Source organism: Lathyrus oleraceus, chromosome 7 (genome assembly GCF_024323335.1).
Source record: "Lathyrus oleraceus cultivar Zhongwan6 chromosome 7, CAAS_Psat_ZW6_1.0, whole genome shotgun sequence".
In the NCBI taxonomy this organism is placed as follows: domain Eukaryota; kingdom Viridiplantae; phylum Streptophyta; class Magnoliopsida; order Fabales; family Fabaceae; genus Lathyrus; species Lathyrus oleraceus.
In genome coordinates, this window is record NC_066585.1 from 244198908 (window position 1) to 244270996 (window position 72089).

At 35.7% G+C, this 72089-nt stretch overlaps 5 protein-coding genes and 2 long non-coding RNA genes across 7 annotated transcripts; 4 read left to right on the forward strand and 3 right to left on the reverse strand.

The window, feature by feature from the left end:
- Positions 1-16879: 16879 nt before the first annotated feature.
- LOC127100940 (uncharacterized) lies at positions 16880-17307 on the reverse strand. The gene is made up of 2 exons (XR_007794536.1): positions 17191-17307; positions 16880-17092 (listed from the first exon to the last, which is right to left on the reverse strand). It is a non-coding gene; the product is annotated as an uncharacterized LOC127100940 (long non-coding RNA).
- Positions 17308-18132: 825 nt separating this feature from the next.
- Positions 18133-20709, reverse strand: LOC127103216 (uncharacterized). Its single transcript, XM_051040485.1, has 3 exons — positions 20220-20709; positions 20034-20132; positions 18133-18366 (listed from the first exon to the last, which is right to left on the reverse strand). Exons 1-3 carry the CDS (start codon positions 20661-20663, stop codon positions 18133-18135), a joined length of 777 nt encoding a protein of 258 aa, XP_050896442.1. The 5' UTR covers positions 20664-20709.
- Positions 20710-21906: 1197 nt separating this feature from the next.
- LOC127103596 (senescence-specific cysteine protease SAG39) lies at positions 21907-23099 on the reverse strand. Its single transcript, XM_051040851.1, has 2 exons — positions 22592-23099; positions 21907-22508 (listed from the first exon to the last, which is right to left on the reverse strand). The coding sequence occupies exons 1-2, from the start codon at positions 23037-23039 to the stop codon at positions 21922-21924; spliced, it is 1035 nt and encodes a 344-aa protein (XP_050896808.1). The 5' UTR covers positions 23040-23099; the 3' UTR covers positions 21907-21921.
- A 12384-nt stretch (positions 23100-35483) lies between these two features.
- On the forward strand, positions 35484-36676 carry LOC127103687 (senescence-specific cysteine protease SAG39). The gene is made up of 2 exons (XM_051040925.1): positions 35484-35991; positions 36075-36676. Exons 1-2 carry the CDS (start codon positions 35544-35546, stop codon positions 36659-36661), a joined length of 1035 nt encoding a protein of 344 aa, XP_050896882.1. The 5' UTR covers positions 35484-35543; the 3' UTR covers positions 36662-36676.
- Positions 36677-37954: 1278 nt separating this feature from the next.
- Positions 37955-40531, forward strand: LOC127103217 (uncharacterized). Its single transcript, XM_051040486.1, has 3 exons — positions 37955-38444; positions 38532-38630; positions 40298-40531. Exons 1-3 carry the CDS (start codon positions 38001-38003, stop codon positions 40529-40531), a joined length of 777 nt encoding a protein of 258 aa, XP_050896443.1. The 5' UTR covers positions 37955-38000.
- An 825-nt stretch (positions 40532-41356) lies between these two features.
- Positions 41357-41784, forward strand: LOC127100679 (uncharacterized). The gene is made up of 2 exons (XR_007794468.1): positions 41357-41473; positions 41572-41784. It is a non-coding gene; the product is annotated as an uncharacterized LOC127100679 (long non-coding RNA).
- A 10704-nt stretch (positions 41785-52488) lies between these two features.
- Positions 52489-53666, forward strand: LOC127103910 (senescence-specific cysteine protease SAG39). Its single transcript, XM_051041145.1, has 2 exons — positions 52489-52996; positions 53080-53666. The coding sequence occupies exons 1-2, from the start codon at positions 52549-52551 to the stop codon at positions 53664-53666; spliced, it is 1035 nt and encodes a 344-aa protein (XP_050897102.1). The 5' UTR covers positions 52489-52548.
- Positions 53667-72089: the final 18423 nt, after the last annotated feature.

Below are 72089 nucleotides of genomic sequence, written 5' to 3' on the forward strand. Positions count from 1 at the left end.
ATCATCAAGAAGAATTTATTGCAAGCTGGTTTATTTCTAGGTTGTGCTGAAAATTGCGATCTCTGTATACTCCGACCCAATGATTGCTTGAAGTTGAGGAATGGTATTCAACGGCTGATGGATGATCGTACAATTCTCTTTGAAAAGATTCCTAAGGTGGAAAACCCTATTGAAGAAATATCTATGATTGCTAGGGCCAAAGTTCCAGTGAAGATTACGCTACTAGAGTGCCTGTGAAGATTACTGTTGAGCCCATGGTAGCTCCCCTAATTATTACTGCACCTGGCCCAGTACCGTATTCCTCAAGCAAAGCCATTCTATGGAATTATGGAGGTGATGTTTACATCCACGGCATAAAGCAAGATGATAATTCTGCTAATCCTAATGACGTTGACATTGTTGGGACTAGTAAAATTACTCGAAGTGGAAGGATCTTCTCTCCAGAAATCTCACCTCCCGCCCCTGAAACTCGAAGAAAGGGACCAGTAATCAATCCTTCTCAGTCAAAGACACCAGTCGAAGTTACTACCGAAGATGTTGCCAAGCAGGAAATGGAAGAAATGCTGAAAATCATCCGTAAGAGTGATTTTGATGTGGTAGAACAGCTGGGGCATACTCCGTCTAAAATTTCGATGTTATCCTTGTTGTTATCTTCTGAATCTCATGCCAATGCGTTGATAAAATTCTTGAAGACCGCTCATGTACCTCGGGAGACATCTGTCGATCAGTTAGAAAATTATGTTGCTAACTTGGCTGTTGATAATGGCATAGGCTTTTCTGATGCTGACCTGACACCAGCAGGAAAGAATCACAATAAAGCTCTGCATATCTCCATTGAGTGTAAGGGGATCACCTTATCTCATGTGTTGATCGACAATGGCTCTTCTTTGAATGTGCTACCGAAAGCTGTGCTCGATAAGCTTGACTGTAAAAGCATTGAACTGAAACCTAATGACGTTGTGGTGCGTGCTTACGATGGTGCGAAGAGTGTTGTCCATGGTGAAGTGGTTCTCCCTATCAAGATAGGACCTCAAGTCTTCAACACTACCTGTTACGTAATGAACATTCGTCCTGCCTAATCCTGCTTGCTGGGACGCCCTTGGATCCATGGGGCAAGTGTTGTAGCTTCGTCTCTCCATCAAAAGCTGAGGTATCCAATAGAGGGCAAGATTGTCACTGTGTGTGGAGAAGAAGAGTATATTGTCAGTAGTGTGCATACCTTCAGATACGTCGAGATGGATGGTGAATTCTTTGAGACTCCTTCTCAGTCATTTGAAGTAGTTCCTCCGACCAGTCCTGCCCTTAAGCCAACTTCCCGTATGCCCAAGGTTATTCGTGCTCCTCCTGCTATGATTTCTCTGAAAGATGCTCAAGCCGTGGTTGAAGATGGTGGTCGTACTGGCTGGGGTCAACTGATCGAGGTACCGTACAAGTCTGATAAATTTGGCCTGGGGTTTAGCTCTGAAAAGATAGTCAAAGATCAGATTAATGCTGTAGAAGATGCTGATAGCGATTGCGACTTGGATAGCTGGATTTTCCCAACAATTGGTGATGGACTCAATAATTGGAAGGCTGAAGACACTATCCCGATTTCCTTTAGTCAGGAGTAATTGTTATTGCTTATTTTAGTGTTTCAAATTTTGTAATTTTTATTATGAACAATTGAACTTCTTAAAGCATTGTGTCTATGCCCGGGGCACAATAGCTAATTTGTTAAGGGTTTTGTCATTTTCATAAGCATATTCACATTCAATAAATCAATGGACTTTTTGCATTTAAATATTGCGCTCTTTATCTTTCCTGTCATCTTTCAAATAAGCTATGTTTTCTTACACACACTCACGTAACAAATTGCAGATCCATATCCACTCTGGATCCTGTTGATAATAATTCTGCTACTGTTAATTATGGCTTTAAAAATCCGATTTACCAAGCTGAGGATGGAAGTGAGGAAGATTGCGAAGTGTCTGGAGAGCTTTCCAGACTGTAACTGCAAGAATAAAAGACTATACAACCGCATGAGGAATCAATTGAAATTGTAAATCTGGGTACTGAAGTAGACAAGAAAGAAGTCAAAATAGGAGCAGGCTTGGAAAACAGTGTCAAAGAAAGATTGATTCAGATGTTACATGACTATGTAGAGATTTTGCTTGGTCTTATGAAGACATGCCAGGACTGGATACTGATATAGTAGTACATCGTTTGCCGATGAAGGAAGATTGTCATCGTGTTAAGCAAAAAGTTCGTCGCATGCGTCCTGAAATGTCTGAGAAAATCAAAGCCGAGGTTATGAAACAATTTAATGCAGGTTTTCTAGCTGTTAATTCTTATCCTCAATGGGTTGCTAATGTGGTACCAGTGCCAAAGAAGGATGGTAAGGTGCGAATGTGTGTAGATTACAGAGATTTGAATAAAGCAAGTCCCAAATATGACTTTCCACTTCCGCGCATTGATGTTCTGGTAGATAAAACCTCTCAACACAAGGTATTCTCATTCATGGATGGATTCTCAGGTTATAACCAGACTAAGATGGCACCTGAAGACATGGAGAAAACTACGTTTGTGACGCAATGGGGCACTTTCTGTTACAAAGTAATGCCATTCAGTTTAAAGAATGCAGGGGCAACATACCAACGTGCTATGGTGGTTTTGTTCCATGATATGATCCATCATGAAATAGAGGTATATGTGGATGACATGATAGCCAGATCTCATACTGAAGAAGAACATCTCGATCATTTATACAAACTGTTTGAGAGGTTGAAGAAATACAAGTTGAGATTGAACCCGAACAAATGCACCTTTGGAGTAAGATCCGGTAAACTCTTGGGCTTTATTGTCAGTGGTAAAGGAATTGAGGTTGACCCGGCTAAGGTGAGAGCTATTCAAGAAATGCCAGTTCCCCGTACAAATAAAGAAGTCAGAGGTTTCTTGGGACGCTTGAATTACATTGCCCGATTTATCTCCCATTTGACTGCTACTTGCAAACCCATCTTCAAATTACTGAGGAAAAATCAAGAGATAATATGGAATGATGAATGTCAAGAAGCTTTTGACAAAATCAAGAAGTATCTCCAAGAACCTCCGATTATGATGCCACCAGTTGAAGGAAGACCTCTAATCATGTATTTGACCGTGTTAGAAAATTCAATGGGGTGTGTGCTGGGGCAACATGACGAGTCTGGTCAAAAAGAGCATGCAATATACTACCTTAGCAAAAAGTTTACCGACTGTGAAACAAGATACTCACTGCTTGAGAAAATTTGCTGTGCTTTGGCTTGAGCTGCTCGCCGACTAAGACAGTATATGTTGAATCATACCACTTTATTGATTTCTAAGATGGATCCTATCAAATATATATTTGAGAAACCTGCTCTCTCCGGAAGAATAGCAAGATGGCAGATGATTTTAACAGAGTATGATATCCAGTATATTACCCAAAAAGCAATCAAAGGAAGCGTGTTAGCTGATCATTTGGCTCATCAAGCAGTTGATGATTACCAATCTATGAATTTTGAGTTCCCTGATGAGGATGTTATGCTTGTTACTGATTATGAAGAACCTGGACCAGATGAAGGACCCGAACTGGGATCCCGATGGACTATGGTTTTTGATGGATCTTCTAATGCATTAGGCAATGGTGTTGGTGTTGTAATTATTTCTCCCAAGGGTTGCCATACGCCTTTCACTGCTAGACTATGTTTTGATTGTACCAATAATATGGCTGAGTATGAAGCATGTATTTTGGGACTCAGAGCTGCTATAGACCTGAGAATCAAGTTTTTGAGTGTGTACGGAGACTCAGCCTTAGTAATCAGTCAGATCAAAGGAGAATGGGACACTAAACATCGAATCTCATCCCTTAACGAGAGCGGGTGTTGACATTAATCCCATACCTTGAAGAGATTACATTCAAACATATTCCACGAGAAGAGAATCAGTTGGCAGACGCATTGGCTGCCATGTCATCTATGTTCAGAGTCAGATGGGACAATGAAGCTCCCATGATCACCATTGAACGATTAGATGAACCAGCATATTGTTATGAACTTAATGCTGATGAAGTAGAAGAGAAACCTTGGTTCCACGAAGTAAAAAGATATTTAGAAACTCAGGAATACCCTGAAGGGGAATCCACCAATGACATAAATTTTTTGAGGAAGTTCTCCGCTAAATTCTTTTTGAGTAATGGAGTATTATACAAACGTAATCATGATTCGACTTTGCTTCACTGTGTGGATAAAAAGGAAGCAGAAAAGATTATGGAAGACATGCATGATGGTATTTTTGGGACTCATTCTAGTGCACATACGATGGCCAAGAAGATTCTGAGATCAGGGTATTATTGGTCTACCATGGAAGCTAATTGCCACAATCACTCCAGAACTTGTCACAAGTGCCAGATCTATGCGGACAAAGTACATGTACCTCCTGCTCCATTGATCGTGTTGACAACCCCTTGGCCCTTTGCAATGTGGGGAATTGATATGATTGGAGAGATTAAACCTACTGCTTCTAATGGACATCATTTCATTCTTGTTGCTATTGATTACTTTACGAAGTGGGTAGAGGCAACCTCATTTGCTTCTGTCACCAAGAATGTGGTGGCACGGTTCATCAAGAATAGTCTTATTTGTCAGTATGGCATCCCTGAAAGAGTTATCACTGATAATGGTACTAATTTGAACAACAAGATGATTACTGAACTCTGCACACGCAGTTCAAAATAAAACACCATAACTCTTCTCCGTATCGGCCAAAGATGAATGGCGCCGTAGAGGCTGCTAATAAGAATATTAAGAAGATTACACAAAAGATGAGAGTAACATACAAAGACTGGCATGAGATGTTACCATTTGCTCTTCATGGTTATCACACTTCAGTACGCACTTCGATAGGGGCAACTCCTTTCTCTTTAGTCTACCGAATGGAAGCCGTTTTACCAGTGGAAGTTCAGATTCCCTCTCTATGAATTATGAAAGATGCAGGCTTAGATGAAGATGAATGGATTCAGACTCGACTCGATCAGATAAATTTGATTGATGAAAAGAGACTTGCGGCTGTTTGTCATGGGCAGATATATCAGAAGCGCATGACCCAGGCATTTAATAAAAAAGTCATGAGACAGGTGTATCAAATTGGTGACTTGGTGATAAAGCGTATCATTCTACCATAAGGTGATCCTAGAGGCAAATGGACTCCCACATACGAAGGGCCATTTGTAGTTAAGAAGGTATTCTCTGGTGGAGCCATGATGCTTGCTACGATGGATGGCGAAGATTTCCCGCATCCCGTGAATGCGGACATAGTTAAAAAATACTACGCATAAAAGAGACCCGCTAGGTTGACATATCTAGGCAAAAGTAAGGGCATCCCGGCGAACCAAAAGGGTTCGGGCAAAAATTAGGGATAAACATATAAAAATGTACACCCGGAAAGTCGAAAACCTGAAAAGGCGGCTTGGGCAAAAAAGGGTATCCTGGTGGACTGAAAACCTGAAAAGGCGGTCCAGGCAAAAATTAGGGATTAAAGCGTATGACTATGTCCCGTTCTCGGTCAGCTTCACCAAAGTCGAAGAGACTGAACAAGCCAATCACTTCTATCCGACAGCAAGAGATGAGATGCTTGAAGACATAATAGCAGTAGTAGAATTAAAATCAATAGGACTTTTTTTTCATAGCTGTTTTTTCTTTGCTTTCTTGACCATTTCCTCTTACTAGGATTTCTGTCTCCTTGTATTAAAATTGCTTGTTTATAGGCCCTCTTTCAAAATCAATACAATTTTATTTTCCAAAAAGATACTTTTGTTTTACTTTCTCCGTTTTGTTTGCATAAACGTCCATTGATTTAATTCGAATTAATATATGCATTTGAATATGATTGATGTTTACCGAAAATACATGCGTAAAATAGAAATAGCAATTACTAAAAGACTTTAGGATCAAGGATAAGGTTTAACCATGCGTTCTAACAAATCCGGTTGCAAATCCTATTCCCCAGCAAAACCAATTATTCCCAGAAGAAATTGGCACTACTAGACAGACTGGTCATCTCTTTTATCCCCAGTCAGGTTCTGTTGAATATTTCTACCATCAGACAAAAATCAAATATCCCCAGCTAAGAAAGGGTCATCAATACAAATATCTCCAACCAGAATATCGGGATTTATTTTCCCATGGCAAAAATTTTCAGACGCATAATTCATTCATGCATCATTTCACAACATATACATGCATGCAATGTTCGCATTTATTTTCAAGAGCATAAAACATCTCATGCATCATGACATGGCATGAGGCTAACTCTTTTTTTTTCCAAGTTAATTATCCTCCTGATACAGTCAAAATAAAGATTCATTCAGACGGATATCTTTATCGATTATGTTCAAGATTCAGATACATCTTTCAGATATAATCCATATGAATATTCATTCTGACAAGCATTCGGATATCCTCCTAATGATGGCATCTTTAAGCCCATCCCAGACATTTATTGCAAATACAACATATACAAATATTATCAGATATAGCCTAACGTACGGCTCATTCTGATTCAGCCTAATGTATGGTTCCTTCAACTGTTCCAATACGGTCTAGCGTACGACCCATTTGGATATTCATCCCCTCAGATACTACCTAGCGTACGGTACATTCTGAAATGTAGTCTAGCGTATGACTACCCCTTTTATCATCAGATACAGCCTAAAGGACGGCTCATTCTGCTACTCAGATACGATCTAGCGTATGATCCATTATGATCTTTTATCCTCAGATACAGCCTAATGGACAGCTCATTCTGCAACTCAGATACGGTCTAGCGTACGACCCAGTCTGGCACTTCTCATCAGATACTACCTAGCGTACGGTACATTCTGAAATGTAGTCTAGCGTACAACTACTTTTTATCGGCAGATACATCGTAACGGGCGGCTCATTCTACTACTCAGATACGATCTAGCGTACGATCCATTCTGATCTTTATTTCTCCAGATATAGCCTAACGGACGGGTCACTCTGCTACTCAGATACGGTCTAGCGTATGACCCATTCTGATCCTTATCTCATCAGGTTCAGCTCACCCTAATATCACCTAATGGATGACTCATTATACGGTCTAGCGTACGACCCAGTGTGACACCCATGTCTTCAGATATGGTCTAATGCACGACGCACTCTGAAGCTCTCATCATCAAACTTTCTGGCTGGCATCTTTAAGCCCATCTCCACCAAGACTATCTTTTAATTAACAAGTGCAAATTTTTGGGGCATTCTAAGTGTTCAATAATCTTCCACCTCCAGATCACGAATGGCGTACATACCATTCTAATTCTCTCGGTTTAAGAATATTGAACAGGGACAGCTGTCATACCCCAAAATTTGCCTGTTAATTTTTATGATAAATTGATTCATGCATGGCATTCATTTCACATTTGCATTCATTCATTAGCATACATTCTCATATAAATTATAAACTTTAATTTATTTATTATGTGATACAGATATAAAAAATAATAATGATTTTGGTTATCTGTATGATATAAATAAATTTTATATATATAAATAAAATAGTTTTAATTTAATGATAAATAAAAATAGATTTGAATTTTAATTGTATAATTAAAATTTTAAATTAATTTTATTTGTTAAAGCTCATTAAATTATAATAACTATTTTTTATAATTTAGTGACTCATGTTCCATTTATTCATTATTTATAATAATAGTTGTATTTAATAAATATTTATTTATAATAATAGATAGCAAGGTTAAACCCTAGTCCACACCATTATAGCTAACTCTCCTAAATTATAGGAAGGGATCCAAATATTTAGCAGGGTTAAACCCTAATCCACACCATTATAAATACTTCATATGGCTGCAGCTAGAGGGGGAAGACGGAAAAAGAGGAGAGATACAGCAGAAGAAGATACACAAGGCAAGGCAGAAGCGAGAAGATTCACGGGCAGGGAAAAGAGAAGCAACCATAAAGCACTCAAATCCCTAGTAAGTGTTCATTATGGAATTTGCATCCAACATGATTACCTTGCAATACTCCTTAATTCATGCATGAATAATATTGGTTTAATATATATATTGAGATGATGTATTCATAGTTTGGTGGATGTTGATATTGCTTTATTCAAGTATGCATCTGTTATTGATATGTCATGTTGGAGAAATTTTGTTGGCATGATTAAAGAATTATATCTGCCATTTAATTATTATTATTATTATATGAGTGTTGTTTCTAGCATGATTATGTTTATTTCACATGTTGTTATTACATAATAATGATGATGATATAATGGTGATAATATAAATCCTTGGTTGTCTTTAACATGTATGTGTAAGGTTTGTTTTATCATTATCACTTGCAGTAAAGAGAACTAATACATGAGTAAAATAATATAAGCTTCTTGATTTGTGCATGGCTATTTTTATTATTGCCTGATGATTACATATGATCTTATTTTATGTGTGTGGTTTGATATAAGATGAAGTTACAGGTTTGTTGTATTCACATGAAAGAAACAACATGCATGGTGGCGTGTAGAATTAATATATGTTTTAATGAAGGCGAATAAATAACGAATGAACCAACATGGCTTGTTGGTAGCTCCCCACTCACTGCAACGTAGAGGTCCTATTTTTTAGCTTTTCAGGTTTTTTAGTATGTTTAATCCCTTTCCACTATGATTAATTCACCATTATTTTTCTATTATTAAAATAAAATCCATTAATTAATTTTCTAATTAATATATTATATTGGTTATTTAAACTAGGATATAATTTAATCTAGTTTATTAATTAAATTTTCATATATCACTTAATTAATTAAAATGGGCTATTTTGAATAATAAAAAACTAATTATATTTTTTTTCTTTTCTTTTAAAATTTCTATCAATTTAGTCTAAGTTTTTCCATAAATTCATAAAAAAAAGTTTCTATTATTATAGACTAAAAATATTCTTAATTCATTCTTAAATTTAGTTTATTTATTTCATTTGTCATGAACTTTCTATGCCCTTTTAATTTTGTACTCGTTAATTAAGATTTAGATATTTTATATCCCCTTTTAAATTATGTACCCCCATCCCGAAGCCATGTAATAGCGTAGTCTTATTTTTCGCACTTTAATTTTTCCATACTGTGAATATAACTGTCTAGATGTATGCTAATAGGATTGCATGGAAAGATAAATAATCGAACTTAGATAAATTAATTCAAGATAATATATCCGAATCCAATCATTTCCACACTTGCACCTCTAGGGTAACCCTCTCTTTGTTGCCTTACGATATTACGGTCATGTCCCGCGAATGTGGGGATACCCTTAGCAAAGACCCTTTCGATTAAATCATCATCATCCCTAAACAGATAAGTCATAGTCCCTTCGATCAAAAGGTCAATGTCCCTACATGATAAATCATAGTCCCTCGAACGTTACCTTCGAATATATGACCTTGTCCCTCGAACGTTGCCTTCGAATATATGACCTTGTCCCTCGAACGTTGCCTTCGAATATATGACTTTGTCCCTCGATGACCCTTCTTTGTAGCCTACGATTAAATGATGATCGTCTCTTTGAATGCTAAGGTATCCTTACAAATGTTGCCTTCTATGACCAATCGACGACCCCACGATGTCCCTTTACATCCAAAGGATAAGACTACTTACTTCTCAATAGTAAGGACAGTTTTACCCTCCTAAGGATAGGAAATACCTATAAAGACCTTGGTTAGGTATAACTCTTAAATGCTTGCTCACAGCTTAAAATACTTTTCACACCTCACACTTTTCAAAACATCTTTTAGAAAATCACCACTTGGTATACATTCGCACCAGAATCATCGCCGAGTTATATTTTTCTAAACATCTTTCAAAATCAAACGAGATAAACACTTTGTATACATTCGTACAAGAATCATTACAAAGTTAAACTCTCATTTCAAAATATTTTCTAAACACACCACATTTCTCAAACACTTTCTCAAACAAGGAAAACGTAAGTGAGTTAAGCAATTAAGAGCCCATGGATAACCATGGATACAAAGGGTGCTAACACCTTCCCTTTGTATAATGTACCTCCCGAACTCAAAATCTAATCAAGGTCTTTCCTGTTCTTTTCCGCCTTTCCTTATTGGATAAAAGAAAAGTCGGTGGCGACTCTTGCTATCCGCAACATTGCTTTTCAAAGCAAAAACACAAAGTCAGTTCACCGTATCACAAAGGGTTATCGTTGATAACAACTTAAGTTGTCGAGAAATCCTTTATATATAAGTTTTGGGGTTTAGGGTGTTACAAGGTGCACATTTTATATTAATAAGGTGCGATGGGATAAACATAATATCCAATTACTAAAACTTGGGTTAAACTTAACTAAACTAATTATAATAAGATTATATGCCTTTAGAAGCAAGAGTTGGGAACAATCCATATGATGGATTAGAATAAAGAACTATTTATCCAACTAATAATATTCAAGAATTGTATTATATACAATTAGAAGGAGTTCCAACCTAAATAACTAAGTTTTGGGGTAATCATCCCACTACTCACTTGAAACAAAGTAAAATGTGGATCTCGATCCACTAAAAGATCTTCCAATGGGATTTTCTGAATCAAATGTCGATGGTAATTTGGTTTGACTAAAATGGTTGAAGCATATTTAATTAAATGCCTAATTGAATATGTTGTTTTTAATGATATATATATCTTCACATTTTTATATGTAGATTACCATGTCAACAAACACAACAAACAACATTTTGTAATCAATCATTGACAAGGAAAATTTGTCTGGGACAAATTTTAAGGATTGACAGTGAAACTTGAGGATTATCCTCAAGCATGTGAAAAAGCCGAACGTCTTAGAGACACCTCTTCCTGAAGAGGAACCTATTGCTTATGCTCCTAAGGGTGAAAGAGATGCTTATAAGAAGCATGTTGATGATGCCAATGAAATTGTCTGCCTCGTGTTGTCTACCATGAACTTTGAGGTGAAAAAGTAACATGAGAACATGACAATGTGCAATATGATCGAACACCTAAATATGCTCTATTAAAAGCAGGCTAGGTATGAGAGATTTGAAGTTTCCAAAGCCCTTTTTTCAAGGAAATCTATTTGAGGGAACCCCTCTAGGTCTCCATGTGCTCAAGATGATTAGGTATGTGGAGAACCTTGAGAGATTGGGTTTTTCCCTCGGAAATGAGTTTGCTTGTCCTAAACTTAAATATGAATGATTTGGACAAAACTCTACTAGAGCTGCAAGGTATGTTAAGAACTGCTGAGCAGAATATGAATTCAAAAGGGAAGGCCCTTTTGATGGTTAATAATGGAAACTTTAAGAAGCCAAACAAAAGGCCCAATAAACATTGTAGTAAAGGGAATGTAAAAGAAGTTGTTAGGACCAAACCTACTAGTCGCACTTTGAAGCCTGATAGAGGTATAACAAAGGAGGGAACTTGCTTCTACCGCGGTAAGATTGGACACTGGAAGAGAGACTACCCAAAGTACCTGTAAGATAAGAAGAATATAGTAGAGACTTCAACTTCAGGTATTATTGTTATAGAAATAAATTTATTTACTTTCACATCATGGGTATTGGATACTAGATGTAGTTATCACATTTGTACTAATGCGCAGGGCCTAAAAAGAAGTAGAGAACTGACAAAAGGTGAAGTTGATCTATGAGTTGGTAATGGAGCAAAAGTTGTTGCTTTAGTCATAAGAACTTATGTATTGACTTTACCTGCTGGTTTAATATTTCAGTTAGAGAACTTCTATTATATATACCTGCAATTTGCAGGAATGTTATTTATGTTTCTTGTTTGGACAAGTTTGATTTTTCATTTACAATAAAAAATAATTGTTGCTTTATCTATTTGAATGATGTATTCTATGCTACTGCACAAATGAACAATGGACTATATGTCACTGATCTTGAAATGTCTATTATAAAATTAATACTAAAAGGATAAAAGCTAATGAGTTAAATCCAACTTACCTTTGGTATTGTCTCTTAGGCCACATAAATGAGAAATGCATTTCCAATCTCCATAAAAATGGGATATTAACTCTTTTGGTTATGAATCATATGAGACGTGCATATCTTGTTTACTTGGAAAGATAACAAAGTCCCCATTCACAGAAAAAGGTGAATGATAAGTGATCTTTTATCCCTCATACATACCAGAGGAGGTTTTTCAGTACTTCATCACATTTACTAATGATTACAATAGATATGATTATGTGTATTTAATGAAACACAAATCTGAGTCACTTGAAAAGTTTAAAGAGTTAAAAAATGAAATACAAAATCAAATAAGCAAGAATATTAAAACCATTCGATCTGATCGAGGTGGTGAATATTTAAGCTTATAGTTTGATGACCATCTGAAAGAGTGTGGGATTCTATCCAACTAACTTCTCTTAGAACAAAAAAATGTAATGATGTATATAAGAGAAGAAATATAGTCATGTTAGACATGGTTCAATCAATGATGAGTCACAGTAATCTTCCAAAATCCTTTTGGGGACATGCTTTTGTTGACATCAGCTTAAACACTTGACCATGTTCCATCCAACACAATTGAGAAGACACCATATGAGACATGAAGTGGCAAGAGACCACACATGTCTTTCATGAAGATTTGGGGTAACTAAGCTTGAGCCTAAATCTGATAAATGCTTCTTTGCGGGGGTAACATAAGTAAACTAAAGGATATTACTTCTACAATGCTTCTGAGGGAAAAATGTTTGTTGCTCAGACTGGTGTATTCCTAGAAAAGGGTTTTATTTCCATAGGAATAAGTGGGAAGAAACTAGATATTGAAGATATTCAAGAATTACAAAGTATTGATACATCTATGGAGGAATTAGAGCAGAAAACACATGCAATTATGAAAGAGCAACCTGCTCAAGTAGAATAAGACCAACAAGATATGCTTATTTGAGAGATATGGTTATCTCGTAAGTGATCAAGGTGATGTATTACTCATGGATCAAGATGATCCTGTAACCTACCACAAGGCCATCATTGGTCATGAGTATGAGAAGTGCCTAGAAGCCACGAAATATGAAATGGATTTCATGTACATAAACTAGGTTTGGATCTTGGTTAAGCCTCATGTAGGAGTTAGTCTTATAGGATGCAAGTGGGTCTTCAAAAAGAAGACTCTCACGGATGGTAAGGTACATACCTGTAAGGCTAGACTGGTTTCTAAGGGCTATAAGAAAATCATGGTGTAGACTATGATGATACATTTTCACCACTTGCGATGCTCAAATCTGTTTGGATTTTACTTGCTCTAGTTGCATATCATGATTATAAAAAATATGGCAGATGGATGTCAAGACTGAATTTATTAATGGGAATCTTCTTGAGGATGTGTACATGACACAACCTGAAGGATTTGAAGTACTACAAGAGGCCCAACAAATATGCAATTTATAGTGATAAATCTATTGATTCAAAGCAAGCTTCTAGAAGTTAGAATCTTCATTTTGATGAAATAGTAAAACAATATGGATTCATTAAAAAAGAAGACAAGCCTTGTGTCAACAAGATGTTTAGTGGGATCATGATCGTTTTCTTGATATTATATGTAGATGACATATTACTCATAATAAACGTTATCACTACCTTGAAAAAAGTGAAAACTTGGCGAGGGAAATGTTTTTTTATGATGGACCTGGGTGAAACAACCTATATATTAAAAATCAAGATCTATAGAGATAGATCATAAAACCTACTTGGCATGAGTCGGAGTACATGCATAGATAAAATATTGAGACACTTTAATATGCATGATTCCAAGAAAGGATTCATACCAATGCAACACGACATGCGTCTATAAAAAACACAATCCACTACAACTAAGGAAAAAAGGTATCACATGAATAAGATTCCATATGCATCTAAAATACGGTCTATTATGTATGTCATGTTATGTACTCGACCAAATGTCTCATATGCTTTAAGTGCAACGAGTAGGTACCAATATGATCATAATGATGCTCATTAGGTTGCTGTCAAGAATATCCTCAAGTACTTGAGAAGAACTAAGGGATCATTCTTTATTTATGGAGGTCAGGAAGAGCTCATTGTAATTGGATACACCGATGCTAGCTTCCAAACAGATAAGGATGACTTTAGATTTCAATTTGGTTATGTGTTTTGATTAAATGGCAGCGTTGTAAGCTGGAAAAGTTCAAAGCAGGATATAATTGTTGATTCTACAACTAAAGCCAAGTATATTGTTTCCTTAAATGAAACAAAGGAAGTTGTTTGGATTAAGAAGTTCATTAGTGAACTTGACATAGTCCCTATCATTATCGATCCCATTGATCTCTATTATGATAACAATGGTACTATCACACAAGTTAATGATCCTAATTCTCATCCTACTTAAGGGAAATTATTTGTATTTAGTTGCGTTTAACATCACAATTTCCCTTCAGATTACACACGTTGGATCCTCACAAAGGAATCCTTGCCTCCCTTCAAGGCGATCATACATATTGGATCCTCACGTAGGAATCCTTGTCACCTCAAGGGAAATATTAGCATCCTCAAGCAGAACCTATTGCTCTCTAGGATAACAACAAAAGCCTTCTTTTAAAGTAATCCACTTAAATAAAATGAAAGTATACAAACACATCATTCAATATAGTCCCATAGGGGAAAAAGAGTATAAAACCTCTAAGGAAAAATAATTACATAACCCCTTTTTGGTGGCACCATTACAAAAAGGTCGCTAAAGGCATGAATAAGTAAATCCCTAAACTCATTGGTCCTTCAAAGTATTCCCAGGGTGAACATAATCTTTTGGTGCCTGGAGATAAGTTAGGGGAACCTCACCAGTAAGCGGGACCTCCTCCTCATCTACTAACTGACCACCGACGACCATCTTGAACAAGTCCATTTGACTCAAGTCTAACACTTGATAGAGGAAGGTTATCCGCTCCTTCGCCCATTCGAAGTACTGGTCATATGTTTCCAATAGGTCATCATTGAGTGCATAAATTCCCCCTAAACTTTCTATAGAGAGTTAAGGGCTACCTCAAGAGATCCCCTTAGGCTCTTTTCTACGGCAGTGTGAGCTCATGCCTATAATACCACCATTTTGAAAAAGATCTTTAAATCTTCTTTCTTTTTCATCAAGGTCCTTGTTGTCTTCTAACGTTGGATGATTTTCCCTTGAGCCATTACAAGTATATATTTCAATTCAACAATGACTTGAGTATAGTTCTCCCGCTGGACCCATTCTACCAAAAGGCCCCTTAGCAGGTGATTTTCGGCTATCCTTGACAGCTCAAAGGGCGATTTATCATGAATGCATTATAATAAATGATTAAATCCTTAGGAAAAAGGAGGAAACTCCCGATAAACCTGATAGTATTGAACATAGGGTCACTCTAGAAAGAAGGTTGAGGGGGATAACACTTTACTGGAAAAAACTTCTCCTTAGCCATGCATTCTCCAACAACTATAATATAACCGTCCTTCAGAATCTAGGAAGAACCCTCTCATTGTTTTTCAATTTTAATGGGGTGGGTAGCACCCAGGGTTTGGTAGCTGCTGCGCCTTTTTCCTTCCAATGTCATTCGGCCACCTAGGTGAATCAGAGGGTTGTTCGTCGATTGATGTTCATCTTTCTTCTTAGCCAGGTACTCATTCCTCTCCACTAGTGGAATTGTAGACATTTTTTCTGCAATAAAGTCATAAAAAAATATAAGATAGTGTAATACACAAACGACCTTAAAGTAAGTGTTTTTCCCGATCACATACTCACCCAAGTATTAATCTATCACATTATCATCTCCTTGATCTATAATGATTAGGGTATGAGAGCTCATAAACTTAAAATTGTTCAATACTTGAACTATCCATGGCTCATTTGAGGTAAGATCATCAAAGTCAAAGCCAATGATAACCATTAGATCACTTGTCTAAGACAATGGAAAGCGAGGGGCACCGGTCGCCCTAGTCATGACCATGGAGGCATAATCCCATCCTCAGACCCTAAGGAACTTATCTTTCCGGTATACGTAAGGTTTTGAGTGGGGCTTTAACAATCTTCTCCCTGGAAGACCGCATAAGGCCACCAAGCCACTTTTTGCCCTGATTTTGATGTTATAAAAAGAGAAGAATACCAGAACGGTAGAAAAACTCTCAACCGCTGACATATAACTTTGGACGCCCTAATACCCCAACTGGTTGGCCTAAGCTGAGAAGTAACGCCATTTTCAATCTTCTCCCTGTCAAGAACTTGTGAAAGGAATGCACACTACAACAGACAAGACCTTAGACAGCGCTTTTTTTAGCCTTAGACAGCGCTTTAAAGCGCTGTCTAAACCTCCGTTGCTAAAGGTTTAGACAGCGCTTTTTTAAATCTTAAAAGCGCTGTCTAAGCCCCCCCCTTAGACAGCGCTTTGGCCAAAAGCGCTTTATAAGACCCTCTTATTTTAAATTTTTTAGGTATACCTTAGACAGCGCTTTTGAAAAGCGCTGTCTAAGCCCCACCCCCTTAGACAGCGCTTTGGCCAAAAGCGCTTTCTAAGACCCTCCTATTTTAATTTTTTTAGGTATACCTTAGACAGCGCTTTTCAAAAAGCGCTGTCTAAGCCCCCCCCTTAGACAGCGCTTTTGCCTAAAGCGCTTTCTAATCCCCCCCTTAGACAACGCTTTTTACAAAAGCGCTGTCTAAGGTATACGAAATTTTTTGAAGCTTTTGTTTTAAACCACATTTTTTCCAGGTTTATAAACCAGAATTTCTACCTGTTTTCAACCAGATTTTGACAGACAATTATCACATTTTATATATGCCATTTTGGCCTTTTTTCTACCAATTTTTGGCTAACAAATATATATATATATACCAATTCAAACCAATTTTGCCTTAAATGTATCAAAATATATACAAATTTATGTACACATTTACAAGTCATAACATATACTACAAATGTACACATTAATTACACAAATTTATGAACAAACATTGAGCTCTATCATGAATTGACACCACTCCTCTTTGATTTCGTCCACTTGATCCTTTGTATAAAATGCACACTTGAATTCATCAAAGTACTACATAATAATATAACATATTTTGAATTAATTCCAACTATTTAATTATATGAGATATGTGTAAATATAAAAATAACTCATAAGTTAGAAATACATACATCGGTGGGAATCTTTAATCGGCCCAAAGCAAGAGTATCTCGCATAAAGTAAACCGGATTAACACCTCTTTTGAAACATAAAGTAAACCGGATTAACATAAAGTAAACATCATTAACATAAGTTGTTTAATTAATAAAACAAAGTAGACCGGATTTACCTAATATATGTATTGACAACGGTGACGCCGATTTCTTCATGACTAAAAACTTGCATGAAACCGTGGACTCGGTATGCCGTGGAATCGCATTATCTTTTGATTTGGATTTTGTGGGAGTCTATTTAACATAACCAAGGAAAATATGTAAGTAAAATTTTAAGCATAAATTTTAAACTTTGAATATACACATTAAAGTTAACATAAGTTTTAAGCATACCTCATATCCTACGCATATGAGGTTTGTCGGCCATGCTACAAACGAACCTACTGCTTCGTGCACCGTTGTTGCATCCGAATCATCGCTAGGATATGGTAATGCTGCATTCGGCTCAACTGCAATATCAACTGATACCTTCAAACATCCAGCAGGGAGCTCTCTAGTGTGGAGTAATACTCCGCTAACGTTATGCACTTTTCCCTTGCCAACCATCCGATAGTATGGTGACGACAAATACAGCTGACAATGGGAAATGCCCTAAAACCAATAATAACAAGAAATCGTTAATGTGTATATATGTCAAATACATAATTTAAGCAAATAGTTCAATTTAAGACAATTATATGTAATTACCTCTGGTCTAAGGGGGGGTAATTTGTAGAGTCGTAGGTTTGAAGCTATATCTCACAAATTCTATCAAAAAGACACGAGCATTTGAGCTTGACAACATGGACCCAGATACTAAACCTTTGTCAATACAAGGAGCAAACCAGAGAAAAATAATCCTGTTCACTCATCACTGCAGTTGATCGGAATACTTTTCTACACAGCCTAGGACAAAATAAACTACCACGTACAAGGATTACTCAGATGAAAACTGTCCAATATTAAGAAGACATTACCTTTGTCTCTAACAATTCTTCGTGAAATTTCATTTAGAATCTCAGCAACTTGTGAGTCCTTTAATGCAGAAGCTCTCCTTAATTGAATTAAATCAGCTATAACATCAGGGTTGAATGGTTTCTCGTTCAGAGCATATCGGATGTATTTGTGCAAAATTTCTTCCAAGACAAAACCTGTCTGGATATGAATTTTTTGTTACTTAAAATCAATGACACATGCAGAGGAAGTCAAAAGTATGGTAAGCCAGCAAACAGAAAAATGAATTTCCATGAGATTTTTCCAGCCAGCAAAATGAAAGCTAAGAACTACTTTCATGATCTAGACAGATGGCATGATCCTTTATTAAAGAAACATTTGCACAGAAAAAACATATCATGATTAGGAATCGAAGCATATACACATCAACAACAAAAGTTTCACCTAAGGTTAGACAGGCAAAATTCAATATTTCAGACAAACCGTTAATATATATACTACAAAGAATATTACAATGACTTGATGATGGTAATTTTATACAATACCAGTTTAGAACTTATGGTCTTTTAGTGGAATCATTGTTCTTATTTTGTAAAACCAAGATACATTATCAATAATAACGAAACCGATATAAATAGGAGCAAATAGCCAAATACTCAGCCTTATAGATTAGTATGTAAAAGAAAACAGTGTTTCTAATGCAAATGATAAGCAATCAAGTATGTCAAGTTACCCCTATCTGATAGGCACTCGTGCAGAAGAACATAAAAAAAGAAAAATAAGTTATCATTATTTAAAAATTAAAACTAGAAATCAGTTCATGATTTAACCTTGTGCGGAATACCAGAAAAGGAGAAGTAACAAATGATTCAATTCAGTGTTCTGAATATGAGATTCACTATATGTAGTTGCAGATAGTGTTATGACTATCGTGATAGTGAAATATTTTACCTTGTTGTGGATTTTTAATCTGTTACCCTAGCATTGTATGACACTGATTCTCAACAGATAAGAAGAATCTACTCTGCTGTCAGTTATACTATTGCTACAAACTTCTCCACATACTTCCTATCAAGGTAGCACTTGTTACATTACAACCCAAAAGAAAAGGAGGGCTGAAGATCAACTGGCCTAGCAGTTGTCTCATGGGCCCAAGGAATGGGAAGTGTAAGGAGAAACAAAGGACAGTTGAGAAAGAATCTTGTGATGGAAGAAGGGGAGCTAGTTGAGATGGGAGAGTTAGTTAATGATGGTGGGGAAGTTATCAAATAGTAGGAGAAACATATGTTAGTTGTGAATAAAGAGTTTCCCTATGTAATCAAATTATTATCATCAATAAATCTTGTATTTACATCTATCTTGCGGGTTTCTTTAATTTCAAATAGTTGAGAATATTGGTTTGTATCAGAAATCAACAAACATGGGGAAGAACAAAGCTTCTCTACCCATTATTGACGCAGATTCAAAAAGTGATTCCATAACCCCTAGACAAAATGTGAGGCCATATATTATTCAACAGCAAATGTCAAATAGTGACCACATGTCATATTCAAGGTTTTAGAAAAAGGTCTGCAACTGCAACACAGACCTGCAATATCAAGAGTTTTTCTATATCTCTATGACTATAAAGTGTCAGCAGTTGCAGTCACATTTGTATACAATTTTTCACAATAACAAAGATTGCGACAAAAATTAATTACAAACTCAGGTCTACAGCGAAAATATAAAGGTTTAGATGTCTCTACAACTGAAATCGCGGTTGCATTTGCTCGCATTCTGCGACAATATCATGGTTTGCAGCATAACTACAATCACAATTTAGAATCATACCCAACTACAATTTAAAGTAAATATTTTCTATAACTCACCTTATTTTCGATTCCTTTGAGATCATCAACCTTAACTTCATCTCGTCCTCTTTGTAACAAATCATCAACAGACTTACACAACAACGCATTTTTACCAACCTGAAACAAACAAACAAACAAACAAACATTATAATTTCCTATAAGCGCAATGAACAAAAAAAAATCCAAAGAAACAAAAAAACCAACCAATTTCCTGCGTTGTGCTTTGGGAGAACTGAATTTCCTAACGGTTTTAACAAACGCGATAACGAAAGTGAGACCAGCATAACCAAGAGGAACGGCGAGAATCCACGGCAACGAAGTGGGACCCACTCTCGGACCGGGAATCGCTTGGGTAACAGAACCGGTGAACTCAACGAGGTCGAGAGCTTTTTCTTGAATCCACGGAAGTTCCTCTTCTACTTCAACCTCAACAACTTCATCTTGTCTAGATTGTTTAGGGTTATTGTTACTGGAAGGGTTTTTCGATGATGACGCTGAAGCAACGGTTGAGATTGAAGTAGGTGATGATAAGAGTGGTTTTGGGTGGAGTGTAGGGGAAAAGAAGGGTTGAGATTGAAAAGGGGTTAGGGATGGGTTTTTGTTTGGGAGAGAGAGAAAATGGGAAGTGAGAGAAGAAGTGAAAGCCATTGGAATGGGTTTTTTTTAATTGAAAGACTTTAAACAGCGCTTTCTCAAAAGCGCTGACTAAGGTCTATATTTAAAAGCGCTTTCATTATTTTTTTAGAACATTTTCCGTGTTTTATTTTTATTTTAACCTTAGACAGCGCTTTCTTTTAAAAGCGCTGTCTAAGATGCGCTGTTAAAAAACCTTTTTGGCGTAGTGGCACTACGCACCTAGAAGGATTGAATATGGAAAATATTAAATAAGGAAGGATGTGATCTTTTTATAGGGAGGGGAAGTCTAGCCGTAGAGGAAACCTACCACCGCCCACTGTGCACCTCAACAATTACAAGAAAAGGGAAACATTCCCTATGTAAGAGACACAGGTAAGGCCCAATTTGGCTTTCTAAGGAAAATCATCATTGATCACATTCAATGCAACACATGCTTTCCTCAACTGATGTTTGATTTCCCTCAACTGACGGACGCTTGATTTCCTCATCCGAGTGACATTTGATTTCCTTCAGCTGATTGACGGGTGACTCACCTTCCCGCATGAGCTACCTCTAAACTTATAAGATACCTTAAAAGTATTTGACATCCCTTAATGAATAGGAGTTGCCACGCATTGTACTTTTAGCAAGTACAAGTTTTATTCTTCGATCTCTAAGTTTTTTTAACTCTTCAACAAAAATATCAAACATTCCTTCCATTCTAGATGAGAACACTATTTTCTAATTTTTTAAAACTTTTTTTCAGATTAGATATGATCAGATACAAGTTGATAGAACACAATTGATATAGAAGAAATAAATATAAAAATTCTCTTTAATTACATAATAATGTAGTAGAACTTCTAGAATTTACACCTCCCTCAATCTCAAAATGGTATTTTTCAATCAAATTTCAAGATAGCATCACTAGAGCACCCCTTTATTTTATATTTATAGGAAACACTTTTATTTTTTTAATTAATTAATTCTAACTGCAGTTATATAAGACAATTATTTTTAATAACTGTTTACTAATACTATCCGAATAATTAAGTATTATATCTTACATAATCCAAATTTTAAAGAGATTTTCTCAAGAGAATACAACTTAAATCTGTCCATATGTTAGTAGAAATAAACATATACGATGTGTGGATGTACTTTAAAGTTTAAATAACACAGTTTAATGTTGTTAAAATATAAGGTTACATGTATATGTATCCATACAAGATCAAGTAAAAAATACAAGCATATGGATGAGATTGAATGTGTACATAATTGGAGAAATTAATTAGGCAGTTGGATATGAAGAATCCATGGCAATGCCGCACAAGCCTTCCTTAGCAGCTATACCTCTTTGCATCCTTATATATCCTTTCTCACCCCACACTGTTCCCCATGAATTCTTAACCAACCAATAGTCAGTACCATTTGCACTTCCATAACCAACAGCAGTAACGCCATGATCTAACTCAGTTCCGCATTCTCCTGTATAAATTCCATGCGAATAAAACATGAAACTTGAATCACTAGCATCAATAGAAACTGATATTGGTTGGTTAGCCACAGCTTTGAGAAGTGCATCCTCACTGTTAACCGGAACTTTCTCGTATCCTTTAATCTTAGCAACAGGAACGGTTGTTGCAGTGTTACAACTTCCATCAGTTGCTTTATAAGGGTAATTCGTCTCACTTGTGATTCCACCATTTTTAATGATAAATTCAAATCCATCTTCCATTAAACCTCCTTCACAACCTTGGTCTTCACCTTTTGTGTCACAATCAACTAGCTCTTGTTCTGAGAGAGATACTAGTTTACCTGTTGTTATTTGGTTGATACCTTCAGTTGCAGCAACAGTTGAAAATGCCCAGCAACTCCCTTGATTCATTTTCAAAACAAACATTAATTATTCGAAACAAATAATATCTAGTAAAATATTGTTCATTGTTTATGTTACTTACCACATTGACCTTGGTCCTTGATTGGAGTAACAGCTCCTTTTACCCTCCAATCTACAGATGCTGGAATAGAAGTAACATCTTCATACATAAATGATGTTGAAGTTAACTCAGTAGTAGAAGACCTCTTTTTGTAACCATTACGAGAAGCTTTAAATTCGTCAAGAGTCAAATCAGCAAGGTGATTAACACTTAGTTTGTAAGGTTTGTTGTTGGCATCATTGAATGATTCAATGAATTCAACATTGTCCTTGAATATCATGAAACGTTTGTCTTTCTCAGCATCATCATTATACACTTTGCTATATTCTGTCATCCATTGCTCGTGTCTTTCTTCTAAGGATGGTGATGATGTTGATTGTTGCAGCTTTCGGGACATTACATTGGTGATATTGAGAGCAAGGATGAGGAACAGAACACACATGTATTGTTTTTGGTTGTTAGAAACCATTTTGTTGTTATCAAAGAAAGCCTTGTTGAGTTGAGGTGTGTATGTTTATGTGTTGGAGAAAGAAATGTAAATTGATATGAATTGAAATAAAATGGAAGTGGTGGTTTATATAGATATAAAAAAAACTTTAAATTAATCTGAATTTGCTGCCACGGCATATTTCATTGTTTCTTTAGTTTATTTAGTTATTTTATATTATTATTTAAAGAACATGGTAGCTTTTGTTCTGTCTAAGGGGATTTTCAATTTGGTTAAAACTCATTAAACTACATGTGAAAACAGAATAGCGAACAACCTACCCAAAATAAAATATAATATATATGGGCAAACAATATTTGGAATTATGATTTGCTGAAGTCTAATGTTGCATGGTGATTGAATTCCCTTGCACGAAAGTTTTTTGAATCGCATGATAATGCTTCATGACATTAATTTCTGTTTTCTCTGATTTGAAGATAATCTCTTAATGCATGCGTAGTACTTTATTTCATTTGATGGTTACTTGTAATATTTGACCGAGTGAATAGAAAAACCGATTTTTTTTATAAGCAAAATATATTAAAATAAAGTATGTCAATAATAAATTAAAACTTGTCAATAAAATATATTAATAAAAGATTAAATTATTCAATTTACAATAAAATATTACAATAAAAATTTAAATAAAAAAGATTATGTTAAGTTACCATAACAAATAAATGAAAATAAATAAATATATTATATTACTATATGCAAAAATCATAAACTTCATTTGAAACAAAATAATAAATAAATTTAGGTGATAATTTTCTATCCACCTCTAAAGTCGAATAATGTACTTCCAATCAATCATTTAATGTTATTTAATTTTATTATATTTAATTATTTATTAAATTATTTAAATTCAAGAGATTTTCAAGATAATTTTTTGTTCTAATGAGTAGATAAGAATTTCTCAGAAATATAAATATCACAAATAAGATAGATATACTCGACAAGAGTGCGTACATACTTTGTAGTACATGTGCTTGAGAGACAATGTTACAATAAAAATTTGAATAAATATTGTTTAATGCGTGATTGTAACCGGTTACAGTTGAAACATGATTGAATTGTAACTGATTATTGCACGAATGCAATTGGTTACCACACTATATCAATGAAACAAAAGCGTTTAGTAACCGATTATTGCGGGGATGTAATCGATTACAACAATAGTTTTTTGTTTGTTACATGTACCTCATTCCATGTAAATGTACATATACCCTTTGGGTATTTCAATAATAAAGTCTTCACCATTTTCACCCTCAATATTTACTCTCTCTCATTCTCCCACTCTCTTACTCTCCGCATTGAAAATCATCATTCATCTTCACTCAATCTTGATCATCCTCTTACGCATATCCAAAATATGCTCCAAACATTTGTTTCACTGTGATCTTTACTCAATCCTAACAGTACCTTGTCTGAACTCTTGGCTTATCTGAAATAGAAACTCCCATTTTCGAATTTTTTTATCTAAATATCGCACTTTTTTAAAATAAAATCCAAAATAACCCCGTTTTCAAAAAAAATCTCAAACTACCCCAGTTTCAAAAAAAAATACGTAAGGCATAGGCGCCAGATCCAATTTGCGCCTAACCTTAAACTTTAAGTGCGGCGCCAATTGGATTGGCTACATCACATGGTGTTGTCAATTCAATTGGCGTCCATGTGTAATTTTGAATAGAAGGCGTCAATTGGTCTGCCGTCTCAGTGTAATGTGAAATTTTTTGATTATAAATAGATGTGTTGTGTGATTCATTTTTCCACATCTCATTTCATCATATTGCAAACATGTTTGGTGTTCGTCGTCGCTATGGAAAAATGATTTATTCGAGAGACAAGTCTTCGATGTTAATGCTCTTCTAGAACATTTGTAGTTTGGATCAACTGGAGAGAGAGTTGGTTCAATTGTTAGATGGAAAAATACCAGAAGGAGAAAAAATTAGAAGTATTGAGAGACTCGATAATATATTTGATTAGGTGCGAGTAAAAACTGATAAGGATGGTAGGGAAATGATGTTTGGATGAGATGACATCAGTTTGATTGTTGTAATCAGTTAGAAATGTTCTGTTTTAAGTTTTCTTATGTTGTGGTGATGTTTATCGTTAACCTTGTTGTAACAAAAAGATAGTGATATATAAAAATGCAAGGTTATAAAAATTGAAAGGAGATACTAAATTATGATGAAGATGTTGCTCCTAGATTGGGACATTTGTTCTTATCGTGTCCTGGTTGACGATATATACTACATAATCTAATCATTTTATCAGTCGTATCCATTTTTGTTCTAATACGCGTGCTATTTGGCCGTCCTTTTTTCTTTCTTCGCATCTCATCGTTATGCCAAATTATGTCACCTTCATATGGAGGACAGTATTCCTCCATTGGTAGCACTGAGAAGGTTTTGTTATACACATTCATGATGGTAATGGCCTTGTAAACATCAGATAGATGGTTGTAAGTGTCCTTGCGAGTATGTGTGCATGCTGCAATGACATGGGAGCAAGGAATACGGAAGGCCTGGAACTTTCCATAATCGCACCAACTTTTGTTTAGTTTGACAGCATATGATAAATTTGGCATTCCCTTATTGTGGTCCATTGTTTCCTGTACACTGAAATTTTACCTATGACAGTCAAAGACTGTAACCGTGTGTGTGCTAGCTTTGATGCTTTCCTCTTTCATCACTTACATACAACATTCACTGAATATTTGACCAGACATTAACATTTCACTCCATCTTTCACCTCTGGTTGCGAAGGTAGAAGCCAACCTAAAATAGGTTGTTCTGACCAAAGCGGTTATTGGTAGATTTCTAATGCCTTTGAATACGTCGTTCATGCATTCCATAAGGTTTGTTGTCATGTGGCCCCATCGACAGCCTCTGTCAAATGCCCTTGTCTGCTACTCTACTGGTATGTTATCTACCCATCTTCTTGCATCTGCATTAGACAATCTAATTTCATCACAGTAATGTTGAAATGATGGCTGAGTTAAAGCATATCCTGCATTCACCACTTTTTTGCGAAGGTTCTTATCTTTGATTGCATGAATGAAGTTTTGTGCGATATGTCTAATGCAATAGACATGGGTAGAAGGAGGACCATATCATTCGTTATCATGGTTATTGTAAGCACTCTCAATGGCAGCATGTCTATTTGAAATCAAATAGTGATTGGCTTGTGGAGCGACATGTGTTCTGAGATGTCAAAGGAAGAAACCCCAACCACCAGCGGTTTTACCTTCAACAAGAGAAAAGGCAATGGGAAAGACATTATTGTTGTCGTCTTGTGCAACAGCCATAAGCAAAGTGCCCTTGTATTTGTTGTATAACCATATCCCATCAACTTGAATAATAGGTTTTCAGAATGCAAAACCTTTGATGCACGGTTCAAACGTCCAAAAGAGGCGATGAAAGATTCTATTTCCAGCAACATAGGTTCCGTCTGCCGTAAATGCTGGAAATGTCTCCATAATTGTAACAGTTACTGGTACGTATGTTTTTGGTGCCCATAAAAACCGTGGCAATTCTTTGTATGAATCCTCCTAGTTGCCGAATACATGTTCAACAACCTTTGTCCTCGTAATCCACGCTTTCTTATAAGATAGAGTATTATTATACTCACCTTCACTGATGGGTCTTTGTTAACAAGTGGCAAAATGTCTTGACATATCAATGCAGCGCTAAATTTACGGTGATCTTGTTCAATATTAGTTGCAATGCAACTATGAGGTGGGGATATATAAGCTATCTCCCAAGAGTCTCTTCTCTTTTTGTGAGACGCAACCAACTCAAATCAGTGCGTTTCACGGTGAAATCAGTAGAGTTATTCATGTGAAATTTTTTGATAGCTTGCACACATTCTTCTTTGGTGCGAAACATGTCTCCCACTTTTAACTCATCCTCTGATCGTGGATACGGGATATAAAAAACATAGTTGGATGTTTCATCGTCATGTAGATCCATGTTTGTCATATGTTGAGGTGGATTATATACATGACTTGGAGGTAATGGTGTTGGATGATCGTCATCATTAATGTTGTTGTTCAACATATGATCGACCTGTGTCTTAGTCTCTTCTTCTTCTTCTTCAACGATGTTGACTTCTGCTTCTGCTTCTGGGTCGGCTTCATCTGATTTTTCTGAATCAAACTCATTAGATTCAACTTGATTAGTTATCTGAGATTGCTGAGATGGCATACTTGGTTGAAGAGTAATATATAACTCAATATATTTGCAACCAGAATGTTCGTGACTAACAAACATATATTCAACATCTTCATCGTCCTGTACCTTTAGCGAGAAAAATTTGCATTGACTGTTCTCGAAAAAAATTGGATTTTGATACGGGATTTGTGACACAAGACCAAATCCTATGCAGGATTCAATTCATTTTTTCAAATGCAAGAAATATGAATTTCTCTTAATCGTTAGTTGGATAGTATCGGTGTTTCGAAAACAAAACCCATAATAGATCACACTCATATGTCTCACCGTTGCAGTGAGCAATGATAGTATATTTTGGTACAGATGACATTGTAATATTTTTTGCGCAGATGAAAAGTAATATTTGTTTGGTGCAGATGAATTTGTGTTGATTGTTGGATGTAGATAGTAAGGCACTTAAATATACAAGTGATGTGTCAAGCATGCAAGCCCTAGCTCCAGCCCAATTGGCGCTAGCATGCAAGCATTGTACATGGGCACCAGTCCAACTGGCGCTAGCATGTATTCCTTGTAGACCTCATAACTCAACATGTAGAGCCATACAGGCGCCAGGCTAGGTGAAGACCATGCATTCATGCAAGCCTAGGAGGTGCCAATTTAATTGGCGTTAGCATGTTACATTTGCATGTGTAAGTCAAACCATTTGGCGCTAGCATGCAAGCATTATTATCCATGCATTCAAACTTTTGTATGCCTTTGCATGTCCCTCATTATAAATAGCCATGCAAGTCTCAAATTTTTTCCTCACTAACAATCACTTCTTCCTCTACAACAACAACTCTTTCATCTGCAACAACCACTGTTTCAAATATTTACTCCAACAAGATGTCTCTCCTTACTATGGGTGAATCGCACAAAGGCACAGTTGCAAACATAGCAACTTATGTAAGCGTTTAATTCTTGTATTATTTTTCTAAAATAATTTTTAATAACGATACTTAACTTTTTGTTTATCTTTTATAAAGTAACGTATTTTGTTGTTTCTTTTTTAGGATGTTTCTAGGTTTCGAACTCGGGTCCACAAATTTGTACACATGGACCCGATGATTCAACTGTATGTCAAACTCGCCGGTTTTTGACATATAAGCAAAATAATGTCTCGGTCGGTGGATAATAAATTTATTCTTGCATTATGTGAAAGATGGCGTCCCGTGACACACACATTCTGGTTTTCAACCGGTGAATGTACCGTGACGTTAGAAGACGTCTACATGTTATTGGGACTGTCTATCGAAGGTAAGGCGGTAAATGACAAAATCAACTATGCAAATTTAATTTACATGGACCTCTTGGATGATGATTTGTTAAATGATAACTCGAGAGGTCAAGGTATACTCCTTTCACGCCTTAAGGCATATTATAACAGCTTACAATTAGATGAGAATTCTATCGAAGAGGCTCGAAAAGTAAAAACTAGGTGTTATATTATGCTTTTAATTGGTTTATTTTTATTTCCCGAAGGTAGTGGTTCTAGTATGCATGTTATGTATTTACCTTTACTAAGACATGTAGATAGAATAGGAAGTTAGAGTTTGGGGTCCGCTTGTTTGGCTTATCTTTATAGCTCTTTGTGTAAAAATGCACCAAAGACACATCTATATTTTCTGGATGTGTTGTTTTGCTCCAAGCATGGGGTTAGTCCAGACTACCATCCCTAGCGTCCTTCAACAACAACCCACTCACATTCCCGTATGCACAAAAGTAAGTTCTTAAAATGGACTATATTTACTTACCTTACCGATTATTATCTCTAAATAATATTTTTTACTTTTATGGCGAAGATGGTCGGCACGTGGTATGAGTTATAACAGATTTCCTAGGCACTATATTATCCAGTATCGCAATCTCTTGGATCACCTTCGACCAACAGATGTATGGCCATTAACCTAATTATTTCCTAATAATTTGTTAATTTCTTCTACCAAATTTATAATCTAATATATGTTCACATTTCAGTTCATTTGGCGTTCATATCTAAATTTGGATCATGACCATGAAATCGACGAACAAGAGGTAGTTGTTTGGATTGCATGCACACCAATCATAAGATTCACCACTGTGGAGATGCACAATAGTAATTGTGTTAAATTGTAGTTCGGTATGCTTTAACACATCCCAGGTCCCCTGGAAAACTTAAGAGAATGGCATCTATGCAAAGTTAACGAACAATGAAACTTTAACCCATGGCAAAGCTTCGCTAAATCTGAGTGTTTCAAATGGAAGCACCACCAAGACCATGTCTTAACTGACCATGTGATGCAAACTGAAGAAAAACCAAGTCGTAATTATATGGCTTGGTACAGATCGGTTGGATTTGAGTTCATCGCCAAGGATATGTACCTATATGACCCACGACATGCAACTTACACACCAGAAGGGTCAATATCTAACCCCTAACAACATTGTCAGACCGGTAACTCACAACCCCCTATCCATCAAAATTCCCGATCCACAAACACACAAACGTACAACCCTAACATGCCAAACACCCAACCACAATACCAAGAGCATACCCCGTACCACCACCAACAACTAGATCATCATTAAGACATCCAACATCGTTATGCACCCAACGCATTCCTATCATAGCCGCCTAATCCAAAACACTCAATGATCATTTAACACCAATCGTCCCTCCTCCTACCATAGCCAAGAAGCTCAAACATCTCAAAACCAAAACCTTCAACAACCATATCACTACCAAACACCACTACAATCATTTCAACCTTTCCTCGATGCATCATTCACACCAATGTATCCCTTAAATCGTCCCGGTTTCCCTCCAACAACTCAAACACAACCCAACTACTCTGGAATGGGTCATGAGCTCAGCTATGGTGGTACCCCTTTGATGCATACACCAAATTATGTTGATTTGTCTAACTATCTCAAGCAATCTCCTGCAGTTGGTGATGATGTTCCTGTGCCCTCAGATACTCAAACACCTGAGGTGAATCATCAACGTGGATTAGGGCCACGAGTTCGGGTAGCTAGGGGGTGTGGGACCGGAGGTCAGTTAGGCGATCCCGATCATCGACATTAGTCTTTTTTGTGTAAACGGGTATTTATATTAATATGAATTGGTCCTATTTTGACTTTATCTATTATATACAATATTTTTCAAAAAAATTACGAAACACACACAGGTGCCATACCAATTGGCGCCTCCTTTAAAACTTAACACATAGGCATCAATTGGATTGACAACACAAGGTGGACTAGCCAATCCAATTGGCGCCTCTTCTCTAAGTTTAAGAGCAGGCGCCAATTAATCTGGCGGCCTCCTCTTCAAAGTGGGGTAGTTTGAGAATTTTTTTGAAAACTGGGTTATTTTGGGGATTTTTTTGAAAAACTGGGTTATTTTGGTAAAAATTTCCCCAAATTCATTCTGCAACAACCTTCACTCAATTCTACCGAAGTGTTTAGTGGAGAAGAAATGCTTTATTTTTTGCTTATGCTGGATTTTCAATTTCAAGCAACACTTAAATCTTGACCTGCAACTCAAGAATTTCAAAAACATCAATGATAAAAGACACTTCTCTATGATAAATCACATTTTCTCTAAGAACTAAGAAGCAAACAACTCATAGTATCTTACTAGAGGTTAAAGATGATTACATATTAAATCTAATTGTGATTAAGTGTACTTTAAAAGCTAAAAACTTTGTTTTTGAAAGACTCTCAAAGTTATGATAATATCACACACTCTTTTGAAAAATGACACAATGATTTTTATATGTGTTTGAGATAGAGCATTAAAAGTGAGTAAAAATACTCATTTGATTGTAGTCAAGTGCAGTGGATATGATTCAAGTCGGAGGAGAAAATGATTTGAATTAAGAACTTAAAACTCAAAGTTTCCCCTTTTTGATTCGAATAAGTGATTCGATTTAAAGAATCATGTGACTTGAATCACTCTGACAGAACCAAAATCTAGCATTTGGAATGAATTTTTTATTCGAATAAACCTTTAGCATAATGTGAATAAATATTTATTATGACTCAAATCAGGGAAGCTTGTGATTCAAATCAACTGATAATGGTAAAACCTGAATTTCACAATCATTTATTGATTTGGATCACGCATATCCTTGACTCGAATCAAACTTCATAAAGTTACTATTTTAGGCAAAATAAAATATTTGATTTAATATAAGGTTAGTATGATAGTAATCATGAATTCATGTGTTTATTTACTCAAATAATTAACTAGTTTGACATGAACCACTTTGCAACAACTTTTATCTTATGGTTCGATTTAAAAAACATGACTTAATGCAGAATATGCTTTAAATGCATTACACTAAATTCAAATATATGTGCAAAACCTAACTTGGAGAATAATCAATAACAAAAAATAATGAACTATAAGATAGAAAATGAGACAAGAATCAAAACTGAAACCCTATAGGAGCGGAGCAACTTCAATAGGTGTTATCCTAACCATCTTTAATATTTTTCGTTTCTAACGTTATCCTATTTAGTATTACCAAACTTCCAATGAAACATCCTCATATTTCCTAAACTTAATTTGTTTCCATGTTGATTCTTAACCGCCCAACTTTCTGTTCTATTCAACTTTGTTGGTTTTCACGTTGTTCATTAAAATTTCCCATCTAGCTTGAGCGGTACCTTTGTGTCAATAAAATTCCTAAGTCCCTCATAAATTTCGTCCATCCAATTTAAATTCAATTTTTTACATCCCCTTATATTTCTTCATCTTATTTCCACCTTATGTATGCACACTAGTCGATAACCTTCATACGTATATTGGATAGCTCGAAAATAAGAAAGCTTAATCCATTTCTTATATAGGGATTTCCATAAAATCTCTATAGGAACTTTATGATACTCCTTCTCCAAGTCAATAAAAATTAAGTTCAAGTCTTATTGGTCCATCCGATATTTCCCCATCATACATCGTAGTATATAGATTTCTTCCATGGTCGAAATCCTAGGCATAAAACCAAATTGATTCTCAGTGACATGAGTCTATTTTCTTAGTCTCTGTGCATTCACTATTTAACATAACTTCATGGCATGACTCATAAGTTTAATCCCCGTATAGTTTTCCCAATTTTGTATATCCCTTATGTTCTTATAGATTGGAACTAAAATGATTCTTCTCCATTCATTCAAAAATTTCTTTGACACCAATGCATCTATATCCAATAATTTCCACATTTCAATAGGTATATGTAGTCTGAACCAACCGCCTTACTGTTACTCGTCCTTTTCAATGCTTGTTTTAAATCTTGTTTTTGAATCTGACTGTAGTAATTATAGTTTTGATCCTCTTCTCCAATGTCGAGCCTAATAGATTTCAGTGAAATAGCATATTCTTCATTAAATAAATTATAGTAAAACTTCTTTCACATATCCTTTATATTCTTTTCCTAAACCAAGACTTTGTCCTCTTCATTCTTAATACACCTCACTTGATCAAAATCCCTTATCCTTTTTTCTCTCCCCTTAGCAGACAGATATATATTTCTCCCTCCTTGGTTCCTAAAGATTAGTATAATCCGTCAATATCTTGGTTTTTGGCTTCATTCACCGCCCTCTTGGTCTCATTCTTAACTTTCTTATACTTTTCCCAGGTTTCAACATTTTTACACCTAGATCATTCTTAAAAGCAATCCATTTTTAATATTGCCTAACTCTGAACACTTTCATTCCACCACCATGATTCTTTACCATTAGGTCTAAAACCTTTTTATTCTTCTAACGTTTCTTTAGCTATTTTTCTAATATCTTGGGCCATATTACTCCACAAATTATTTTCGCTTCCTTGTAGTTGTCCAAACCCTCCCTTCAAGATCTTGTGTTAGAAATTTCCTAATATATTACCATTCAAATGTCACCACTTGACACGTGGTTCTCCAATGCAATATTTTAGAAACCACTAAATATTGGGTCACTGGTTCATTGGCCGAACCATTGGGTCACTAGTCGAATCGCGTGATTAAACTGGATAAAATTGGAAAATTCAGTTGAATAAACATGTCATAACAAAACTATATAGGTATTAAACCAGTCGAAGCGAATGACTCGGTCTCTAAAAAAATCACTAGCACCTAAAAAATATGAAAATATCATAATTTCACAAGTTCATTCTTTAAATTCAAATTCTAAACATAGTCATCACTAACAAAAAAATAGTACAAAATACAAATCAAAATAAAATTTGAACAAAGTCTAATTGCAACATAATATAATTTCATATTTTATAACAAAAAAGTTGTAATATATAATAAATTTAGTTCTAAGGAGGGAAAATTGTTTCAATGTTGGGCTCTCCTTCTTCATCAAAACCTTCCACGTCAAAATCAACTGCAACGTCTTCCCCATAAACGATATCATACTACTCTACGATCATTTCTCCACACACGCCTTTACTTGGTTAACCAATCTTGCAATTCTCATCGTGAACTCGCTAATTGTTTCCTTTTCTTCCATTTGAATCAACTTCAGTTTCCTCTTGTGAGTTTGTAACCTCACCAATTTTGCCTTGTATGCTCCTGTATAACTTTTCTCCATGATTTCTCAAACTTCCTTTGAGGATGTTCAATCATCAAACTTCTTAAATTTATCTGCATCAACACATTGTTGAATCAGATATAACGCCTTGTAATCTTTTGTCCTCTCTTCCTTATTCTTATTCCTATATGCAACTGTTGTACCTTCTACAAGTGGAGTAACATCGTTCTTGATCGCTTCAATAACATCTTGATAACCAAACAACACCTTCATCTACTTGCATCACTTATCGTAATTCTTTGCATCGAGAATTAGGAGATCCGCATGGGTTCATTCATTGGAAATGGAAATCAATTTTGCACTCTGAGTGTTTAATGTATCGGGCCAGGTTTTTGATGGCAAATGTTAAAACAAGGAACCACATGAATGATGATTTTCAATGCGGAGAGTAAGAGAGTGGGAGAATGAGAGAGAGTAAATATTGAGGGTGAAAATGGTGAAGACTTTATTATTGAAATACCCAAAGGGTATATGTACATTTACATGGAATGAGGTACATGTAACAAACAAAAAACTATTGTTGTAATCGATTACATCCCCGCAATAATCGGTTACTAAACGCTTTTGTTTCATTGATATAGTGTGGTAACCAATTGCATTCGTGCAATAATCAGTTACAATTCAATCATGTTTCAACTGTAACCGGTTACAATCACGCATTAAACAATATTTATTCAAATTTTTATTGTAACATTGTCTCTCAAGCACATGTACTACAAAGTATGTACGCACTCTTGTCGAGTATATCTATCTTATTTGTGATATTTATATTTCTGAGAAATTCTTATCTACTCATTAGAACAAAAAATTATCTTGAAAATCTCTTGAATTTAAATAATTTAATAAATAATTAAATATAATAAAATTAAATAACATTAAATGATTGATTGGAAGTACATTATTCGACTTTAGAGGTGGATAGAAAATTATCACCTAAATTTATTTATTATTTTGTTTCAAATGAAGTTTATGATTTTTGCATATAGTAATATAATATATTTATTTATTTTCATTTATTTGTTATGGTAACTTAACATAATCTTTTTTATTTAAATTTTTATTGTAATATTTTATTGTAAATTGAATAATTTAATCTTTTATTAATATATTTTATTGACAAGTTTTAATTTATTATTGACATACTTTATTTTAATATATTTTGCTTATAAAAAAATCGGTTTTTCTATTCACTCGGTCAAATATTACAAGTAACCATCAAATGAAATAAAGTACTACGCATGCATTAAGAGATTATCTTCAAATCAGAGAAAACAGAAATTAATGTCATGAAGCATTATCATGCGATTCAAAAAACTTTCGTGCAAGGGAATTCAATCACCATGCAACATTAGACTTCAGCAAATCATAATTCCAAATATTGTTTGCCCATATATATTATATTTTTATTTTGGGTAGGTTGTTCGCTATTCTGTTTTCACATGTAGTTTAATGAGTTTTAACCAAATTGAAAATCCCCTTAGACAGAACAAAAGCTACCATGTTCTTTAAATAATAATATAAAATAACTAAATAAACTAAAGAAACAATGAAATATGCCGTGGCAGCAAATTCAGATTAATTTAAAGTTTTTTTTATATCTATATAAACCACCACTTCCATTTTATTTCAATTCATATCAATTTACATTTCTTTCTCCAACACATAAACATACACACCTCAACTCAACAAGGCTTTCTTTGATAACAACAAAATGGTTTCTAACAACCAAAAACAATACATGTGTGTTCTGTTCCTCATCCTTGCTCTCAATATCACCAATGTAATGTCCCGAAAGCTGCAACAATCAACATCATCACCATCCTTAGAAGAAAGACACGAGCAATGGATGACAGAATATAGCAAAGTGTATAATGATGATGCTGAGAAAGACAAACGTTTCATGATATTCAAGGACAATGTTGAATTCATTGAATCATTCAATGATGCCAACAACAAACCTTACAAACTAAGTGTTAATCACCTTGCTGATTTGACTCTTGACGAATTTAAAGCTTCTCGTAATGGTTACAAAAAGAGGTCTTCTACTACTGAGTTAACTTCAACATCATTTATGTATGAAGATGTTACTTCTATTCCAGCATCTGTAGATTGGAGGGTAAAAGGAGCTGTTACTCCAATCAAGGACCAAGGTCAATGTGGTAAGTAACATAAACAATGAACAATATTTTACTAGATATTATTTGTTTCGAATAATTAATGTTTGTTTTGAAAATGAATCAAGGGAGTTGCTGGGCATTTTCAACTGTTGCTGCAACTGAAGGTATCAACCAAATAACAACAGGTAAACTAGTATCTCTCTCAGAACAAGAGCTAGTTGATTGTGACACAAAAGGTGAAGACCAAGGTTGTGAAGGAGGTTTAATGGAAGATGGATTTGAATTTATCATTAAAAATGGTGGAATCACAAGTGAGACGAATTACCCTTATAAAGCAACTGATGGAAGTTGTAACACTGCAACAACCGTTCCTGTTGCTAAGATTAAAGGATACGAGAAAGTTCCGGTTAACAGTGAGGATGCACTTCTCAAAGCTGTGGCTAACCAACCAATATCAGTTTCTATTGATGCTAGTGATTCAAGTTTCATGTTTTATTCGCATGGAATTTATACAGGAGAATGCGGAACTGAGTTAGATCATGGCGTTACTGCTGTTGGTTATGGAAGTGCAAATGGTACTGACTATTGGTTGGTTAAGAATTCATGGGGAACAGTGTGGGGTGAGAAAGGATATATAAGGATGCAAAGAGGTATAGCTGCTAAGGAAGGCTTGTGCGGCATTGCCATGGATTCTTCATATCCAACTGCCTAATTAATTTCTCCAATTATGTACACATTCAATCTCATCCATATGCTTGTATTTTTTACTTGATCTTGTATGGATACATATACATGTAACCTTATATTTTAACAACATTAAACTGTGTTATTTAAACTTTAAAGTACATCCACACATCGTATATGTTTATTTCTACTAACATATGGACAGATTTAAGTTGTATTCTCTTGAGAAAATCTCTTTAAAATTTGGATTATGTAAGATATAATACTTAATTATTCGGATAGTATTAGTAAACAGTTATTAAAAATAATTGTCTTATATAACTGCAGTTAGAATTAATTAATTAAAAAAATAAAAGTGTTTCCTATAAATATAAAATAAAGGGGGTGCTCTAGTGATGCTATCTTGAAATTTGATTGAAAAATACCATTTTGAGATTGAGGGAGGTGTAAATTCTAGAAGTTCTACTACATTATTATGTAATTAAAGAGAATTTTTATATTTATTTCTTCTATATCAATTGTGTTCTATCAACTTGTATCTGATCATATCTAATCTGAAAAAAAGTTTTAAAAAATTAGAAAATAGTGTTCTCATCTAGAATGGAAGGAATGTTTGATATTTTTGTTGAAGAGTTAAAAAAACTTAGAGATCGAAGAATAAAACTTGTACTTGCTAAAAGTACAATGCGTGGCAACTCCTATTCATTAAGGGATGTCAAATACTTTTAAGGTATCTTATAAGTTTAGAGGTAGCTCATGCGGGAAGGTGAGTCACCCGTCAATCAGCTGAAGGAAATCAAATGTCACTCGGATGAGGAAATCAAGCGTCCGTCAGTTGAGGGAAATCAAACATCAGTTGAGGAAAGCATGTGTTGCATTGAATGTGATCAATGATGATTTTCCTTAGAAAGCCAAATTGGGCCTTACCTGTGTCTCTTACATAGGGAATGTTTCCCTTTTCTTGTAATTGTTGAGGTGCACAGTGGGCGGTGGTAGGTTTCCTCTACGGCTAGACTTCCCCTCCCTATAAAAAGATCACATCCTTCCTTATTTAATATTTTCCATATTCAATCCTTCTAGGTGCGTAGTGCCACTACGCCAAAAAGGTTTTTTAACAGCGCATCTTAGACAGCGCTTTTAAAAGAAAGCGCTGTCTAAGGTTAAAATAAAAATAAAACACGGAAAATGTTCTAAAAAAATAATGAAAGCGCTGTCTAAGGGGGGGTCTTAGACAGCGCTTTTAGAAAGCGCTGTCTAAGACCCCCCCTTAGACAGCGCTTTTAGAAAGCGCTTTTAAATATAGACCTTAGTCAGCGCTTTTGAGAAAGCGCTGTTTAAAGTCTTTCAATTAAAAAAAACCCATTCCAATGGCTTTCACTTCTTCTCTCACTTCCCATTTTCTCTCTCTCCCAAACAAAAACCCATCCCTAACCCCTTTTCAATCTCAACCCTTCTTTTCCCCTACACTCCACCCAAAACCACTCTTATCATCACCTACTTCAATCTCAACCGTTGCTTCAGCGTCATCATCGAAAAACCCTTCCAGTAACAATAACCCTAAACAATCTAGACAAGATGAAGTTGTTGAGGTTGAAGTAGAAGAGGAACTTCCGTGGATTCAAGAAAAAGCTCTCGACCTCGTTGAGTTCACCGGTTCTGTTACCCAAGCGATTCCCGGTCCGAGAGTGGGTCCCACTTCGTTGCCGTGGATTCTCGCCGTTCCTCTTGGTTATGCTGGTCTCACTTTCGTTATCGCGTTTGTTAAAACCGTTAGGAAATTCAGTTCTCCCAAAGCACAACGCAGGAAATTGGTTGGTTTTTTTGTTTCTTTGGATTTTTTTTTGTTCATTGCGCTTATAGGAAATTATAATGTTTGTTTGTTTGTTTGTTTGTTTCAGGTTGGTAAAAATGCGTTGTTGTGTAAGTCTGTTGATGATTTGTTACAAAGAGGACGAGATGAAGTTAAGGTTGATGATCTCAAAGGAATCGAAAATAAGGTGAGTTATAGAAAATATTTACTTTAAATTGTAGTTGGGTATGATTCTAAATTGTGATTGTAGTTATGCTGCAAACCATGATATTGTCGCAGAATGCGAGCAAATGCAACCGCGATTTCAGTTGTAGAGACATCTAAACCTTTATATTTTCGCTGTAGACCTGAGTTTGTAATTAATTTTTGTCGCAATCTTTGTTATTGTGAAAAATTGTATACAAATGTGACTGCAACTGCTGACACTTTATAGTCATAGAGATATAGAAAAACTCTTGATATTGCAGGTCTGTGTTGCAGTTGCAGACCTTTTTCTAAAACCTTGAATATGACATGTGGTCACTATTTGACATTTGCTGTTGAATAATATATGGCCTCACATTTTGTCTAGGGGTTATGGAATCACTTTTTGAATCTGCGTCAATAATGGGTAGAGAAGCTTTGTTCTTCCCCATGTTTGTTGATTTCTGATACAAACCAATATTCTCAACTATTTGAAATTAAAGAAACCCGCAAGATAGATGTAAATACAAGATTTATTGATGATAATAATTTGATTACATAGGGAAACTCTTTATTCACAACTAACATATGTTTCTCCTACTATTTGATAACTTCCCCACCATCATTAACTAACTCTCCCATCTCAACTAGCTCCCCTTCTTCCATCACAAGATTCTTTCTCAACTGTCCTTTGTTTCTCCTTACACTTCCCATTCCTTGGGCCCATGAGACAACTGCTAGGCCAGTTGATCTTCAGCCCTCCTTTTCTTTTGGGTTGTAATGTAACAAGTGCTACCTTGATAGGAAGTATGTGGAGAAGTTTGTAGCAATAGTATAACTGACAGCAGAGTAGATTCTTCTTATCTGTTGAGAATCAGTGTCATACAATGCTAGGGTAACAGATTAAAAATCCACAACAAGGTAAAATATTTCACTATCACGATAGTCATAACACTATCTGCAACTACATATAGTGAATCTCATATTCAGAACACTGAATTGAATCATTTGTTACTTCTCCTTTTCTGGTATTCCGCACAAGGTTAAATCATGAACTGATTTCTAGTTTTAATTTTTAAATAATGATAACTTATTTTTCTTTTTTTATGTTCTTCTGCACGAGTGCCTATCAGATAGGGGTAACTTGACATACTTGATTGCTTATCATTTGCATTAGAAACACTGTTTTCTTTTACATACTAATCTATAAGGCTGAGTATTTGGCTATTTGCTCCTATTTATATCGGTTTCGTTATTATTGATAATGTATCTTGGTTTTACAAAATAAGAACAATGATTCCACTAAAAGACCATAAGTTCTAAACTGGTATTGTATAAAATTACCATCATCAAGTCATTGTAATATTCTTTGTAGTATATATATTAACGGTCTGTCTGAAATATTGAATTTTGCCTGTCTAACCTTAGGTGAAACTTTTGTTGTTGATGTGTATATGCTTCGATTCCTAATCATGATATGTTTTTTCTGTGCAAATGTTTCTTTAATAAAGGATCATGCCATCTGTCTAGATCATGAAAGTAGTTCTTAGCTTTCATTTTGCTGGCTGGAAAAATCTCATGGAAATTCATTTTTCTGTTTGCTGGCTTACCATACTTTTGACTTCCTCTGCATGTGTCATTGATTTTAAGTAACAAAAAATTCATATCCAGACAGGTTTTGTCTTGGAAGAAATTTTGCACAAATACATCCGATATGCTCTGAACGAGAAACCATTCAACCCTGATGTTATAGCTGATTTAATTCAATTAAGGAGAGCTTCTGCATTAAAGGACTCACAAGTTGCTGAGATTCTAAATGAAATTTCACGAAGAATTGTTAGAGACAAAGGTAATGTCTTCTTAATATTGGACAGTTTTCATCTGAGTAATCCTTGTACGTGGTAGTTTATTTTGTCCTAGGCTGTGTAGAAAAGTATTCCGATCAACTGCAGTGATGAGTGAACAGGATTATTTTTCTCTGGTTTGCTCCTTGTATTGACAAAGGTTTAGTATCTGGGTCCATGTTGTCAAGCTCAAATGCTCGTGTCTTTTTGATAGAATTTGTGAGATATAGCTTCAAACCTACGACTCTACAAATTACCCCCCCTTAGACCAGAGGTAATTACATATAATTGTCTTAAATTGAACTATTTGCTTAAATTATGTATTTGACATATATACACATTAACGATTTCTTGTTATTATTGGTTTTAGGGCATTTCCCATTGTCAGCTGTATTTGTCGTCACCATACTATCGGATGGTTGGCAAGGGAAAAGTGCATAACGTTAGCGGAGTATTACTCCACACTAGAGAGCTCCCTGCTGGATGTTTGAAGGTATCAGTTGATATTGCAGTTGAGCCGAATGCAGCATTACCATATCCTAGCGATGATTCGGATGCAACAACGGTGCACGAAGCAGTAGGTTCGTTTGTAGCATGGCCGACAAACCTCATATGCGTAGGATATGAGGTATGCTTAAAACTTATGTTAACTTTAATGTGTATATTCAAAGTTTAAAATTTATGCTTAAAATTTTACTTACATATTTTCCTTGGTTATGTTAAATAGACTCCCACAAAATCCAAATCAAAAGATAATGCGATTCCACGGCATACCGAGTCCACGGTTTCATGCAAGTTTTTAGTCATGAAGAAATCGGCGTCACCGTTGTCAATACATATATTAGGTAAATCCGGTCTACTTTGTTTTATTAATTAAACAACTTATGTTAATGATGTTTACTTTATGTTAATCCGGTTTACTTTATGTTTCAAAAGAGGTGTTAATCCGGTTTACTTTATGCGAGATACTCTTGCTTTGGGCCGATTAAAGATTCCCACCGATGTATGTATTTCTAACTTATGAGTTATTTTTATATTTACACATATCTCATATAATTAAATAGTTGGAATTAATTCAAAATATGTTATATTATTATGTAGTACTTTGATGAATTCAAGTGTGCATTTTATACAAAGGATCAAGTGGACGAAATCAAAGAGGAGTGGTGTCAATTCATGATAGAGCTCAATGTTTGTTCATAAATTTGTGTAATTAATGTGTACATTTGTAGTATATGTTATGACTTGTAAATGTGTACATAAATTTGTATATATTTTGATACATTTAAGGCAAAATTGGTTTGAATTGGTATATATATATATATTTGTTAGCCAAAAATTGGTAGAAAAAAGGTCAAAATGGCATATATAAAATGTGATAATTGTCTGTCAAAATCTGGTTGAAAACAGGTAGAAATTCTGGTTTATAAACCTGGAAAAAATGTGGTTTAAAACAAAAGCTTCAAAAAATTTCGTATACCTTAGACAGCGCTTTTGTAAAAAGCGTTGTCTAAGGGGGGGATTAGAAAGCGCTTTAGGCAAAAGCGCTGTCTAAGGGGGGGGCTTAGACAGCGCTTTTTGAAAAGCGCTGTCTAAGGTATACCTAAAAAAATTAAAATAGGAGGGTCTTAGAAAGCGCTTTTGGCCAAAGCGCTGTCTAAGGGGGTGGGGCTTAGACAGCGCTTTTCAAAAGCGCTGTCTAAGGTATACCTAAAAAATTTAAAATAAGAGGGTCTTATAAAGCGCTTTTGGCCAAAGCGCTGTCTAAGGGGGGGGCTTAGACAGCGCTTTTAAGATTTAAAAAAGCGCTGTCTAAACCTTTAGCAGCGGAGGTTTAGACAGCGCTTTAAAGCGCTGTCTAAGGCTAAAAAAAGCGCTGTCTAAGGTCTTGTCTGTTGTAGTGTGCATTCCTTTCACAAGTTCTTGACAGGGAGAAGATTGAAAATGGCGTTACTTCTCAGCTTAGGCCAACCAGTTGGGGTATTAGGGCGTCCAAAGTTATATGTCAGCGGTTGAGAGTTTTTCTACCGTTCTGGTATTCTTCTCTTTTTATAACATCAAAATCAGGGCAAAAAGTGGCTTGGTGGCCTTATGCGGTCTTCCAGGGAGAAGATTGTTAAAGCCCCACTCAAAACCTTACGTATACCGGAAAGATAAGTTCCTTAGGGTCTGAGGATGGGATTATGCCTCCATGGTCATGACTAGGGCGACCGGTGCCCCTCGCTTTCCATTGTCTTAGACAAGTGATCTAATGGTTATCATTGGCTTTGACTTTGATGATCTTACCTCAAATGAGCCATGGATAGTTCAAGTATTGAACAATTTTAAGTTTATGAGCTCTCATACCCTAATCATTATAGATCAAGGAGATGATAATGTGATAGATTAATACTTGGGTGAGTATGTGATCGGGAAAAACACTTACTTTAAGGTCGTTTGTGTATTACACTATCTTATATTTTTTTATGACTTTATTGCAGAAAAAATGTCTACAATTCCACTAGTGGAGAGGAATGAGTACCTGGCTAAGAAGAAAGATGAACATCAATCGACGAACAACCCTCTGATTCACCTAGGTGGCCGAATGACATTGGAAGGAAAAAGGCGCAGCAGCTACCAAACCCTGGGTGCTACCCACCCCATTAAAATTGAAAAACAATGAGAGGGTTCTTCCTAGATTCTGAAGGACGGTTATATTATAGTTGTTGGAGAATGCATGGCTAAGGAGAAGTTTTTTCCAGTAAAGTGTTATCCCCCTCAACCTTCTTTCTAGAGTGACCCTATGTTCAATACTATCAGGTTTATCGGGAGTTTCCTCCTTTTTCCTAAGGATTTAATCATTTATTATAATGCATTCATGATAAATCGCCCTTTGAGCTGTCAAGGATAGCCGAAAATCACCTGCTAAGGGGCCTTTTGGTAGAATGGGTCCAGCGGGAGAACTATACTCAAGTCATTGTTGAATTGAAATATATACTTGTAATGGCTCAAGGGAAAATCATCCAACGTTAGAAGACAACAAGGACCTTGATGAAAAAGAAAGAAGATTTAAAGATCTTTTTCAAAATGGTGGTATTATAGGCATGAGCTCACACTGCCGTAGAAAAGAGCCTAAGGGGATCTCTTGAGGTAGCCCTTAACTCTCTATAGAAAGTTTAGGGGGAATTTATGCACTCAATGATGACCTATTGGAAACATATGACCAGTACTTCGAATGGGCGAAGGAGCGGATAACCTTCCTCTATCAAGTGTTAGACTTGAGTCAAATGGACTTGTTCAAGATGGTCGTCGGTGGTCAGTTAGTAGATGAGGAGGAGGTCCCGCTTACTGGTGAGGTTCCCCTAACTTATCTCCAGGCACCAAAAGATTATGTTCACCCTGGGAATACTTTGAAGGACCAATGAGTTTAGGGATTTACTTATTCATGCCTTTAGCGACCTTTTTGTAATGGTGCCACCAAAAAGGGGTTATGTAATTATTTTTCCTTAGAGGTTTTATACTCTTTTTCCCCTATGGGACTATATTGAATGATGTGTTTGTATACTTTCATTTTATTTAAGTGGATTACTTTAAAAGAAGGCTTTTGTTGTTATCCTAGAGAGCAATAGGTTCTGCTTGAGGATGCTAATATTTCCCTTGAGGTGACAAGGATTCCTACGTGAGGATCCAATATGTATGATCGCCTTGAAGGGAGGCAAGGATTCCTTTGTGAGGATCCAACGTGTGTAATCTGAAGGGAAATTGTGATGTTAAACGCAACTAAATACAAATAATTTCCCTTAAGTAGGATGAGAATTAGGATCATTAACTTGTGTGATAGTACCATTGTTATCATAATAGAGATCAATGGGATCGATAATGATAGGGACTATGTCAAGTTCACTAATGAACTTCTTAATCCAAACAACTTCCTTTGTTTCATTTAAGGAAACAATATACTTGGCTTTAGTTGTAGAATCAACAATTATATCCTGCTTTGAACTTTTCCAGCTTACAACGCTGCCATTTAATCAAAACACATAACCAAATTGAAATCTAAAGTCATCCTTATCTGTTTGGAAGCTAGCATCGGTGTATCCAATTACAATGAGCTCTTCCTGACCTCCATAAATAAAGAATGATCCCTTAGTTCTTCTCAAGTACTTGAGGATATTCTTGACAGCAACCTAATGAGCATCATTATGATCATATTGGTACCTACTCGTTGCACTTAAAGCATATGAGACATTTGGTCGAGTACATAACATGACATACATAATAGACCGTATTTTAGATGCATATGGAATCTTATTCATGTGATACCTTTTTTCCTTAGTTGTAGTGGATTGTGTTTTTTATAGACGCATGTCGTGTTGCATTGGTATGAATCCTTTCTTGGAATCATGCATATTAAAGTGTCTCAATATTTTATCTATGCATGTACTCCGACTCATGCCAAGTAGGTTTTATGATCTATCTCTATAGATCTTGATTTTTAATATATAGGTTGTTTCACCCAGGTCCATCATAAAAAAACATTTCCCTCGCCAAGTTTTCACTTTTTTCAAGGTAGTGATAACGTTTATTATGAGTAATATGTCATCTACATATAATATCAAGAAAACGATCATGATCCCACTAAACATCTTGTTGACACAAGGCTTGTCTTCTTTTTTAATGAATCCATATTGTTTTACTATTTCATCAAAATGAAGATTCTAACTTCTAGAAGCTTGCTTTGAATCAATAGATTTATCACTATAAATTGCATATTTGTTGGGCCTCTTGTAGTACTTCAAATCCTTCAGGTTGTGTCATGTACACATCCTCAAGAAGATTCCCATTAATAAATTCAGTCTTGACATCCATCTGCCATATTTTTTATAATCATGATATGCAACTAGAGCAAGTAAAATCCAAACAGATTTGAGCATCGCAAGTGGTGAAAATGTATCATCATAGTCTACACCATGATTTTCTTATAGCCCTTAGAAACCAGTCTAGCCTTACAGGTATGTACCTTACCATCCGTGAGAGTCTTCTTTTTGAAGACCCACTTGCATCCTATAAGACTAACTCCTACATGAGGCTTAACCAAGATCCAAACCTAGTTTATGTACATGAAATCCATTTCATATTTCGTGGCTTCTAGGCACTTCTCATACTCATGACCAATGATGGCCTTGTGGTAGGTTACAGGATCATCTTGATCCATGAGTAATACATCACCTTGATCACTTACGAGATAACCATATCTCTCAAATAAGCATATCTTGTTGGTCTTATTCTACTTGAGCAGGTTGCTCTTTCATAATTGCATGTGTTTTCTGCTCTAATTCCTCCATAGATGTATCAATACTTTGTAATTCTTGAATATCTTCAATATCTAGTTTCTTCCCACTTATTCCTATGGAAATAAAACCCTTTTCTAGGCATACACCAGTCTGAGCAACAAACATTTTTCCCTCAGAAGCATTGTAGAAGTAATATCCTTTAGTTTACTTATGTTACCCCCGCAAAGAAGCATTTATCAGATTTAGGCTCAAGCTTAGTTACCCCAAATCTTCATGAAAGACATGTGTGGTCTCTTGCCACTTCATGTCTCATATGGTGTCTTCTCAATTGTGTTGGATGGAACATGGTCAAGTGTTTAAGCTGATGTCAACAAAAGCATGTCCCCAAAAGGATTTTGGAAGATTACTGTGACTCATCATTGATTGAACCATGTCTAACATGACTATATTTCTTCTCTTATATACATCATTACATTTTTTTGTTCTAAGAGAAGTTAGTTGGATAGAATCCCACACTCTTTCAGATGGTCATCAAACTATAAGCTTAAATATTCACCACCTCGATCAGATCGAATGGTTTTAATATTCTTGCTTATTTGATTTTGTATTTCATTTTTTAACTCTTTAAACTTTTCAAGTGACTCAGATTTGTGTTTCATTAAATACACATAATCATATCTATTGTAATCATTAGTAAATGTGATGAAGTACTGAAAAACCTCCTCTGGTATGTATGAGGGATAAAAGATCACTTATCATTCACCTTTTTCTGTGAATGGGGACTTTGTTATCTTTCCAAGTAAACAAGATATGCACGTCTCATATGATTCATAACCAAAAGAGTTAATATCCCATTTTTATGGAGATTGGAAATGCATTTCTCATTTATGTGGCCTAAGAGACAATACCAAAGGTAAGTTGGATTTAACTCATTAGCTTTTATCCTTTTAGTATTAATTTTATAATAGACATTTCAAGATCAGTGACATATAGTCCATTGTTCATTTGTGCAGTAGCATAGAATACATCATTCAAATAGATAAAGCAACAATTATTTTTTATTGTAAATGAAAAATCAAACTTGTCCAAACAAGAAACATAAATAACATTCCTGCAAATTGCAGGTATATATAATAGAAGTTCTCTAACTGAAATATTAAACCAGCAGGTAAAGTCAATACATAAGTTCTTATGACTAAAGCAACAACTTTTGCTCCCTTACCAACTCATAGATCAACTTCACCTTTTGTCAGTTCTCTACTTCTTTTTAGGCCCTGCGCATTAGTACAAATGTGTAACTACATCTAGTATCCAATACCCATGATGTGAAAGTAAATAAATTTATTTCTATAACAATAATACCTGAAGTTGAAGTCTCTACTATATTCTTCTTATCTTACAGGTACTTTGGGTAGTCTCTCTTCCAGTGTCCAATCTTACCGCGGTAGAAGCAAGTTCCCTCCTTTGTTATACCTCTATCAGGCTTCAAAGTGCGACTAGTAGGTTTGGTCCTAACAACTTCTTTTACATTCCCTTTACTACAATGTTTATTGGGCCTTTTGTTTGGCTTCTTAAAGTTTCCATTATTAACCATCAAAAGGGCCTTCCCTTTTGAATTCATATTCTGCTCAGCAGTTCTTAACATACCTTGCAGCTCTAGTAGAGTTTTGTCCAAATCATTCATATTTAAGTTTAGGACAAGCAAACTCATTTCCGAGGGAAAAACCCAATCTCTCAAGGTTCTCCACATACCTAATCATCTTGAGCACATGGAGACCTAGAGGGGTTCCCTCAAATAGATTTCCTTGAAAAAAGGGCTTTGGAAACTTCAAATCTCTCATACCTAGCCTGCTTTTAATAGAGCATATTTAGGTGTTCGATCATATTGCACATTGTCATGTTCTCATGTTACTTTTTCACCTCAAAGTTCATGGTAGACAACACGAGGCAGACAATTTCATTGGCATCATCAACATGCTTCTTATAAGCATCTCTTTCACCCTTAGGAGCATAAGCAATAGGTTCCTCTTCAGGAAGAGGTGTCTCTAAGACGTTCGGCTTTTTCACATGCTTGAGGATAATCCTCAAGTTTCACTGTCAATCCTTAAAATTTGTCCCAGACAAATTTTCCTTGTCAATGATTGATTACAAAATGTTGTTTGTTGTGTTTGTTGACATGGTAATCTACATATAAAAATGTGAAGATATATATATCATTAAAAACAACATATTCAATTAGGCATTTAATTAAATATGCTTCAACCATTTTAGTCAAACCAAATTACCATCGACATTTGATTCAGAAAATCCCATTGGAAGATCTTTTAGTGGATCGAGATCCACATTTTACTTTGTTTCAAGTGAGTAGTGGGATGATTACCCCAAAACTTAGTTATTTAGGTTGGAACTCCTTCTAATTGTATATAATACAATTCTTGAATATTATTAGTTGGATAAATAGTTCTTTATTCTAATCCATCATATGGATTGTTCCCAACTCTTGCTTCTAAAGGCATATAATCTTATTATAATTAGTTTAGTTAAGTTTAACCCAAGTTTTAGTAATTGGATATTATGTTTATCCCATCGCACCTTATTAATATAAAATGTGCACCTTGTAACACCCTAAACCCCAAAACTTATATATAAAGGATTTCTCGACAACTTAAGTTGTTATCAACGATAACCCTTTGTGATACGGTGAACTGACTTTGTGTTTTTGCTTTGAAAAGCAATGTTGCGGATAGCAAGAGTCGCCACCGACTTTTCTTTTATCCAATAAGGAAAGGCGGAAAAGAACAGGAAAGACCTTGATTAGATTTTGAGTTCGGGAGGTACATTATACAAAGGGAAGGTGTTAGCACCCTTTGTATCCATGGTTATCCATGGGCTCTTAATTGCTTAACTCACTTACGTTTTCCTTGTTTGAGAAAGTGTTTGAGAAATGTGGTGTGTTTAGAAAATATTTTGAAATGAGAGTTTAACTTTGTAATGATTCTTGTACGAATGTATACAAAGTGTTTATCTCGTTTGATTTTGAAAGATGTTTAGAAAAATATAACTCGGCGATGATTCTGGTGCGAATGTATACCAAGTGGTGATTTTCTAAAAGATGTTTTGAAAAGTGTGAGGTGTGAAAAGTATTTTAAGCTGTGAGCAAGCATTTAAGAGTTATACCTAACCAAGGTCTTTATAGGTATTTCCTATCCTTAGGAGGGTAAAACTGTCCTTACTATTGAGAAGTAAGTAGTCTTATCCTTTGGATGTAAAGGGACATCGTGGGGTCGTCGATTGGTCATAGAAGGCAACATTTGTAAGGATACCTTAGCATTCAAAGAGACGATCATCATTTAATCGTAGGCTACAAAGAAGGGTCATCGAGGGACAAAGTCATATATTCGAAGGCAACGTTCGAGGGACAAGGTCATATATTCGAAGGCAACGTTCGAGGGACAAGGTCATATATTCGAAGGTAACGTTCGAGGGACTATGATTTATCATGTAGGGACATTGACCTTTTGATCGAAGGGACTATGACTTATCTGTTTAGGGATGATGATGATTTAATCGAAAGGGTCTTTGCTAAGGGTATCCCCACATTCGCGGGACATGACCGTAATATCGTAAGGCAACAAAGAGAGGGTTACCCTAGAGGTGCAAGTGTGGAAATGATTGGATTCGGATATATTATCTTGAATTAATTTATCTAAGTTCGATTATTTATCTTTCCATGCAATCCTATTAGCATACATCTAGACAGTTATATTCACAGTATGGAAAAATTAAAGTGCGAAAAATAAGACTACGCTATTACATGGCTTCGGGATGGGGGTACATAATTTAAAAGGGGATATAAAATATCTAAATCTTAATTAACGAGTACAAAATTAAAAGGGCATAGAAAGTTCATGACAAATGAAATAAATAAACTAAATTTAAGAATGAATTAAGAATATTTTTAGTCTATAATAATAGAAACTTTTTTTTATGAATTTATGGAAAAACTTAGACTAAATTGATAGAAATTTTAAAAGAAAAGAGAAAAAAAATATAATTAGTTTTTTATTATTCAAAATAGCCCATTTTAATTAATTAAGTGATATATGAAAATTTAATTAATAAACTAGATTAAATTATATCCTAGTTTAAATAACCAATATAATATATTAATTAGAAAATTAATTAATGGATTTTATTTTAATAATAGAAAAATAATGGTGAATTAATCATAGTGGAAAGGGATTAAACATACTAAAAAACCTGAAAAGCTAAAAAATAGGACCTCTACGTTGCAGTGAGTGGGGAGCTACCAACAAGCCATGTTGGTTCATTCGTTATTTATTCGCCTTCATTAAAACATATATTAATTCTACACGCCACCATGCATGTTGTTTCTTTCATGTGAATACAACAAACCTGTAACTTCATCTTATATCAAACCACACACATAAAATAAGATCATATGTAATCATCAGGCAATAATAAAAATAGCCATGCACAAATCAAGAAGCTTATATTATTTTACTCATGTATTAGTTCTCTTTACTGCAAGTGATAATGATAAAACAAACCTTACACATACATGTTAAAGACAACCAAGGATTTATATTATCACCATTATATCATCATCATTATTATGTAATAACAACATGTGAAATAAACATAATCATGCTAGAAACAACACTCATATAATAATAATAATAATTAAATGGCAGATATAATTCTTTAATCATGCCAACAAAATTTCTCCAACATGACATATCAATAACAGATGCATACTTGAATAAAGCAATATCAACATCCACCAAACTATGAATACATCATCTCAATATATATATTAAACCAATATTATTCATGCATGAATTAAGGAGTATTGCAAGGTAATCATGTTGGATGCAAATTCCATAATGAACACTTACTAGGGATTTGAGTGCTTTATGGTTGCTTCTCTTTTCCCTGCCCGTGAATCTTCTCGCTTCTGCCTTGCCTTGTGTATCTTCTTCTGCTGTATCTCTCCTCTTTTTCCGTCTTCCCCCTCTAGCTGCAGCCATATGAAGTATTTATAATGGTGTGGATTAGGGTTTAACCCTGCTAAATATTTGGATCCCTTCCTATAATTTAGGAGAGTTAGCTATAATGGTGTGGACTAGGGTTTAACCTTGCTATCTATTATTATAAATAAATATTTATTAAATACAACTATTATTATAAATAATGAATAAATGGAACATGAGTCACTAAATTATAAAAAATAGTTATTATAATTTAATGAGCTTTAACAAATAAAATTAATTTAAAATTTTAATTATACAATTAAAATTCAAATCTATTTTTATTTATCATTAAATTAAAACTATTTTATTTATATATATAAAATTTATTTATATCATACAGATAACCAAAATCATTATTATTTTTTATATCTGTATCACATAATAAATAAATTAAAATTTATAATTTATATGAGAATGTATGCTAATGAATGAATGCAAATGTGAAATGAATGCCATGCATGAATCAATTTATCATAAAAATTAACAGGCAAATTTTGGGGTATGACAGCTGTCCCTGTTCAATATTCTTAAACCGAGAGAATTAGAATGGTATGTACGCCATTCGTGATCTGGAGGTGGAAGATTATTGAACACTTAGAATGCCCCAAAAATTTGCACTTGTTAATTAAAAGATAGTCTTGGTGGAGATGGGCTTAAAGATGCCAGCCAGAAAGTTTGATGATGAGAGCTTCAGAGTGCGTCGTGCATTAGACCATATCTGAAGACATGGGTGTCACACTGGGTCGTACGCTAGACCGTATAATGAGTCATCCATTAGGTGATATTAGGGTGAGCTGAACCTGATGAGATAAGGATCAGAATGGGTCATACGCTAGACCGTATCTGAGTAGCAGAGTGACCCGTCCGTTAGGCTATATCTGGAGAAATAAAGATCAGAATGGATCGTACGCTAGATCGTATCTGAGTAGTAGAATGAGCCGCCCGTTACGATGTATCTGCCGATAAAAAGTAGTTGTACGCTAGACTACATTTCAGAATGTACCGTACGCTAGGTAGTATCTGATGAGAAGTGCCAGACTGGGTCGTACGCTAGACCGTATCTGAGTTGCAGAATGAGCTGTCAATTAGGCTGTATCTGAGGATAAAAGATCATAATGGATCATACGCTAGATCGTATCTGAGTAGCAGAATGAGCCGTCCTTTAGGCTGTATCTGATGATAAAAGGGGTAGTCATACGCTAGACTACATTTCAGAATGTACCGTACGCTAGGTAGTATCTGAGGGGATGAATATCCAAATGGGTCGTACGCTAGACCGTATTGGAACAGTTGAAGGAACCATACATTAGGCTGAATCAGAATGAGCCGTACGTTAGGCTATATCTGATAATATATGGATAAAATTCAAATAATGAATTTCCCATAACTTCAACTCCAAATATTACTTGCCCGTGTATATGACTAATACTATATTGATTTTGTGTAAGTTGTTCGCTATTCTGTTTTCTTACCTTAATTAAATAGTTTAATGAGTTTTAACCAAACTGAAAATCCCCTTAGACAGAACAAAAGCTACCATGTTCTTTAAATAATAATATAAAATAACTAAATAAACTAAAAAAACAATGCAATATGCCGTGGCCGCAAATTCAGATTAATTTGAAGTTTTTTTTATATCTATATAAACCACCACTTCCATTTTATTTCAATTCATATCAATTTACATTTCTTTCTCCAACACATAAACATACACACCTCAACTCAACAAGGCTTTCTTTGATAACAACAAAATGGTTTCTAACAACCAAAAACAATACATGTGTGTTCTGTTCCTCATCCTTGCTCTCAATATCACCAATGTAATGTCCCGAAAGCTGCAACAATCAACATCATCACCATCCTTAGAAGAAAGACACGAGCAATGGATGACAGAATATAGCAAAGTGTATAATGATGATGCTGAGAAAGACAAACGTTTCATGATATTCAAGGACAATGTTGAATTCATTGAATCATTCAATGATGCCAACAACAAACCTTACAAACTAAGTGTTAATCACCTTGCTGATTTGACTCTTGACGAATTTAAAGCTTCTCGTAATGGTTACAAAAAGAGGTCTTCTACTACTGAGTTAACTTCAACATCATTTATGTATGAAGATGTTACTTCTATTCCAGCATCTGTAGATTGGAGGGTAAAAGGAGCTGTTACTCCAATCAAGGACCAAGGTCAATGTGGTAAGTAACATAAACAATGAACAATATTTTACTAGATATTATTTGTTTCGAATAATTAATGTTTGTTTTGAAAATGAATCAAGGGAGTTGCTGGGCATTTTCAACTGTTGCTGCAACTGAAGGTATCAACCAAATAACAACAGGTAAACTAGTATCTCTCTCAGAACAAGAGCTAGTTGATTGTGACACAAAAGGTGAAGACCAAGGTTGTGAAGGAGGTTTAATGGAAGATGGTTTTGAATTTATCATTAAAAATGGTGGAATCACAAGTGAGACTAACTATCCTTATAAAGCAACTGATGGAAGTTGTAACACTGCAACAACCGTTCCTGTTGCTAAGATTAAAGGATACGAGAAAGTTCCGGTTAACAGTGAGGATGCACTTCTCAAAGCTGTGGCTAACCAACCAATATCAGTTTCTATTGATGCTAGTGATTCAAGTTTCATGTTTTATTCGCATGGAATTTATACAGGAGAATGCGGAACTGAGTTAGATCATGGCGTTACTGCTGTTGGTTATGGAAGTGCAAATGGTACTGACTATTGGTTGGTTAAGAATTCATGGGGAACAGTGTGGGGTGAGAAAGGATACATTAGGATGCAAAGAGGTATAGCTGCTAAGGAAGGCTTGTGTGGCATTGCCATGGATTCTTCATTTCCAACTGCTTAATTAACAACTCCAATTATGTATAGATTCAATCTCGATCATGCTTGTATTTTCCTTTTCTATATGAAATTATACATTCATACATGTAAACTTATATTTTGAAAACATTAATACATTAATATGAAATCTATATAGTTGTGTTATTTAAACAAAGGATAGACACACTACACGATTGCATCGATAACAACAACAAATCCAAAACTTATCTTATTAAGTATCATCAGTTATGTGAATCAACTTTTATTATAATGTTCTATTTATGATTATATTTCTATCCAAATCATTAATCTCTAGATCTTTCATAATAATTTCTCTTATTGTTTTTGTAGGTTTTTCTCTGTCTCTAATGGTTTGACTCATCTTCATTTCATCTACTCTCTTTATTTTTGAAACTACATGTCTTCTCTCTATAAACTCAAATCAACTAAATATATTTTCCACCATATCTTCTACTATAAATTTTAGGGGAAAATATGGGTGAGAAAAGTCTAGAAAGGAGGGATGAATAGACATTTCTTTAAAACTTATTTCGGAAAGATTTTCTCAAAAATCATAATTTTTATAAAATTGGACTGCGGAAATTTTATTGCATATACGTTGGATTTGTACGACGAGTTACTCAATTTTTAGATAATAAAATAAAATATAGAACTATGAACAACCTAGCTAATCAATGTATTAATCAACTTAAAAACAAAAATTAACAGCTTCAATGTGAATGTTTCCTAATCTTAAGAGGAATCGATAATGAAAATAGATGCTAAATGTTTCAACGTCCAAGATTTTGCGTCCCTGGATTCTAACAAGGAGAAGGTCACTTCTTTTCGCTGGAAAATCAGGCTTTCCAACATTGGACATCAGAACGATGTGATTTTTGAACTACGTTATGAAGGGGAGATGGCCAATATAACAATCTTTGATGGCTCGCCCACCCCCTATTTCTACCTGCATCTCCATGACATTCATGATTTAGGAGTTTTGATACCTTTCACACCATTTGAAGTCGAGTTTCTAGTGATTGAAAATGGCGTTACTTCTCAGCTTATGCCAACCAGTTGGGGTATTAGGGCGTCCAAAGTTATATGTCATCGGTTGAGAGTTTTTTCTACTGTTCTGGTATTCTTCTCTTTTTATAGCATCAAAATCAAGGCAAAAAGTGGCTTGGTGGCCTTATACGGTCTTCCAGGGAGAAGATTGTTAAAGCCCCACTCAAAACCTTACGCATACTGGAAAGATAAGTTCCTGAGGGTCTGAGGGTGGGATTACGCCTCCATGGTCATGACTAGGGCGACCGGTGCCCCTCGCTTTCCATTGTCTTGGACAAGTGATCTAATGGTTATCATTGGCTTTGACTTTGATGATCTTACCTCAAATGAGCCATAGATAGTTCAAGTATTGAACAATTTTAAGTTTATAAGCTCTCATACCCTAATCATTATAGATCAAGGAGATGATAGTGTGATAGATTAATACTTGGGTGAGTATGTGATCGGGAAAAACACTTACTTTAAGGTCGTTTGTGTATTACACTATCTTATATTTTTTATGACTTTATTGCAGAAAAAATGTCTACAATTCCACTAGTGGAGAGGAATGAGTACCTGGTTAAGAAGAAAGATGAACATCAATCGACGAACAACCCTCTGATTCACCTAGGTGGCCGAATGACATTGGAAGGAAAAAGGCGCAGCGGCTACCAAACCCTGGGTGCTACCCACCCCATTAAAATTGAAAAACAATGAGAGGGTCCTTCCTAGATTCTGAAGGACGGTTATATTATGGTTGTTGGAGAAGGCATGGCTAAGGAGAAGTTTTTTCCAGTAAAGTGTTATCCCCCTCAACCTTCTTTCTAGAGTGACCCTATGTTCAATACTATCAAGTTTATCGGGTTTCCTCCTTTTTCCTAAGGATTTAATCATTTATTATAATGCATTCATGATGAGTCGCCCTTTGAGCTGTCAAGGATAGCCGAAAATCACCTGCTCAGGGGCCTTTTGGTAGAATGGGTCCAGCGGGAGAACTATACTCAAGTCATTGTTGAATTGAAATATATACTTGAAATGGCTCAAGGGATAATCATCCAACGTTAGAAGACAACAAGGACCTTGATGAAAAAGAAAGAAGATTTAAAGATCTTGAAATTCTGGTGTAGTCAGAGTTCAGATGTTCTACTCCAAGTAATGACATCTGATCCAACATTGTTACTAATACAGCAAGACAGTTATACAAATTAAAACCCAGTACTGATATGCACACATTCACAGATGTCACGACATCTGCTACTATATCACCATAGAATGGAAGAACACCCAGTTCTGTCCATCTGGTACAAGGACACAGCAGAGATCAACATTGGATGTTATGACATCCAATTCTGCGCAGACAAGAATGATGCAGAACTTAAATTTAAAGTGTAGTAAATAACACAAGGAATTGTTTACCTAGTTCGGTGTCACACACACCTACGTCTGGGGGCTACCAAGCCAGGGAGGAAATCCACTATTAGCAGTATTAATTCAGGCCTTAAACCACCTGTTTAATCCTATCACTTAATACCTACCCAATGCAATTTCAATCTAAACTAAGACCAGAGTTCCTACTCACTCCCCCTCAATCACCTCAGTGATTACAACCTTTAATTAAGTTTAAAGACAATGGTGAAGTAATACTTCAAACAACTCTTGATTGTGCTTAACAGCTTTAATCAAGATACACAACACTCACGCTTAAAAGCTTAGAGTGACACAACACTTACAACTCAATGAACACCCTAGTCCAATGCAATCATCTAGGTGATAATTGCTTGGCTCACAAGATACACCTATTACAAGACACACATAAAATACAGCAGTGAAGAGTACTGGAACAATGAATGCTTCACGCTCAAAACCCCTAAGTTCTGAAAGAAGGATTGCCATCCATTTATATTGCAGCACTTGGGCCTTGTACTTGTATTTCCTAAAATTAAGGTTAAGCAAGTTAACCTAATTTCCACATATTAGGGTGCTAACAAATAGGCTATTTGTTAGATTCATTAATTGTAGCTCAGTTGTTAGTTTCCTGGATTTTAGCTCAGCTGTTGGATTCCTGAAAAATAGCCTGAGAAAAATACTGAAACAAAAAAACTAACCACCCTACATTTTAGCATATGCTGTCAGGAATGAATGTCACAACATTCAGCTTGACGTCCAGAACATAGGCCATATGCTAACTCTGTTATTCTCCTGAAAACCAATCTGAAAGAAATACTGAGCTGTAATAAATACTGAACTATACCAGAAAAACTCACTGGCCTATAAGTCAGTATCTGCTGTCAGGAATGAATGTCATAACATTCAGTTTGACATCCAGACAATAGGCTATGTGCTAGGTCTGTTATTCTCCTGAAAAACAGCCTGAGATAAATACTGAACCATAACAGAAAAACCAACTAGCCTATAGTTCAGTATCTGCTGTCAGGGATGAATTTCATAACATCCAGTTTGACATTCAGTAAGTCCTGTATTGAGTGACTGTCATAACATAACAAAAAATCAGCCTGTTGTTAGTTTCCTGAAAATCAGCCTGAGATAAATAACAGAAAAACTAACTGGCCTGTCAGGAATGAATGTCATAACATTCAGTTTGACATTCAGAGAATGCTGTCATGAATGACTGTCATAACAGAACAGAAAATCAGCCTGAACTAAATACTGAACTATAACAGAAAAACTGATTAGTCTATAATTCAGTATCTGCTGTCAGGGATGAATGTCATAACATCCAGTTTGACATTCAGTAAATCATGTATTAGCTAATCCTGCAGCATACTACTTAAGCATGTCATGACATCAGTCAAGCCATCTAAGTACAGTAACTATTTTAACACAAAATGCAGCCAATCAAAAACATCTACAAACTCCCCCTTTGGCAAATTTTTGGCTAAAACAACTTGGCATCACAACAGAGTTCACAGCAGCGGAAAGCACACATCCAAGCAGAGAATCAAGTTAGCTAATACACTAATCACACATAGAAGATAAACTTCACACAGCAGCAGCACATAGAAGATTGCAAACAGCAGCATAACCTCTTGTTTTAGAGGACCTTCATCTTCACAGAAATCTGTTGTCCTGGGGTACATTTGTTACTCCCCCTTTTTGTCAAAAATGTTGCCAAAGCAACACTTAATATTACAGACCAACAAAAATAAAATTACAAGCAAATTTCAAAAACACACACTTGATTTTATTTCACAGTTTCAATCAAGAATACACACTCTTTATCTTGCTTTACAGCTTTGATCAAGACTACACCCACTTGATCTTGCTTCACAGCTTTGATCAAGTAGACACACACTCTTGCTTCACAGCTTTAGAGTGACGAATTTCAGCCACAAATCAGATCTTCAATCAAACACAGATTGCCATTAAGTGTGCAATCACAAAACACCAGACACTCACACTGAATGTTTTGTGTACAGGATGTCATGACATCGGGTCTGACATCCTGGAAAAATCTTGCACAATTCCATAATTCCTTTTATAACTTCCAGCAGGTACAATCATATCAGATGCCATGACTTTGTGTATGACTTCTTGAAACACTCTTGCATGAACATGTTCTTGAACTCCAGCAGGTACATATCATATCAGATGCCATGACCTTGTGTATGACATTCTGAAACAAGTACTGCATGAACATGTTTTTGAACTCCAGCAGGTACATAGGATATCTTATGTTAAGACATCACACATAACATCTTGTGAACACTCTTTGTTTTTACCAAAATTGCTCCCCCTTTGGCAAATATTGGCTAAAACATATATCTTTCCTTTTTGTTCACAAGGTAAACTATCAGCAATTAAACAACATAACAATAGTTTAAACAGCAACAAAAGCAACACAATTACTAGCTTTATAGTTACTAGTAATACACACATGCACAAGGGTACTTCTCCTCCCCCTAAATCTGTGCAACAACAACATAATTACTAGTTAAGGATGCAACTAGTAAGACACACACACACACAGGCTCATTCTAATATATCATAATGAGACACACCACATCCATATTTCCTTATGACTGTAAGTTTCAGAAGGAAATAACAATATTGTCCAAGGCAATGTCATGACATCCGGTCAGACATTTTTCCGCTCACTCAGCCTTGACACACACCACATCATCTCAATAACTAACAAGGTGCCATACCTTGTTATCTGAGAACACATAGACCACAAGCTTGATGATTACTTGCAGCACAAAGATAGAACTCCCCCTGTCATGAACAACCAACTCTCCTCTTGAAGCTTGGAGATCACACATGAACATATCCAACACCTCAAAGTTAGACCTTCACATACTTCCTGATTCAAAGAGAACCCAGACCACTTGATGTATGGAAAACATAAGACGCATCTTCATGTCTTCAAGAGCACACCCTCTGTTCAACCCTCTTGGCTGAACACATCCATACTCTGTGTCAATCTCTCTTCTAACCAGAACAGAAAACCACTTCACAAAATGTTCTAACATTAGTTAGGACATCCTTCACAACATAACAAAGAACACCATCTGATAATCTTCAGATATCACTGAGTCACCAGCTTGATCCAAAAGAAACCAGACACAAATTGGGACATATACATTCTCATCCCATTACAAAAGATAATCTTCCATAGATAGCTCAGAACTCCTACCACAAGCTCCAAGAGATGAATAGAAAACACCTCCTTTTGTCTTCAACTTACTACTTTTCTGCTCAAAAGTAATTTGTCTCAGACTTTCCTCAAGAATAATCAGCTGCCATATGTTGATTATCTTGATTCTTCGAACTCACTTCTGAGATAGACCAAATGCCACTGGTTGATTACCTCCTTCGTGAATCCTCATATGAAAAAGTCAAATGCCACTTTTTGACCTCTCCAAGTTTATCAGACTTCTCCCAAAGATATTCTGACCTTCCAAGTGAGACTTGAACTTTAAGCTACATGTTAAACAAAACTTAGATTCTCTAAGACATGAACATGTAACATCTTCTCCATCCAACAACTCCAAAGAACTGCAATGAGAACGATCTTTTTGAAGTACCCAATCTACAACTCTGTAGACCCTTCTATCTTAGGTTGATGTGTCACTTCACCAACTAAGATTCTGATGTTGAACCAAATGTCACAACATTGTGTTTCAACATCTAGCTGTTGAATTCAGCTCCTTCTTCTGCCACTTGAAAGAACTTCCTCCCTACACAGAACAAGAGTTCAACGCTCTCATAGACTTGATTGTGGAACCAAGTTTGAGTAAACAACCTCCATCCTACAGGTTTGCAGTTAAGTCATCCAAGCTCACACCTTGATGAATCCCTGCTTCTTCTCCAAAGACATCAGACACTCTGATGCATGAGTCTTCAGAAGGACCAGTTAGAGACTAACCCTTCAGTTATACCAAGGATTCCACTTCCTAAAGCAAGGTTGTTTCCATGATGTCAAGAATGCTGCCACTTGTTCTTAACTCCACAGTGTGCATTAGCCAATGCACTTCCTTACCTAGATCAGAAATAAACTGATCCAAGTAACCACCATCAAGACTATGATGTCTTCTTCTTCTTGTACACACCAAGGCTGAACATGTTTCTTTCCAGGAAACCTTTTCAGAGATCATATGCTTTTGCTGCCACCAAAGAGATAGATCATAAACCAATGTACTATCCTTCCTGTGATTCTGCACAGGGTCTTGAAGAAGAGATGTTCCAACATCTTTAAGAACATCAGTTATCTGGAGCTCCAAGGATAATCAATTAAATACTTGTACTTGGCACAAGTAGACATTGATCTTAAATCCTTTCCCAATTATCCTTTCAGATACTTCCACCATAAGAATACTTTGAAAATACTCTTCTTGTGTCAACATCTTCTGCTTGCAAGCACCTCAATAGTTTTGAGAATCTTTCTAGATTAGATTCACCCTTAGGAATAAGAGAGATGAATCCTTCCTTGCAAATGTGTCACACAACAACCAGAACCCATGTGACACAGGTCAACAGCCAACCAGACCCTAGGCTGACCAAACGTGAGGAGGTTAACCAAAACTCCCCCTCAAATTAACAATCATGGAAACTCAACACCAATATCCATGCATTATACACAAATGTCTCAACATGACATACACCATCCCTACCAGTGGCAACTAAATCTATGAGTTATACCTATACATACTCCAATCACACCAATCAGACTCCAGCTGACCATAAGTACTAGGAAAAAAACAGCACCAGTCAATAGTAGATATGCATTGCCAGAGCATACTACCTCAACCAACCTCTGAATCTTCATATTCTCACTCCTTGAAAGAACTGCCACTTCTGAGCGTGGTGTTTGAATAATAAGATTCATGGTCCCAATCCTCTTAAATGAAATAGCAATCAGGTTACCCCATTATTGACTTCTAACAACCAGAGGACTTGTCTTCCAACACACCATAGTACTTCAGGGAACAACTATCCAACCCTGATCAATCTACAGGAATAAGACAAACAGCAGGAAATTGCACAATGTCACATCTCAACCAGCTCCACTTCTAGAGATCAGACTTCTAAAAGTGACCTTCTTGAGCACACACACAGTTGACCCTACCCTTGTCAACTTAGCACACACAAATGTCTCCTCTTCCAGGTCAGGAGTAGGTTCCAAGCAAAAGTATCCCTTTGTTTGACACCTAAAAACATCTGCTCTTCAACCAGTAGCTGCATACTTGTTGAACAACATGTTCTAACATCACATAGAACATTAGTTCCACCTCCTTATAACAAACCCTCCTTGAAAGTCTTCAAGGTCTTCATATACACTACCCAAGAGAGTAAAAGAATCAGTGATCAGATGATTCTTACCATGATGAGTGGACTTGAGGAGACTCAAGTATCTTTGACATCTTCAGTAGATTATGATGAAATCTTGAACACAGCAGCCTTTCATCCACATGAGGGGAAACTACATCAGAGTTTGAGTTTTGCCAGGTATTATGCAGCGGAAATCATAATACAACTCAACCTATGAACACACACTTCACCAGATCAGCCTCTAAGAACATACCAAGTTTGAATATGATTCAATACTAGCACAATTGTTCCACACAAAAGCCAATTGCCAACCTCCAGAGACAGGTACACACAGTTCCTGTCATGAATAGTCCATCCACCTACTTCAAGGGACCATTCAGGGAAATCACAGAACCTTCCACAGGTTCCAACATCAGTACTAACATAACTCCTTGCAAGATACCAGAAAGTATCACCCATGGATCTCATCCAGAAACAGAACAGGATGCCTGCTCTAATACCAATTGAAATTTTGGTGTAGTCAGAGTTCAGATGTTCTACTCCAAGTAATGACATCTGATCCAACATTGTTACTAATACAACAAGACAGTTATACAAATTAAAACCCAGTATTGATATGCACACATTCACAGATGTCACGACATCTGCTACTATATGACCATAGAATGGAAGAACACCCAGTTTTGGCCATCTGGTACAAGGACACAGCAGAGATCAACATTGGATGTTATGATATCCAATTCTGCGTAGACAAGAATGATGCAGAACTTAAATTTAAAGTGCAGTAAATAACACAAGGAATTGTTTACCCAGTTCGGTGTCACACACACCTACGTCTGGAGGCTACCAAGCCAGGGAGGAAATCCACTATTAGCAGTATTAATTCAGGCCTTAAACCACCTGTTTAATCCTATCACTTAATACCTACCCAATGCGATTTCAATCTAAACTAAGACCAGAGTTCCTACTCACTCCCCCTCAATCACCTCAGTGATTACAACCTTTAATTAAGTTTAAAGACAATGGTGAAGTAATACTTCAAACAACTCTTGATTGTGCTTAACAGCTTTAATCAAGATACACAACACTCACGCTTAAAAGCTTAGAGTGACACAACACTTACAACTCAATGAACACCCTAGTCCAATGCAATCATCTAGGTGATAATTGTTTGGCTCACAAGATACACCTAATACAAGACACACATAAAATACAGCAGTGAAGAGTACTGGGACAATGAATGCTTCACGCTCAAAACCCCAAAGTTCTGAAAGAAGGATTGTCATCCATTTATATTACAGCACTTGGGCCTTGTACTTGTATTTCCTAAAATTAAGGTTAAGCAAGTTAACCTAATTTCCACATATTAGGGTGCTAACAAATAGGCTATTTGTTAGGTTCATTAATTGTAGCTCAGTTGTTAGTTTCCTGGATTTTAGCTCAGCTGTTGGATTCCTGAAAAATACTGAAACAGAAAAACTAACCATCCTACATTTTAGCATATGCTGTCAGGAATGAATCTCACAACATTCAGCTTTACGTCCAGAACATAGGCCATATGCTAACTCTGTTATTCTCCTGAAAACCAGTCTGAAAGAAATACTGAGCTGTAATAAATACTGAACTATACCAGAAAAACTCACTGGCCTATAAGTCAGTATCTGTTGTCAGGAATGAATGTCATAACATTCAGTTTGACATCCAGACAATAGGCTATGTGCTAGGTCTGTTATTCTTCTGAAAACAGCCTGAGATAAATACTGAACCATAACAGAAAAACCAACTAGCCTATAGTTCAGTATCTGCTGTCAGGGATGAATGTCATAACATCCAGTTTGACATTCAGTAAGTCATGTATTGAGTGACTGTCATAACAGAATAGAAAATCAGCCTGTTGTTAGTTTCCTAAAATTCAGCATGCGATAAATAACATAAAAACTAATTGGCCTGTCAGGAATGAATGTCATAACATTCAGTTTGACATTCAGAGAATGCTGTCATGAATGACTGTCATAACAGAACAGAAAATCAGCCTGAACTAAATACTGAACTATAACAGAAAAACTGATTAGTCTATAATTCAGTATCTGCTGTCAGGGATGAATGTCATAACATCCAGTTTGACATTCAGTAAATCCTGTATTAGCTAATCCTGCAGCATACTACTTAAGCATGTCATGACATCAGTCAAGCCATCTAAGTACAGTAACTGTTTTAACACAAAATGCAGCCAATCAAAAACATCTACAGATCTTACTCAAAACGGTGGTATTAGAGGCATGAGCTCACACTGCCGCAGAAAAGAGCCTAAGGGGATCTCTTGAGGTAGCCCTTAACTCTCTATAGAAAGTTTAGGGGGAATTTATGCACTCAATGATGACCTATTGGAAACAAATGACCAGTACTTCGAATGGGCGAAGGAGCGGATAACCTTCCTCTATCAAGTGTTAGACTTGAGTCAAATGGACTTGTTCAAGATGGTCGTCGGTGGTCAGTTAGTAGATGAGGAGGAGGTCCCACTTACTGGTGAGGTTCCCCTAACTTATCTCTAGGCACCAAAAGATTATGTTCACCCTGGGAATACTTTGAAGGACCAATGAGTTTAGGGATTTACTTATTCATGCCTTTAGCGACCTTTTTGTAATGGTGCCACCAAAAAGGGGTTATGTAATTATTTTTCCTTAGAGGTTTTATACTCTTTTTCCCCTATGGGACTATATTGAATGATGTGTTTGTATACTCTCATTTTATTTAAGTGGATTACTTTAAAAGAAGGCTTTTGTTGTTATCCTAGAGAGCAATAGGTTCTGCTTGAGGATGCTAATATTTCCCTTGAGGTGACAAGGATTCCTACGTGAGGATCCAATATGTATGATCGCCTTGAAGGGAGGCAAGGATTCCTTTGTGAGGATCCAACGTGTGTAATCTTAAGGGAAATCGTGATGTTAAACGCAACTAAATACAAATAATTTCCCTTAAGTCGGATGAGAATTAGGATCATTAACTTGTGTGATAGCACCATTGTTATCATAATAGAGATCAATGGGATCGATAATGATAGGGACTATGTCAAGTTCACTAATGAACTTCTTAATCCAAACAACTTCCTTTGTTTCATTTAAGGAAACAATGTACTTGGCTTTAGTTGTAGAATCAATAATTATATCCTGCTTTGAACTTTTCCAGCTTACAACGCTGCCATTTAATCAAAACACATAACCAAATTGAAATCTAAAGTCATCCTTATCTGTTTGGAAGCTAGCATCGGTGTATCCAATTACAATGAGCTCTTCCTGACCTCCATAAATAAAGAATGATCCCTTAGTTCTTCTCAAGTACTTGAGGATATTCTTGACAGCAACCTAATGAGCATCATTATGATCATATTGGTACCTACTCGTTGCACTTAAAGCATGTGAGACATTTGGTCGAGTACATAACATGGCATACATAATAGACCTTATTTTAGATGCATATGGATTCTTATTCATGTGATACCTTTTTTCCTTAGTTGTAGTGGATTGTGTTTTTTATAGACGCAGGTCGTGTTGCATTGGTATGAATCCTTTCTTGGAATCATGCATATTAAAGTGTCTCAATATTTTATCTATGCATGTACTCTGACTCATGCCAAGTAGGTTTTATGATCTATCTCTATAGATCTTGATTCTTAATATATAGGTTGTTTCACCCAGGTCCTTCATAAAAAAACATTTCCCTCGCCAAGTTTTCACTTTTTTCAAGGTAGTGATAACGTTTATTATGAGTAATATGTCATCTACATATAATATTAAGAAAATGATCATGATCCCACTAAACATCTTGTAGACACAAGGCTTATCTTCTTTTTTAATGAATCCATATTATTTTACTATTTCATCAAAATGAAGATTCTAACTTCTAGAAGCTTGCTTTCAATCAATAGATTTATCACTATAAATTGCATATTTGTTGGGCCTCTTGTAGTACTTCAAATCCTTCAGGTTGTGTCATGTACACATCCTCAAGAAGATTCCCATTAATAAAACCAGTCTTGACATCCATCTGCCATATTTTTTATAATCATGATATGCAACTAGAGCAAGTAAAATCCAAACAGATTTGAGCATCGCAAGTGGTGAAAATGTATCATCATAGTCTACACCATGATTTTCTTATAGCCCTTAGAAACCAGTCTAGCCTTACAGGTATGTACCTTACCATCCGTGAGAGTCTTCTTTTTGAAGACCCACTTGCATCCTATAAGACTAACTCCTACATGAGGCTTAACCAAGACCCAAACCTAGTTTATGTACATAAAATCCATTTCATATTTCGTGGCTTCTAGGCACTTCTCATACTCATGACCAATGATGGCCTTGTGGTAGGTTACAGGATCATCTTGATCCATGAGTAACACATCACCTTGATCACTTACGACATAACCATATCTCTCAAATAAGCATATCTTGTTGGTCTTATTCTACTTGAGCAGGTTGCTCTTTCATAATTGCCTGTGTTTTCTGCTCTAATTCCTCCATAGATGTATCAATACTTTGTAATTCTTGAATATCTTCAATATCTAGTTTCTTCCCACTTATTCCTATGGAAATAAAACCCTTTTCTAGGAATACACCAGTCTGAGCAACAAACATTTTTCCCTCGGAAGCATTGTAGAAGTAATATCCTTTAGTTTACTTATGTTACCCCCGCAAAGAAGCAGTTATCAGATTTAGGCTCAAGCTTAGTTACCCCAAATCTTCATGAAAGACATGTGTGGTCTCTTGCCACTTCATGTCTCATATGGTGTCTTCTCAATTGTGTTGGATGGAACATGGTCAAGTGTTTAAGCTGATGTCAACAAAGCATGTCCCCAAAAGGATTTTGGAAGATTACTGTGACTCATCATTGATTGAACCATGTCTAACATGACTATATTTCTTCTCTTATATACATCATTACATTTTGTTGTTCTAAGAGAAGTTAGTTGGATAGAATCCCACACTCTTTCAGATGGTCATCAAACTATTAGCTTAAATATTCACCACCTCGATCAGATCGAATGGTTTTAATATTCTTGCTTATTTGATTTTGTATTTCATTTTTTAACTCTTTAAAATTTTCAAATGACTCAGATTTGTGTTTCATTAAATACACATAATCATATCTATTGTAATCATTAGTAAATGTGATGAAGTACTAAAAAACCTCCTCTGGTATGTATGAGGGATAAAAGATCACTTGTCATTCACCTTTTTCTGTGAATGGGGACTTTGTTATCTTTCCAAGTAAACAAGATATGCACATCTCATATGATTCATAACCAAAAGAGTTAATATCCCATTTTTATGGAGATTGGAAATGTGTTTCTCATTTATGTGGCCTAAGAGACAATGCCAAAGGTAAGTTGGATTTAACTCATTAGCTTTTATCCTTTTAGTATTAATTTTATAATAGACATTTCAAGATCAGTGACATATAGTCCATTGTTCATTTGTGCAGTAGCATAGAATACATCATTCAAGTAGATAAAGCAACAATTATTTTTTATTGTAAATGAAAAACCAAACTTGTCCAAACAAGAAACATAAATAACATTCCTGCTAATTGCAGGTATATATAATAGAAGTTCTCTAACTGAAATATTAAACCAGCAGGTAAAGTCAATACATAAGTTCTTATGACTAAAGCAACAACTTTTGCTCCCTTACCAACTCATAGATCAACTTTATCTTTTGTCAGTTCTCTACTTCTTTTTAGACCCTGCGCATTAGTACAAATGTGATAACTACATCTAGTATCCAATATCCATGATGTGGAAGTAAATAAATTTATTTCTATAACAATAATACCTGAAGTTGAAGTCTCTACTATATTCTTCTTATCTTACAGGTACTTTGGGCAGTCTCTCTTCCAGTGTCCAATCTTACTGTGGTAGAAGCAAGTTCCCTCCTTTGTTATACCTATGTCAGGCTTCAAAGTGCGACTAGTAGGTTTGGTCCTGACAACTTCTTTTACATTCCCTTTACTACAATGTTTATTGGGCCTTTTCTTTGGCTTCTTAAAGTTTCCATTATTAACCATCAAAAGGGCCTTCCCTTTTGAATTCATATTATGCTCAGCAGTTCTTAACATACCTTGCAGCTCTAGTAGAGTTTTGTCCAATCATTCATATTTAAGTTTAGGACAAGCAAACTCATTTCCGAGGGAAAAACCCAATCTCTCAAGATTCTCCACATACCTAATCATCTTGAGCACATGGATACCTAGAGGGGTTCCCTCAAATAGATATCCTTGAAAAAGGGGCTTTGGAAACTTCAAATATCTCATACCTAGCCTGCTTTTAATAGAGCATATTTAGGTGTTCGATCATATTGAACATTGTCATGTTCTCATGTTACTTTTTCACCTCAAAGTTCATGGTAGACAACACGAGGCAGACAGTTTCATTGGCATCATCAACATGCTTCTTATAAGCATCTCTTTCACCCTTAGGAGCATAAGCAATAGGTTCCTCTTCAGGAAGAGGTGTCTCTAAGACGTTCGGCTTTTTCACATGCTTGAGGATAATCCTCAAGTTTCACTGTCAATCCATAAAATTTGTCCCAGACAAATTTTCCTTGTCAATGATTGATTACAAAACGTTGTTTGTTGTGTTTGTTGACATGGTAATCTACATATAAAAATGTGAAGATATATATATCATTAAAAACAACATATTCAATTAGGCATTTAATTAAATATGCTTCAACCATTTTAGTCAAACCAAATTACCATCGATATTTGATTCAGAAAATCCCATTGGAAGATTTTTTAGTGGATCGAGATCCATATTTTACTTTGTTTCAAGTGAGTAGTGGGATGATTACCCCAAAACTTAGTTATTTAGGTTGGAACTCCTTCCAATTGTATATAATACAATTCTTGAATATTATTAGTTGGATAAATAGTTCTTTATTCTAATCCATCATATGGATTGTTCCCAACTCTTGCTTCTAAAGGCATATAATCTTATTATAATTAGGTTAGTTAAGTTTAACCCAAGTTTTAGTAATTGGATATTATGTTTATCCCATCGCACCTTATTAATATAAAATGTGCACCTTGTAACATCCTAAACCCCAAAACTTATATATAAAGGATTTCTCGGCAACTTAAGTTGTTATCAATGATAACCCTTCAACAAAAAATAGATATTTTGAAAACATGCAGCAGAAAAGTAAACAACATACAACACTTGTCATCACATGATCACCTTCACTTATGGTATCATCGTAGCGGAATCACACCAATCACGGTAATAAAATATATTAACTTCAATTTGAGTCTAACGAAAGACTTAACTTTCACAAAATGATTGAAAAGGAATTTCAATATTCAACTCTCAACAACTTCAAGACAACTCAATATACTAGTCATTAAACTTCAATAAAACAAGTAAGTCAACAAAATAAAATAAAACATTGTTCGCCTCCAGTGTTACAGAGTCAAAGCCTAATGACTAAAAATAAGATAACTAATGAAAATAACTTCAAGAGTTATTGCACACTCACAATATCAACTCTACTACTGAGTATCTGCAAGATGTCCATGGTGGACAACATCAAAGCAAAGGGGGTAAGAATTTACACGAATAATTTAATGGTATAAGTTCCAAGGTAGAATTCAAACATCTACACATTCAACAACAATCACACAACATCATTCTCACACCCAATCCATCAAGATACACAAAGCAATCACATATCCATCATTTAAATTATGCAATGAGACTCACAACTTCAACTAGACTCATATGCATGTGGTACCATATTATCATCAATTGGTTCACTCAATAATCGGGTTCACCCTTCTCGAACCATGGATCCACCATGCTCGGATTCAGTACAAGTCACCAATTCACCCTGCTCGGGTTGCAACTTTCCTCTTTCATCAACAACAACGATATAATGGATGCATGTCACAACATGTCAATGCGACAACAACATAATATTTAAAGTCCCCTCTCGATAATAAATGAAGCATTCATTGACCCAACGATAATAGTTCCCCTCCCGAACTATCATCCTACAACAATATACTCATAATTCAATAACGTATATCATGATCATACAACAGCATATCATTATCACAATTCACAATAATTAACACAACATCATCATCATGTGTGCACATATCCATCATTCATCAATTAATTCATAGATTCGATTAAAATCAGGTTTAATCATTAAGTCATACCAAAACATCATTTAAACAATAGCTAACAGAGCCCAATAGTACCCAAAACATCCACAAAAGTTGAAAAGTCGAAATATGCAACTTAATATCATCAAAACAAGCATTTATGCCCACTGAAGGGTTATGAAGGGTTACATGTCACAATCATGGTGCCCGCCACCGATCTCAACACTTCACAACGTCACCTATGTGATGACCAACTTTGAAAACAAGCCTACGAAGCGCGACCTGGATTCCCGTCACTAGCCTGACGCCCGTTAGCATCCTGCAACCTGCAGAATTCATCTTTTCCAATGGAGTTTAACACATAACTCCTAATTCTCATTCCAGGCAGACAAAATCGATCAAGAACATTACACCCATGTTATATATATTCATCACTAACATTTAATTGTATTAAATAAACACCTTTAATTCATGGTTTTCATAAAATCATATTATTTCCAAAACCTTCAAAATAGCAACAATGGTGAATATATCTTAACTCATCATGCCAGAATATGGCATACATCATAGCACACAAATTTCATCATTGATCATCATCACATATAACAAATTAATCATCAAACAGAATTATGTTAAAATTCCAATTCCCTATTGGAGGTTAAGGATTCCTCAATTCCACCCCTCATGCACATACTCTTTATAAGATAGTTCTCCTCCCTTACCTAGTTATCCTAGTGAAGCTAGTGGAAATATACCCGGACGCATTGCACGCTCGAAGATACAACAAAATCTCCACCGAACTTTATTTATCCCAAAATAAGGAAGGAAAAATATCGATAAAACCCAAGGGAAAAGAGAGACGGGTAAGAAAGTCGGTTATGCAAGGGGAATGTATTAGTACCCTTTACATCCATGGTACTCCATGGGAACCGTTTTGATTGTTCTTTTCTTGGATGGGTGTTACTATCTTCGTGTACCTAGAAAATAAAAAATGGGTTAGGAAAAGAGTGCTCGAGGAGGATTGTGGCCCTCATCCCTACGTATTCTCATAGTGCAATGAGAAAGTCAGGGCCTCGTAGTTTGTGGAACCAGAGAAAGAAAGGAGGAAAAGCAAGAAAAATGCTCGCCAAGGATTCGCATCCTCGTGCCTACGTATCCTCATTATGCAATAAGAAAGTCAAAGCTCCATAGTTTGGAGGACTAAGACTGAAAGAAAGATATGATCGAGGGTGGTGTTTAAACTGGAAAAGAATAGAAACTGACTGAAGTGGTGTTTAAACCCAAGGAAAATGATTGTCATGTTTAAACCAGAGGTTAAAAAAGGGTGGTGTTTAAACTGAAGAAATGGTGTTTAAACCAAAGGTCGGTGTTTAAATTAAAAAAGAAGCAAGAGTGGTGTTTAAACCAAACGTCGGTGTTTAAACCGGAAAAGAAGCAAGAATGGTGTTTAAACCAAAAGAGTGGAGTTTAAACCAAAGGTCGGTGTTTAAATCAGAAAAGAAGCAAAAGGTGGTGTTTAAACCAAAAGAGTGATGTTCAAACCAAAGGTCGGTGTTTAAACTAGAAAATAAGCAAAAGGTGGTGTTTAAACCAAAATAGTGGTGTTTAAATCAAAGGTCGGTGTTTAAACCAGAAAAGAAGCAAAAGGTGGTGTTTAAACCAAAAGGAGCTTGGGATGAGAGCCATTGGGCTAATTGCAGACTTGACAGTGAATTAACTTGAATTGCACTGAAGTGTATGAATAGAGGTAAACACTATGAGCAACTGGATCATTCGTCCCGTACCCAAATATTCAGAATGAGGATAGGAATTCTCTCTCTCACCCTTTATCTATTGCTTAAGGCCCGTGGCATACAATCCTTATCAATGTGTGACAAGTTGTTGAAACAGGTTCTCAGGGGTGCTCTATGGGATGAGGCATATGGTTTATACCTTGACTTAAGCTTTAGGTCTTGTACTTATTAGGAAGCTTGAGCTCCAAATTAACAGAGAAAAGTCTCATCAAGTGACCAAGATACTTATGGTCACTTGACAAAGACAAAGGGAATGTGTGCAAAGTCAAAGGATCTAGTTGATCAAATGGAATTTGGTCAAGCTAAACCAAAGGGAATGAGATGGATAAAACACAATGTAGGATCATACAAAGACTAGCCTAGAGTCTCATTGTTAGGTAGCCCAAGAATAAGCCATGTGGGTGCAAAAGTGTACTAAGTCTAGGTCTCATTGTTAGCTAGCTGAAGAGTAAGCCATGTGTGTGCTAATGTGTGCTCATATAAACAAATGAATGTGATAAACATAGGTATAAGGCAATGAACAAAAAACAATATGACAAGATCAAAAGTTCAACAGGTGAACAAGGTGTAAGTGATCAAGAGGTCGATAAGTTCAAGGTCACTTCAAATCAAGCATAGGTCTAAGTCCAAAGTCTTCAACATCACTCCACGTCAAG

What these genes read in the sequence shown, in the direction of transcription:
- LOC127103216 (XM_051040485.1), bottom strand. Translation starts at nt 20,663, where the DNA reads ATGGCTTTCACTTCTTCTCTCACTTCCCATTTTCTCTCTCTCCCAAAC. An exon ending in AAGCACAACGCAGGAAATTG is followed by an intron (nt 20,133 to 20,219) that starts GTTGGTTTTTTT and finishes TGTTTGTTTCAG; the next exon opens with GTTGGTAAAAATGCGTTGTT. An exon ending in TCAAAGGAATCGAAAATAAG is followed by an intron (nt 18,367 to 20,033) that starts GTGAGTTATAGA and finishes ATTCATATCCAG; the next exon opens with ACAGGTTTTGTCTTGGAAGA.
- LOC127103596 (XM_051040851.1), bottom strand. Translation starts at nt 23,039, where the DNA reads ATGGTTTCTAACAACCAAAAACAATACATGTGTGTTCTGTTCCTCATC. An exon ending in CAAGGACCAAGGTCAATGTG is followed by an intron (nt 22,509 to 22,591) that starts GTAAGTAACATA and finishes AAATGAATCAAG; the next exon opens with GGAGTTGCTGGGCATTTTCA.
- LOC127103687 (XM_051040925.1), top strand. Translation starts at nt 35,544, where the DNA reads ATGGTTTCTAACAACCAAAAACAATACATGTGTGTTCTGTTCCTCATC. An exon ending in CAAGGACCAAGGTCAATGTG is followed by an intron (nt 35,992 to 36,074) that starts GTAAGTAACATA and finishes AAATGAATCAAG; the next exon opens with GGAGTTGCTGGGCATTTTCA.
- LOC127103217 (XM_051040486.1), top strand. Translation starts at nt 38,001, where the DNA reads ATGGCTTTCACTTCTTCTCTCACTTCCCATTTTCTCTCTCTCCCAAAC. An exon ending in AAGCACAACGCAGGAAATTG is followed by an intron (nt 38,445 to 38,531) that starts GTTGGTTTTTTT and finishes TGTTTGTTTCAG; the next exon opens with GTTGGTAAAAATGCGTTGTT. An exon ending in TCAAAGGAATCGAAAATAAG is followed by an intron (nt 38,631 to 40,297) that starts GTGAGTTATAGA and finishes ATTCATATCCAG; the next exon opens with ACAGGTTTTGTCTTGGAAGA.
- LOC127103910 (XM_051041145.1), top strand. Translation starts at nt 52,549, where the DNA reads ATGGTTTCTAACAACCAAAAACAATACATGTGTGTTCTGTTCCTCATC. An exon ending in CAAGGACCAAGGTCAATGTG is followed by an intron (nt 52,997 to 53,079) that starts GTAAGTAACATA and finishes AAATGAATCAAG; the next exon opens with GGAGTTGCTGGGCATTTTCA.